The 60,948-nt window shown below is 32.6% G+C and overlaps 4 protein-coding genes and 1 long non-coding RNA gene across 6 annotated transcripts; 2 read left to right on the top strand and 3 right to left on the bottom strand.

Annotated features, from left to right (window-relative positions):
• The first annotated feature begins 565 nt into the window (after positions 1-565).
• On the top strand, positions 566-6,576 carry LOC18111236 (arogenate dehydratase/prephenate dehydratase 1, chloroplastic). Its single transcript, XM_006389546.3, has 11 exons — positions 566-1,473; positions 2,586-2,653; positions 2,733-2,825; positions 2,914-3,114; positions 3,909-3,989; positions 4,082-4,177; positions 4,292-4,369; positions 4,473-4,562; positions 4,647-4,714; positions 5,600-5,681; positions 5,918-6,576. Exons 1-11 carry the CDS (start codon positions 1,185-1,187, stop codon positions 5,972-5,974), a joined length of 1,203 nt encoding a protein of 400 aa, XP_006389608.1. The 5' UTR covers positions 566-1,184; the 3' UTR covers positions 5,975-6,576.
• Positions 6,577-8,193: 1,617 nt separating this feature from the next.
• On the bottom strand, positions 8,194-9,784 carry LOC18111235 (uncharacterized). The gene is made up of 2 exons (XM_024611850.2): positions 9,473-9,784; positions 8,194-9,376 (listed from the first exon to the last, which is right to left on the bottom strand). Exons 1-2 carry the CDS (start codon positions 9,697-9,699, stop codon positions 8,380-8,382), a joined length of 1,224 nt encoding a protein of 407 aa, XP_024467618.1. The 5' UTR covers positions 9,700-9,784; the 3' UTR covers positions 8,194-8,379.
• Positions 9,785-26,525: 16,741 nt separating this feature from the next.
• Positions 26,526-33,574, bottom strand: LOC127903871 (plant UBX domain-containing protein 4-like). Of its 2 annotated transcripts, none has more exons than XM_024581609.2 (4): positions 33,543-33,574; positions 27,802-28,087; positions 27,317-27,412; positions 26,526-27,082 (listed from the first exon to the last, which is right to left on the bottom strand). In XM_024581609.2, exons 1-4 carry the CDS (start codon positions 33,557-33,559, stop codon positions 26,699-26,701), a joined length of 783 nt encoding a protein of 260 aa, XP_024437377.1. In that variant the 5' UTR covers positions 33,560-33,574; the 3' UTR covers positions 26,526-26,698. The 2 variants fall into 2 exon arrangements, with proteins under 2 accessions (XP_024437377.1, XP_024437378.1); XM_024581610.2 differs by lacking the exon at positions 33,543-33,574 and adding an exon at positions 31,546-32,135.
• Positions 32,273-33,549, bottom strand: LOC18111233 (uncharacterized). The gene has a single exon (XM_052445500.1). It carries the CDS (start codon positions 33,493-33,495, stop codon positions 32,308-32,310), a length of 1,188 nt encoding a protein of 395 aa, XP_052301460.1. The 5' UTR covers positions 33,496-33,549; the 3' UTR covers positions 32,273-32,307.
• An 8,212-nt stretch (positions 33,575-41,786) lies between the features above and the next one.
• Positions 41,787-59,780, top strand: LOC127904036 (uncharacterized). The gene is made up of 2 exons (XR_008056831.1): positions 41,787-42,359; positions 59,521-59,780. It is a non-coding gene; the product is annotated as an uncharacterized LOC127904036 (long non-coding RNA).
• The last annotated feature ends 1,168 nt before the right edge of the window (positions 59,781-60,948 follow it).

The raw sequence follows: 60,948 nt of genomic DNA on the forward strand, positions 1-60,948 counted from the left end.
AAGAAGATTCTGCTTCCCAAAGCCAAATCTAACCATTTTTGGTTGCCAGAGAGTAAAATTGCAGGCTTTTTGGCCCTACCAAAGTGAAAAATGCATGATAACAGTGACTCCTTTCCAAAAACCTTTATCCAAGGTAACCATGCGCCTTTACTTTTGTCATGTTTTTTTTTTCAAGTATTTTTAATTCAAAACATATTAAATAATTTCCCTGTCCTGCATAAGTTTAAAATTTCCCAATCTTACCTCTACAGTTTTCAAAATTCTTCAATTGTGTTTTTTACAACGATATTATTATAATAAATCTCTCTTTTCATCATGTTTTTGTTACTTTTTCTCCCATTCTTTCCTCTCGAATCCCCACAAACCTATAATATTTCACAAAAACACTTAGCAGCCTAAGAAAACTCAAAATCCAAATATATACATATACATATATATACATATACATATATAAGGAATTGTTAAGGGGGAAACAAACTGACATATTACACTTGGGACCTGCTAGAAAGGTAATATTGGTAATATTTAATCTATAGGTACTAAAGTGAAACATTGATAAATCTTCAAGGGTAGAAATAACGTTTACCCCACCACAAGATAGAACCACCTCTCACCCTCTTCTTTGGTAATTCCTGTAAGAGATTGAGTTTACTTGTAAATGCATACTAGAGACATTGAAAGCAAGTAAACACATTTATTTCTCATTCAATGCTGTCTCTTTAGTGCCTCTTTCTCTTGTAAAGCCTTTTCTCTTTTGTATTTTTTTTTAAAAAATTTCTCTCTCTAGAATCTGTGGAAACGTGTAGCCAAAATTCTGGCTCACCTACCTCACTAACAATCCCTTGTAAAGACCCTTTTTTTTGTTGTCAAATTCTTTTTGTGAAATAACAAAAAGTGAAAAAGATCACTTCTTTTCTTGATTTTCATTACATAGAGAGACCATAGAATTGTGGGTTTCGGTTGTATGGTTTTTTTGGGTTAGTGGGGTCCATTTATTTGAGTCTCCTTGACAAATGTTGTAGGAGATTTCACCAAAACTCACCTCCAACAACCCCATCACCAACAACCCTTCTCTTATGTTTTCTTAATACCTTGTTGGTGAGGTTGTTTTGTTTTGGTTTGGTTTTGATTTTGGTTTACATTTGCATATACATTGTGAAAGTTGCAATCTTTGTTACTCTTTAATGGCTTTAAGGGCTGCTTCTCCCATCTGGATTAGCCCTTTAAGGCCTCACTCTAAAGTGGGCGTGTCAGATTTGGGGTTGAGGAGATGTGCGGATTTGAGGTGCTATTGGGATCTTGAGAGGCTTCCTAAATGGGAATGTTGTTGTTTAAGTGTTTTGGCTCAAAGAGCTATCACTCCTGTTGAAGATGAGAAGCCTTCAGCTCCTCAGGTGGATACCTCTAGGGCAACTGATCAGGTTCAGGACACTCAGTCCAGAGGGTTTCACAAGGATTTGAACCTTCTTCCTAGTGAGTTATTATATATTCATTCACTGTTTTTGAAGTTAAGCTGTTTATTCTTCTTGGATTGTTATATAGTGAATTAATGTTTTAAATTTACTAGCTTTGTATGCTGTAGAATAGCAAAACAGCCTGCTTTAGTGTAAAACAGGACCTTGATTCACCGGTGGATTACTAATTTATATGCGTCTGTAGTTGAACATTCAATTTGGTTTGGACTTGAAAACCAAAACATAATCAATTGGCTGGCAATGCAGATTGATTTTCGGTTCTGTTTTATAGTTTTTGTGGTCCTTAGTCATTGTTATTGTGGTTATAGCTGGGATGATGGGATGGATTTATCTTATTTAGCTGATAGAATCAATTGTGTGTTTCCATTTATATTTGGAAGATAACTAGTGATTTGAAGCTATTAGGATGATTTTGAATGTTTGATCAATTTATGGGAAGAAGATTAATTCAGAATCTTGAAATGCAATATATGATGGTGATTGTGTTGGATGCTTATAGAGGGCATGCATTCAGGCATTTTTAGGTTTATATTACAAGAAGAATTTGTTGAGATTTTTTTTTTCTATAGAAGAAGATTTATTCAGAATCTGGAAATGCCATATAAGACACGATCAAGTTGGATGCTCATAATGTGCATGCATTCAGGCATTTCTAGGTTTGTGGAAGAAGATTTTGTTGAAAATTTAAAAATTCTATATAGGGTGCTAGCCCTGTCGCAGATGCTCGTCGAGTGCATGTAGTTGAGCATTTCTTGGGTTAATTTTCGTGTTCTGAATGCATAATTGGTCTAAGGATCGATCTTTCTAGCAGTAATTAATTTTATTCCTTTTCAATCATTAATTTGAAACCAGTGGTTTCCATTATTTGTATCAGTTTGTCCACTAGTCTGGGTATGATCTTTTGGAGGTTTGTGATGGATCTTATTCATACCTGCAAGCTTCAAACCACGTGATGGATAATTACCATGTCGCCTGTTAAGTTAGTCAAAGCAATAACAATGCATTGTGCCAGTGCAATAATGACAAAGAAAATCTATTAAGCTGGTGTCGATTTCCAAAACTCCAAAAAATGTTCTTTGATCCATTTTGCATTTTTGCTATGTATTGTAGAACCGTTGTCCGCTGCAGATCTTTCTTCTTCTCCTGGAAATGGTGCACAAGTACGGGTAGCTTATCAGGTAACCACTTGGATATTCTTCTCCCAAACATCCATGTCTTTTGTGCTATTCTTATGTTAGCTTTGATGCCCACTTTTAGGGGATACCGGGTGCATACAGTGAGGCTGCTGCGCTAAAAGCATATCCAAAGTGCGAAACTGTTCCATGTGATCAGTTTGAAGCTGCTTTCAAGGTTGATAAATTTCTTATGCATCACTTTTCTTTGTTAAACTAAGCTACAAATGATTGTCACCAATATTTTCCTGTGCTCAATTGACCAGGCAGTTGAACTCTGGTTAGTGGATAAAGCAGTCCTCCCCATTGAGAATTCAGTGGGTGGCAGCATCCACCGTAATTATGATTTACTCCTTCGTCATAGGCTTCATATAGTAGGGGAGGTGCAGATGGTAGTTAACCATTGTCTTTTGGGATTGCCTGGTGTACCAAAGGAGGAGTTGAAACGTGTTTTGAGCCACCCCCAGGTTAGTTGTACTCAGAGTTCTGCTCTCGCTCTTAAATTTTATTAGGTCCACATAGTTTTTATGAGTAGATCATATATGAATGTTAGACAAGGGAATAAATACCCAGTTTATTGATTTACTCTTCTGAAAATGGTGTCTTTTTTGCTTGCATGAGACAGTAAATGGAGGTAGGCTTCTCCAGAATGTTTGATCTAATGAAGAGCAATATCATGATTTGCCTTGAGAAGTGCATCCGTTTACATACAAAATTTTAATTTTGCCGATATTGTTAGTGTCATTACCATTACTGTTTTCCTTTACAAGTATAACTAACGATTTTCTGGATAAAGTGATACTAAATGATTTGGAAAGCCAAAATTTGCATGCAGGAATTTATTGGAAGTTTGTTTTAGATTAGGAGACACCCTCCAATGAATGCTTGTACTAATTTTGGTTTGTTTTAGAAAACATCTACTGATGTATACCATGAGATTCAGCTGTTAGATATAAACACTCATCAATTTGTGGTCAAAGTGCTTGGGAAATTTCATTTATTACTAAAAACTTTGGAGCTGATTCCATTATGGTAAATCATTTCTAACCTTGTATAACACCTATTAACTAGTGCTAATCCAGCCAATGTAGGGTCATTTTAGTGTGATCTAATTACTTTCTCAACTTTTGATTCTTGACATTTCGAGCATTTGATCTTTAAACTTTATATGAGACCGACTAATGATGCTTGGACTTGATGGTTAAATTCAAAAGTAGTAAAGTACATATGATGCTCTATTAAAAGATATTCTAACTTGTAGGCACTTGCTCAATGTGAGATGACTTTGACCAAATTAGGTATCATCAGAGTTAGTGCTGATGATTCTGCAGGTGCTGCTCAGGTAATTTTCAGATCCTTCAAATCTTGTTTTGACTAAGCTTGAATCATGCTATAGATTGTCCGTGTACTAAATGTTAAAATATTCGGGGACAGATGGTTGTGGCAAATGGGGAAAGAGATACTGGAGCAATCGCTAGCGCTCGTGCAGCAGACATCTATGGGCTTAACATTCTATTGGAAAAAATCCAGGTAAGGCTTCTCCTTTAAGTTTCCCATGACTGTTTATTGCATGAATTTTAAAATTAAGTACTTTCCTCGTACTGAACTTAATTTAGCCTGATTTTGTTCACTTACACATGTTAGGATGATGATGATAATATTACCCGCTTTTTGATACTTGCAAGAGAACCTATGATTCCTGGAAGTAACAGGCCCCATAAGGTACTCTTATCCACCTCCCAGTCCTGTATACTTTCTTTTAACATATCAACAAAAAATTTGTTATAAACATTTGTTACCGAGTCATGATTTTTCCCCATCTTAGACAAGCATTGTTTTCACTCTCGAAGAAGGTCCTGGCATGCTGTTCAAAGCTCTAGCAGTGTTTGCTTTGAGGGACATCAACTTGACAAAGGTAATTTTTCTAATAGCTAACATATTTTTCCCCCTTAATTGTGTCCAAAAAACCAATTTCTTTTTCTTTTTGACCAACTTTCAGATAGAGAGTCGCCCTCAAAGAAAGCGTCCATTAAGGGTTGTTGATGACTCTAACAAGGGAAGTGCCAGGTTAGTGCTAACCTTTTTGATGAAGGTTTGCAAGTTGTGAGGTTGGACGTGAGCTAACCTACTATTTATATCTGGCGGTCGATTCTGTTGATGAAAATCAATGCATTTTAAGATGAATGATTTGGAAAAACCATCAAATAAAATTGAAAAGGAGAATAACACTAGAAAAAGATATGGAGAAATAGGTAGTTAATAGCAAAACCAGGAAGTAAAAAATGTATATACTTTGGGTCAATGGAGCTTTGTAAATTATGAAGAATACCTGTTGAAAGACCCAAGAGAGAGAGATGTAAAATGCAATAGTTACGTATTACCATGCGTTTTCCTATATTTAATGCACCTGTAATGATCAAGATGATGACTGGAAAGGATTTTTGCTTTATATGAAAAAATGCTGCCAATAACCCTGTTCTTCTATCAAGCAAATAGAACCATGGTTAGAGTTGAGTGAGATAATTTCTCAAAGCACTCTTTTATGTCTTTGGTATGAAGAAGATGAGATAAACCATTTCATGAAACATTCGGAATGGAAGTCTTGTGCTTTGTCATTGTTCAGAAAGCTTGTCATTTTTCAGAAAGTGTATATATTTTTCTGTTTTCTTATCATCAAGACTTGAGACATTTCCGTGCTCAATTCGGAGCTGAAAATATACTGTTCATCTCCATTTACCTTTGCACCATAAGTTTTGCATTATTGTCGACATGCAAAATATAGACTTCACTCAACTGAAACTAAAATGAATTTTTGGTGAATCTCGAGTTCTCATTTCTTTCTAAGACCTCTGCAGCTAAATGGTCTATGCTGTCTTCTGTAGTTTCAAATGTAAATACCATTTCTTGAATTCTGGATTCTGTGTAATAGTGATGATGTATTTCTGGTGACAGGTACTTCGATTACCTTTTCTACATTGACTTTGACGCTTCCATGGCAGAACCTCGGGCCCAGCATGCTTTGGCACATTTGCAGGTCAGTGAGTCGTCTTAAAATTTCCTGACACTTCTGAGAAAAATCATCCTTGTTATATTTCAGAAGCGAACCCCTGACTATATGTTTCTTCTTCAAGCTTCTACTTCGTATAATTCTGCCTTTTGAATGTACTCTCTGATATATTGCCTATTTCTTCTTTCACATACCCTAAACATTAAGCCAGAACTTGTTAACTGCAATTGAATTTATTTTGGATTTTATTTATCTTCGCCCAGGAATTTGCAAGATTTCTTCGTGTTCTTGGCTGCTATCCAACAGATGCAACTCTTTAGGTGGTCACTGAACCTGCAATGAAGAGATTATGATTTAGCTTTTATCACCGTACATATGCATGCTTCTGATAAATCTGGAGGAAGAGAGATAACTGGGATATGGTGAAGACATGTTGAAGAGAGATTACTGGGATATGGTGAAGACATGTTGATGAGATGTTTGTTTCTCTTCGGCATGATCTCTCTTTCCATTTTCAATTTTCTCTTCTCCGTCGCCCCCCTCCCCCATCTTCTTTCCCCTGCCCTCCTCTATTTTTGGACCTGCAAGATTTAATAACATGGTCTTCAAAGCATTGATAGTTTTAGCCATGCTTTCTCTTGTGAATGATCATCTCTTCCCATTATTTACTGTCAAATGTTGAAGGACAAAGACTGATGATAAATCCATCTATTAGAGCAAATATAAACAAGTAGGCTCCCTCCCTCCATCCACTCCCGGCCAACAGGAACCATAAGCCTTGTCGCTTGTGTACGCGGGGCGGGGGGTCAAGGGAGATATCATCAAGTTGTTTGGTTCAAAATTGCTAAGAAACTCAAATGTATAGGTATTGTTTGGACCTGCAAGATTTAATAACATGGTCTTCAAAGCGTTGATAGTTTTAGCCATGCTTTCTCTTGTGAATGATCATCTCTTCTCATTATTTACTGTCAAATGTTGAAGGACAGTATTAGAGCAAATATAAACAAGTAGCCTCCCTCCCTCCATCCACTCCATAAGCCTTGTCGCGGGGGGGGGGGGGGTTTAAAGTTGCTAAGAAATTAAATGTATTGGTTTTATGAGAGATTTTAAAGGTAAGAGACTAGTTGTGATTAGAGAATGTATTAGCATTTTTAGTACACTTTACCTAAGGGAGATGTTATTGTGTTTAAAGATTTTTATGGGTTTCTAATCGATAATCTATCTATGATTTTTGGATGAAGATTTATTAGTGTGAATAAACCTAGTTTTTCAAATTTATTATAGGCTCATGTGCCCCAATGAGTTCTTATAAAAATGATCCATGTAAGTGTCCTGGCATAGCTTGTGCGTCATGGTGAAAAATACTTCTAATTAAAATTTATGAATATTCAGCATAATTCTAAAAATTTCTTAGTTAATTCCTGATATTTAAATATTGGTCTATTATTAGATTCAATATTTATACTAGAATATTTATTGAATTAAGATTTTATAAATTATTGAAATATTGGTTAAATTTTCAAGAATTCAATAAAACTGATTGTTAGTTCAAAATGCATGCTAAGAAAAATAAAACATACCATGTATTATTTTATTAAAAAAAAACAAATATAATTTTTATATTTTTGAGAGACTGATCGTATTTAACAAACAATTTTTTTTTATATATTACTATTATTATTTTTTGTATTTTTATATTTATTTATTTATTTTTTTTTATATTTTTTTTGCAAGGCTATATTTGGCAAAAAAAAAAAGATTTCTTGAAATAAAACTAACCAAAACAAAACAAGTATAAAGAGTGTTTGCCAAATACCACCATAAGCCAAAAAAAACAAAAACATGTGACAAACCAAACAGGGCCTATGACTGACCTGACTGGGTTGCCCCAAGTGGGTTGACTCGACATAGTTAACCCGAATAGGTTGACTTGAATGGGTTGACCCGACAACAAACCAAAACAAAGACCCAGAACCAAAACAGATTTAACATAACAAAAACATAAAAACTAAAAAATTCCTTAAGAAAAACATATCAAACACAAACAAAATAAAAAACATGAAGAACATTCAAACCTAAACCCAGCAACATGAATACCAATCCAGACCAGATCTCAAGCAATAAAAAGTAAGGTTTTATGCACAACCAAGCATAGATCAAGAATTAAATGTCAGTCTGCTTTGATTATTATGATTTTTATCAAGAATAGGTTTCGGTTCAAAACCGAAATCCTAAGATTAAAACCTACAAAAACATGTTATTGATGCTTGAAAGTCCTAGACTATTTACTAATAATGATATACGAACTTACAGAAACCAGAATTGAATCAAAACAAGCTCTAAAACTAGAACCCATAAAAATATTCTTTGAATGAACATGAAAAACATTGCTGTCATGGAAGTTGAATTTGGGGCAGCAGAAAATACTCATTTTTATAATTTCTTGTTGAATGGTATAACTTATCATACTTTGATGATTTGGTTTTGCAAAATCAAGAGGCTTGCAGAAGCAGAGGAGATCTTTGACCAGATAGAAATATAAACTTGAAAGAGGTATGAAAATATCAGATGAAAAACTTAATTCAAGTAACAACCGACAGACTAGCTCATGGCAGTCAATAATACTACTATCATCAGTAGATGAAATACACACCATCAACACCAAGATGAATGCAGTGAGAGAAGATTTGAGAGTAACAGTACAGAACAATAACCAGTCATGTTCTCAATAGCATGGAAGGATTTCAATTGGTTTCGCAATTGGCGTAGGCCACAATGGGAGTTCAACATGGAAGACCTTTCCGTGACAAAAGGAATCTCTCACACCTGGAATCTTACCAGCCATTTTCAACTCTTTTGTCCGCGTGTTGAATGAGATGACATAAGTTTGGAAGTGCAAGTAGACAATATTCCCATCACTTGGATGGAAACCCAGCGGTTTTAACTTGTTCTCGCTACCATCAACGATTTCCTGGACCAAGGAACTTTCAGGGATCATTGCATTGAGAGAAACATGGTCCTCCAAGCTCCATTCCCCGTTATTATAATCCTTGAGTTTCCAAATATGAAAAGTCCGATCAATGCCCACACCTACCAATTCCATCAAACATAGAAAGCCCTGACGCACCCCAAAGCATTTTCCCATTGCGGGCAACAACCTGGTTTGCATATAAGAGCAATTGATGGAAGTGAATAGCTCTGGATTGAAGGGATCATAAGCAAAAATATGCTCACGATTGCACCAAACCAACTTCCCATTGTGTGCAACAACATCAGTAATCCACCAAAATTCGGAACCTTCGAGAACTGACCTATACCATTTTTTAGTCTCTGAACAATATGTCTTCATAACTATTTGCGTAGATTCTACTCTAGTGAAATGAACTACCCTAAATCGATATTTGCTATTAATAAAACTTTCTCCTTGACTATCTTCAAAATAGTAAGGTTCACAAACAAATCCCACCTTGTAATCATTCATGTAATCAGCTTCAAGCAAAGGGAGGGCAATCCATTGCATTGTAAATGGATTGCAGATATAATATTGCAACATTCCAATTTCAATCTTAGCTACACAGCATAACATTAAGTCATTGACGATAGCTGAGACCCTAACACACCCATTTCTTTCAGGGAGATAGCTGAGCTCAAATCCACGAAATTTGAACATGGGTTCATCCGAAAATGTGAACAGGACATTCCAACTGGGTTTACTCCAGTAACTGATGAGAAGAGCAGAAGGGTTTTGCTTGTAATGAAGATTTAGATGGTGGGTTATAAATCGACCAGCAAAATAAGGAGAAGATATTAGAGAATACCATTTTTTGCATACACACTTGCACAGAAACGCAGATTGAGTGGAGGGTAGCCTATGAAGAATTTCAATCAAGAGAGGTTGCAGATCATTAAGAGATAAACGGGACTGTTCTGATGAAGATGGGATATCTCTCCTTGTTCTTTTGTTGGAGCAGCATGACACAAGTGTTCGCTCTCTGCTTCTGCTTCTGCTTCTGCTTCTGCTTGGCTTCTCATCATCACCGGCCATGGCTCTTCTCTGTCCTCCTGTCCTCCCGCGATCTCTCGTCTCTCTCTTTTCCTTTACACACACACAACATAACAGAATAAACTAAATGGAAAAAGGTCCAAACAACGTTTATACTGTAGCTATAAACTCGTATTCACCATGTATTTGAATAGTAAATTTATGATTTTACCTCTCAGATCATAAACAATTGGGCTACTTAACGAGGGTATCAAAGTTTTTTTTTTTTTTTATGAACAAGTAAAAAAAAATATTCATGTAATAATTGTTTTGAGGTTTGGTATACAGAGGTATTTATGTTTTTTACTATTAAAATCACATTGATTTTACTTTATTACTCTTTAAATAAAAAAAACAAACATAACTTTGGTCCATGGTCCTGGTTACCTTTTTTTACATTTTTTTTTCTTTTTTTGTTATTCTTGGATCGGGGTGAGGGGCAAATTTATCATTTAATATTTAAATAATATAAAAAATAATTATATTACACGCATCAGCACGTGAAAAAATATTATGGTTATTAGATGGTGCGTGCGATATCACCTAATAAAAAAAAACAACAGTTTTTAAATTATCTCAATGAACCCTCCATTCCTGGTTAGTGCTTATCCTGAACATACCTCATGTGTGTCATTTGTGAAAATTTTTTCTTTCCTTTTTTTTCTTTAATTTTTGTGCCTCGTCTTGAAAATTCTCAAAGTTACCCCTCAATTTGTTTTACCTTCGTATTTGGCCCTTGTTTTTTTCTTCTAATTTTTATCCTTGATATTTTTGTAAAGTTTTAACTTTTTTTTAATTTTATTCTTCAATCCCAATTTGTCATTTGTGGTTTTTTTTCATTATGGTTCTTATTCTTTTGATTTCTGATTTTTTTCTTAACCCTGTTCTTCAATTTTTATTGGTTTTCAATTTTATCTTTTAATCTAAATTTATAGTATATATATATTTTTTAATTTAGTCCTTATTTTTTTGATTTTTTTTATCATTTTGTTAAAGTTATTTTTTTCCTCAATTTCACACTTCAATTAAAAATTTGTGGTTTCCCTCTGATTTATTTTTTTATTTTACTTTTTATCCTCATTCTTCTAAATTTTTTTTTATCCTTTTGTATGATTAATTTTTTCTTGTAGTTTCATCCTTCAATATTTGATTTATTCGGATTGGGTTTCACGGTTTTTCCATGTATGGTGCTTCCAATCTAATGATTTAGATTTCAAATTTAAAAATTTAACGCGTGTCAACATTTATTTTTTGGCTTATTTTGTTTTCTGATTTTATCAGGATAACAAAATAAGACAGAATGCCTATGGAACCCCAGTACAATAAATATTTATATAGGTTGAATTGGTCACATCCAAAATTAAAGTAATTTGTAAATTAACAAAAGCTAATATGCCTCCAAAAAAAATGTTTATCTAGAAAAAAAGTAATTGTCCTCTAGAACAATTTTTTAGGTCATTTTATAAAATTGATTTGTCTTTTAAATTTCACACTTAATAAAACAATTATAGTTGTCATCTAATTTAGTTTTTTTTTTTTCAATTTTGATCATCATTTTTTCATTGCTATTTTTTTTTAATTTTAGATCCTTTTGTATAATTAATTTGTTTTATTCCATCATTCAATATTTGATTGGTTGTGGATTAAACTTCATTATTTTTCTAAATAGGGCGCTTCCAGCATAATAACCCAGGTCAAAGGTGTTGTTACCCATTTTTAGGTCTCCGTAAAACAAGGAGAAAATACAAAAATATATATTTGGAAAAAACCAAAAATATAATAGCAGTGAGAAAAAGGATGTTAGAACGCCTAGAAAATGGTCAAAAATTGATTGAGGAGGTTTGAAAATGCAAATATTGAAATTTGATAGTATATCGTTGACTGATGAGAGCCCTGTTGACAAAGAGAATTCAATTTGAGAAAGGAAAGTCCAAAATTAGATGTTTATGGATTCAATTAAATTTTATTGAAGGTTTACTTGAATTTATGAAGGGTTTGATTGTAAGAAATTTTGATTTTTAAGTCAATTTGAGCTTTAATTGGAAGAAATTAAAGTTCTAGGTCAAATTATAGTTTTTAAAGGCTAATTTGGTCAAATCAAGGGCTTAATTACATAATTATTGAAGTTTGATAGTCAATTAGGGACTTGATTGAAGAAATCCAAAATCAAGGACCAAACTGAAAACGGCATGTAAATAGAGGGGCTAGAATTGACTGAATCAGGGACCAAATTGAAGAAATTGAAAGTTTATTGATCAATTGAGGGTCCAATTGCATAAATCCAAGACCAAGGATCGACATGAAAAGAACGACCAACTTTAGGGCTGATATCCGATTTTGGCAAGGACGCAGTTGAATTGATTCTTAAAATCAAAATTACAATTGAGGATTTGATTGAACAAATCACAAAGTAAGGACCGATTTAGACTTTGACATGTTTTTGGCGCCATTTCTTTTTAAATGAAATGATGTATTTTGTGAAAAACGATACCGTTTCATACACTGTGAACCAAAAAGGCTCAAAAGAGTGTCGTTTTGAACGACACTGTGCATGTTCTTCCTCCCCCCCACACACAGACAGGGAAGAAGAAGCTTTCTTTGATTTTTCCCCCACTCTCTCTTCCCAGACTTGACCAAACAGTGACAAGCCATACCCCTCCACACGCCCTACAATCACATTAAAAAAAAGAAAAGGGAACCATGCCCTACAAAGAACGCCCCATGCCACCCTACCCAGCGCAATGACAAGAAAGGGCAGGGTGGCCCTCTCTCCTCCTCCCTATAAATACAGGGAAAGAGAGCAGAAAAAAAGGAGATACCAGAGTGAAAAAAAAAAGGAAAAGCAAAAAAAGAAAGGAAAAGGAGGGAAAGGGAAGAAAAGTGAGAAAAGAAAGAGCAACAGTAGAGAGAAAGTAGAGGGAAAGAAAGGGAAGGGACGATTTTGAAGAGGTTTGAAAGAAAGAACAGAAGGGAGAGAAAACAGAAAATGAACAGAGGGAAACAGGGGAAAGTTGGGGAGAATAGGGGGCAGAAAGGAAAAAACATAAAGGAAAGGGGAAACAAAAAAGAAAGGAAAGCATAGCCAGGAGCTAAAAAGGAGAAGAAAACGAAACAAAAAACAGAGGCAGAAAGAAGAAACAGAGTCATTCTACTAACAGTGGCATCACCAAGAAGAAACAAAGCCATTCTACTAACAATAGTGTTGCTACCCAATTTTTGATCCATGTTTTTGATAAATTTTCAGAAAAAATCAAAAATAGCAAAAACAACAATGAAAACCCAAAAGAATGTGTTTTTGATATATTTGCATCGTTTTTAGCATTTCCAACGTCATCTTAGAAGAATTTAAATTTTCAAAGGTATTTTGAACACGTTCAACTTTTAACGCGTTAATTTTATAGTCACTGATTTTTCCTTGTTGAGCCGACGTTGATATTGCTTGTTTTCAAAAAAAAAAAATCAAAAAATAAAAAAATTCAAAATATAAAAAGAGAGAGAGTTGAGGGACTAACGTGTTTTTGGTCAAGCCACACTTCTCCTATAAATACTAGTGTACACAACAGACACAAGGAAGGGAGAAAATTTAAACCACAAAAAAAAACCCTAAACCTAAAATTTTCTCTCAAAATAGTCGCAAGCCTCCTTTTCCCTATTGACAGAGGCCGGCCGCTCCCCCCTCTCTTCGAAACCAAACCAGAGATCTCTCTCTGCCACTCCATCTCCGCCCGTTTAGACAACACAGAGATTTCCTCCCTTAGTCGCCACTTGAAAAACCATCACTTCCTTTTGTTTTCTCTTCAGCCGCCGCCTCCCTTCCCTGCCGCGGCCAAAACCATAGAAAATCGCAGCCGCCACCAACTCCCGCTCTCATCTTCTTCACCATCATCGGCCAGTGGCCATGGCTTTCCCTCTGCACATGATCGTCCCTCCCCTCTCTTCAGCCGATCACCCCTTTAAAACTAGACCAAAGTCTCTCACTCTTCGTCCCACCCCATCACTAGCAGTCCTCGGTTTGCCTCACCGCCGGTCAAAGGAGAAAGAGAGGAGAAGGGAGACGAAGCTTATTTTTAATGTTTTTTTATATCAATATAATGATATAAAAAAAACTTTAAAAAAATATATAAAAATATTATTTTTACATACTTTTAAATTAAAATAACAATTACGCAAAAATATCCATTCGGTGTGGGTTGGAAACATTATTGACTTGAAATTGGTTGCATCAATTTTGAAATTGCTTGCTCTATATAATTTCATGAGAAGATCACTGGCTATGGTTTGGATTCTCCATGAAAATCTTTATGATCTACGTAAAATCAATTCTTTTTATGAACTAGATTTAGCAGCGCAGAAAACCATTTCTTTTTATACCAAAAAATATGAGAAATTGGCAGGAAACTATTAACCTTTCTTTTCATACGGTTCCTAAGAAACGCCCTCATCCTATGGTTCTAAGGCCTCCAATGAATCCTTCTAAGCAAGTACCACTAGTTCCGCGCTACTTCAAATCGTTGCTGCAGTTTTTACTTTGTGACCATGAAGTTGAGGACAATGTAGCTTGCGATGAGGTCACTTCTTCACCAAAGGTTCATGATTTTGCTCGATATATAGAATGATCGAACTGTGATGTTCAACAGGTTGTGCTTTGAATAATTGTCTTCTTCTCTCAAATTTGTTTGTGTTTCTTCAAGTTTGTGAAGAACCTTCCATATAACTATGGTTTTTCATTGTTTATTCATCATTTTTCTTCATTTTTTTTCCCCTTCTTTTGTGTGTTATTAATTTGGGATGGTGATTTATATTAGAAAAATAAATTCTATGCTTAATGTGCTTTCTTTTGTCACGATTACATTAATTTGGATTCAATTAAGCTTGCTTGAAATTTTAATCTCTAGTGTATTATATGAAAATTGCTACTAACTTCCTCGAAGAAAAATATCAGTACGAATAAAAACTCACCTCTTCAATCTATCCCTTTGATATGGAAAACGCTACCGACCACATATACGCTCTGCATGCATTTTCTACTTACGCGACCGGAGCTAATATACAGCAGCAGACAGCAGTATATAATCTGATGTGATCTAGCTAGAGATCATAAGGCTATAGATCTTATGTGATTCTTGTGAACCATCATATAAAGTACTGAAGACAGTCTACATGAAGCAACGATAGACCTTCATTAATTAATCGTGAGCATCCTACGTGTATAAATTGAAATGAGGCTAATCGAGCTTTCTTTAAGCTAAAAGAAAAGAACATATATAAACATAAAGCATTGTTTTCAGAGGGATCATTTAACAACTAAAATTTGAAATGTTTGTTCGTAGCTTTCCAAAATGTGGATTGAAATTTAGAGATTAATGGAAGAGGATTTAATTTTCCCCACGCACGCAATGTATGATGAAATTAAATAATCAAATTAAAAGTTATCGAGCTTTAACATTACAAGTCAAAACTATAGGAAAAACTTTTTGCTGCAACTAGTATATTCACCCATAATTTGCAGTACATCAATATTATTTTTTTAAAATGTTAAAAAAATATTAAAAATATAAAGAATATTTTATATTTTTGGATCTGACAATCATGCAAAATCCAAATGATTTGGGTCTGGCAACAATATAACACCTAAGAGCTTTGAATTTGAGAGTCAAGCTAGACCCAAAAGATTTGGGTGTGACAATCAAGTCAGATCCAAGATGCATAGATCTACGACCAAGCTAAGCCCAATAATATTAGATTTGAGGGACATTATCAAACTCAAGAGCTTTTTAAAATAATTTTATTTTAATAAATTTCAAAACAAAACAAAAATTTATAAAACAACAGTGCTATAATTTTAAAGAATAAATTCCTGCCGATTTTCCTAATTTTTTTAAAAAATAAAACAAAATATGCAACAATACTTTTTGGTGCAATTTAGTCAAATGCTAAAAAAAAAATCATTTCATAACTTTTAACACTTTTGCATATCTTTATTTTTGGTTTTGAACAAGGAAGTCTGTGTGTGTATATCCTTTTAATTTTTATTTTCACTTGTTTTCTGCTCTTACTCGTCATTCTTTTAATCTCTTTCCGGCTCATGCGCATGCTCATTCTCTTGTTTTTTTTATCTTTATAAGAAATATAATACATTTCACACAGCCCGAGACACTCCTCCTATCTCACGAGAGCCTGGAATATGACTACGATTATGATTATAATTATAATTATAATTATTTTTTAAAATATTTTTAGTTAAAAATATATTAAAATAATTTTTTTTAATTTGATGTTAGTGTATTAAAATAATTTAAAAATAAAAAAAATATTAATTTAAAATAAAAAATAATAAAAAGTTGTAATCATCACGCCGGCAAGAAAACCACAGCCCCCGGCCCATCGCCATACTCTCCAAACCTCCACGCTACTCACATCTACACACATCGACTGCCCTCTCTCTCGCCAAGCAATCACCACGCGTCGTCCATCTCATCACCGAACCACCACACACCAAACACCCACAGCACCCCAAACTCACCAAATCAGTCACCAAAAACAGCACCACCTCCAACAACCAACGATAGCTAGCAGCGGTAGTAACGAAAGAGGGAAAGACAGCAGAACCAAAAGGCCCTGATCTCCCTCGTCAGTTGTTGGTGAATAACGCCACTATCACGTCCAGGTAGAATAGAACGAGAACGAACGCCAGGTCCTGCTCATCACCCGCCACCAGTCATCGGCTTGTGGCTTCACCTACCTCAGCTTCTGCACGCTTCAACGCTGTCCCAACAGCTTCCTGAAGGTATGTTCTGATCTCGCCTTATCTACGACATTAATAAGTTTATGCATATTGTGCAATATTTGAAGTTGAAGGGTTGGAGTCATGACGGAAGTATGCTGGGGGAGAATTTTATTTTATTACAAATCATGATCACATTAATGCTGAAATGTTGCGCGATATATGATTAACAAAACACTACATGTAACTGTTCTAATTTTTCTAATTCTCAAATGTACATGTGATCACTATCTTTCTTGAACTCTCACACCAGTAACCTGACTTCGTGCTTTAAACCTCCTGCTCATTTGCTCATCCCATTTTATTATAACTAGAAATGGAGGTGATGAACAAAGTACTCTCCGAGAGCGATGCAAAAAATAAGCGACTGGAATTTCCGGCTAGGAGTTTCTGAGCCTTCCCCCTGCTTGATGGACCGAACTCGGTCGAATTTGTGGCATTTGACATGCTAGAACAACAATGGAGACTTGAGGTCTCCTTCTGCAATGAAGGTAAGTATCCGAAACCTTGGCTAAAGGGCGAATGGGATGACCATGTTCGTCAGCAAGGGCTGGAGAAAGGAGATAAGGTTATCTTGACTATGCATGAGCAAGAGAATGGCGAAAGAATTTATCGTATCAGAGGTGAAAGAAAGCATTTCGGTTTCTGGTATTCAATGGATGATTAATCGAAACTCATTTAAACCATAGATATACCAACAATCACTACTACAAAATGAGCCTATTAGCAACTACCTATTCCATTGCAGATAACATTAAAATCCGTTGCTGATGAAATTCAGCAACGGAATTAGCAACAGATAATTTCAGATGCAAATAATAGATGCTAATTTTTTAGCAACGGATTATCAGTTGCTAATTTTTTAGCAACGGATTATCAGTTGCTGAAATTCAGTTGCTGAATATGTAAATCAGCAACGGATATTCCGTTGCTGATCAGCAACGGATCAGCAACTGATATTCCTAGCTCATTTAAACTAAGGTCTTATCGTATCAGAGGTGAAAGAAAGCATTTCGGTTTAAGATAAGAATTTATCGTACCTAACACACCAAAATATTTTATATAAGGATGGAATTACAAGCTAAAAAACTCATGGTAGCATATATATGCCCCTTTCATATAAAAGAAAAAACGGATATTAAAAACACAAGAGCCCACCGCGTACTGGTAAGTCACCAGTAGTATAAACAAAGTACAGGACTAGTGATTAATGGTGCAAACAACTACGAAGGATGCAAGGTGCGAAGCCACTAGGCTTTTTTACGTAATACCAAGACTAAACGCCATGAAAGAAAGGGGCAATTTGTTTGTCTTCATTTTTTATTAGAAATTAACCACACATGCATTTAGCTCAACTTAGGTATTTCCATCTCTATATTGCAAACTCTTCAACCGGTATCCAGATGCGCATCGTCAGGTTTCTTTCAGCCCTGATACGATAACTCCTGACAGCATTTCCCTCCACTTGCATTATCAACTTAACTCTATCTCCTTTCTTCAACCCTTTCTCTTGAGCATACCTCCTCCATTGGCCAGACATCCAAGGTTTCTTATATCTTCCCACGTTGCGAATGGAGACCTTGAATCCCCATCGCCGGCCTAGCGTGTCCATTGCAACAAAATTGAAATAATTTTGACCAGCAGGGATGGGGAAGTTCCCTAGGCTTTCCTTCGGAAGTTCCATTCGATTATTTGTTGCATCACTCTTGGACACTGATTTTTCCATTGCCACCTCCTCCATTTCTAGTAAATTAAAAGGGCTGAGAAAAATGTATAAAAGAAGAAAAGAAGTGTATTTGCCTAATTATTTGGATTTTTTTAGTAGGGATAGTTGTAATGAAAGTAGAAGAGGTTGAGGTCCTTTTATACCCAAGACTAAGAGTTTCTGTTGAAGAAAATAGAAAAGAAGAAAACGTTATCGGACTTTTCTCCCTTCTCTAAGTTGAGCAACGAATACGTGAGAATTAATACAAAAGGCGCCATAACCTCATATATATAGCCAGGGGCGGAGCAAGAAAAAAAAATCAAGGATTAAAAGAAAGTAGGTCCCCCTTGAAAAATATCAACATTGGCTTTGAATGATGCTGGGAGGGCCTAGGAAAAAGAGAAGAAGGAGGTTCCATGAAAAAAAAAAAAAGATTACTGGTTAAAATTTTAATTATTTTATAAAAGGGAAGGGCTGGGAAAAATTTCCTTGCAAGGGTCGGGATCCTACCAGCTCTCTTTCCTCCGCCACTGTATATAGCCACTACAAAAAAATAAAGGGGCAAAAGGCGCCGACTTATACAACATCATATACCTCATACTAGTTGCAATTAGCATTGAGTAAAAACACCGAGAAATCGAGAAAACTAGAAAATATTAAAATCTCTGAAAAACCGAACCGTGAAAAAAAACCGATTAAACAAATTAAAATTTTGAAAAAACCGGCCGATTCGGTTTGGTTTTGGTTTTCTAAGCCTAAAACCGAAAAAACCAAACCGAACCGAACCGAACCTAACCCAAACCAAAAAAACCGAACCGAACCTAACCCAAACCGGAAACAAACCGAGCCAAATTGGAAAAAAACCGAGCCAAACCAAAAAATTCGAGTCAAACTGATTTGAACCAATTTTTGTCCTAAAAAACTGAACCGAAAACGACCGGTTTCGGTTGGGTTTGGTTTTTTTTTATAAAAACCGAACCGAACAAAAAATGATCACCCCTAGCTGCCATGCCTGCGCGCTACCGCGAGCTTACGGCATATTTGTGCGTTGTCATGGATTTATAGAAAAAATCATAAAAAAAATTACATGGAGAAACACTATTGCAATCCACAATGTTTTCAAGAAAAATTAAACTACAAAGCTAAATTTTCAACCAGCTTAATATTAAAAAAATAAAATAGACAAAGATAATTTTGAAAAAAATCATAAAAAAACAAAAGGAAAAAAAATCATGTAAGGAAACATTGCAGTAATCTATAGTGTTTTGTCAGAAAATATACAATTGTAATTCTCAACCAACTCAATATTAAAAAAATAAAATCAATAAAAATAATTTTGAAAAAAATCATAAAAAAACAAAAGGAAAAAAAAACTATGCAGGAAAACACTGTAGCAATCTATAGTGTTTCATGAGAAAATCTACAGTTGTAATTTTCAATTAGGTCAATATTAAAAACAATAAAATCGATAAAGACAATTTAAAAAAAAATTATAACAAAAAAAAATCATGTGGGGAAACACTTTAGCAATTAACGGTGTTTTTAAGAAAAAAAACTACAAAGCTAAATTTTCAACCAGCTCAGTATGAAAAAAATAAATTCAACAAAGATAATTTTGGAAAAAAAAATCGATAAAAAAATATGTGGGAAAACACTTAGTAAGAAAAAATCATGTGGGGAAATGCTGTAATAATCCACAATATTTTTTTTAAAGAAAAAAACTACAAAGCTAAATTATCAACCAACTCAATATGAAAAAACTAAAATTGACAAAGACAATTCTGGAAAAAAACAAAGAAAACAAAAAAAAATCATATGAAAAAATACTATAGCAATCAACAGTGTTTCAAAGAAAAAACTATAAAGCTAAATTCTCAACTAGCTCAGTATTAAAAAAAAATCGACAAAAACTATTCTGAAAAAAATACAAAAAAAGAAGACAATTTTGGGAAAAAAAGCAAAAATAAAAATAAAGAAATAAAGAAAAAAACACGTAGGGAAAGCTAAAGTTAAATTCTCGACCAGCTAAATATTAAAAAAAATCAACGAAGAGAATTTTGAAAAAAAAACATGTGGAGAAATATTGTAGCAAAACAAAAACTATGTGGGGGAAATACTGTAGTAATCTACAATGTTTTTTTATAAAAAAAACTGTAAAACTAAATCCTCAACCAACTCAATATGAAAAAAAAACCGAAAAAAATCATAAAAAAAAGAAAAAAATCATATAGAAAAACATTGTAGTAATTCACAATTTTTTTTTAAATGACAAAGCTAAATTCTCAACCACTTCAATATTAGAAAAAAAAAATCAGTAAAAATAATTTTGAAAAAAATATATAATTTTTTTTTAAAAAAAAGAAGTAAATCATGGGGAAAAAAACAAACATGTAAAAACAAAAAAAAAACAATATTAATACAACAAAAATAAAAGATGTGGAAAAAACTACAGTAAATCAATAAAGATAATTTTAAGTATAAGGTTGAAAGCAACTTCAGTCGAATTTAGCCACTTCACGTGTAGACTTTATTATCAAAACAACGGGCGCCGAGTTTCTTCGAGAAGCCTCTATGCTCTTTTCTTGCTACCCATGGAACCATAAGCTGGCAAGGATTAATTTGTATGACATGGTATTCTGCTGAAAAAAACAAACAGAGAAAGAAAACATAATACGCAAATGATACAATTATTGAAAGTTTCTTTAATTAATATAATTTAAATAAATTATAGATAAATAAAATATTAATCTTAAATAATCTTTAATTTTATTAGATTTAATTTTTTATTTATGATAGTTAATCATAATGATATAAATTAATTTTTATTAATTCTGCAAAAAATTGCACAAGATTCCATACAATTGTGTCTGGGAATGAAAGATATTAATTAAGAATAAATAAACAAGTACAATTAATTTAATTCAGAAGTGGAACTAACCGCTTTCATTTAGTCTTACAAAAATTTGAGGAGAATCATCAATAAATGAAATGTTCATGCGTTTAAATCCTATCAATTTTATTCTTTTAATTAATTTAAATAAATAATTATTTAAGAGTATTAATATGCTTTAGTAGGGAAGTTAGTCTCAACTGGTTACAGGGTAAGCTGCACAAAAAAAAAAAAAAAACAGATTCAAGAAACAAAAACATAATATGTAAATCATACATATAACACAGGAAATAAAATACCGGCTCTGCTTAAGATAATATGGATCAATTATTTTATGATTAATTGTTATAAAGATAACATTTAAGGATGAAAAAGTTGTTTGATAGGAGAGTAAAAATCAAATATATTAGTGTTAACTTCATGAGTCCCAACAAACACATTTCAAGCGTTTTTGTTACCAATTAATTGTTTTTTTTAGAATTTAACTCGTAGAAAGATTGTACTTAAATAGATATAGGTTTCGATTGTTTATTACATTGACATATGATAAAAAACATTGATATTTCTCTATAACAATGAACAATGATTAACATATATTAAAGGGTATTGACATGTTATTATAGCAATAAACAGTGAAATTCCAAGGTTTTTTTTAGCTATAGTCCTAACATTTTTTAAGACTCTTTGTTTTTAATTTTAATTTTTTTTTTAATTTTATTCTTCAATACTGGCTTTACTCGATACTGAACTTTATAATTATTTTTTATTTTTTTATAGGTTTATCACAGTCTCATGACCCGGGTTGCGAGTTTGCAAGTTAGACAAGTTTGCTCAGGTTTTTTCTATCTTTTTTAATTGATTTTTTTTTAATTTTATCCTTCAATATTGGATTGATTGAAAATTAAACTTTATAATTTTTTATTTGTTTTCTATAGAGTTATGTTGGTCTCCTAATTAGGGTTTGGTAGGTCAATCTAGGTTGACTTAAATTATTTTTTTGTTTTATTTTTTTTTCAATTTAATACTTCAATATTGGGTTGATAGGTAATTAAGCTTCATTTTTTTATTTTCTTTTCATAAGATTATTACGGTCTTAAGATCTAGGTCGCGGGTTAGGTCGATTATTACGGTCTTCATTTTTTTATTTCAACCTTCAATATTGGGGTTGATTGAGAATTAGAATTCATAATTTTTTTTTATTTGTATTCTATGATGTTATCTTTGTCTCATAACTCGGATCATGAGTTTGGTCAGTTGACCTGAGTGGTTTATTATGTTTTTTTTATTTCATCCTTCAACATTAGGTTTATTGGGAATTGAGTTTCATAATTTTATTTTATTTTTTTTCTATAGGGTTATTCTGATATCATAACTTAGGTTTAGAAAATTAACCCGAATTGACTTGACTTCTTTTTTCAGTTGATTTTTTTTAATTTTATCCTTCAACATTGAGTTAATTGAGAATTGAGTTTCATAAAAAAAATATTTTTCTTTCTAGAGGGTTATCAAGGCCTCATGATCTGGGTAGCTAATTAGACAAGTTAACCAGTGTTGTTTTGAGTTCATCTAATATGTTGTCGTTTTAATATTTTTTAAAAAATTATCTTTATATTTTTAGTGAAACAATATTTTTATCAGTAATTCAGGTTGTTTTTGGATTTGCAAAGTCAATCATATAATATCAAGTCAATTCCCATATAATTTGATTTAATTTTTTTTCTAAAAAAACACATTAACAATATTTAAATATTTTACTTATATATATAAAAAAAAGTTTGATCCGACTCGGAGTACTGTGAAGGTAAGGATCTAGTACGATTCGAAGAATGAAACAAAGATAAGGCTTTGTAGTGTAAAACCTAAAAAAAAAAAAAAAAACCTAGTGTAAGTTTTAGACTAAAAAAAAGCAAAACTTTGAAGTTGATGATAAGAAAAAGTAATGGAAAACACGCAAATAAAAGTTCAAATATAGATAAAGTATACAGATAAACTAGCCTATTATCCCATGCTATACTGCGAGGCAGAGTAAAAAACATTTGAGTGCAAAAAAAATAAAAATTGTATAGGTATTGGTAACATATCTTCTAAAAAAAAATTTTAACCATGAATTGAATGATATTGTTATCTAATATTGAAATAGAAACAAACTAGATCTACTTGGGTTAAACTAATTTGATAGGAAACACTTGTGAGAATAATCTTGAAAAAAAATAAATTGATAAAATAGGTGATGACTTCGAAATTTTTTTGGAAACTTCATTTTAGACTTTATCTTTTTTAGCTATTAGGTAACTGGTCCTTTTAATTTCTAAAAATTCAATTTCAATATCAAACTTTATTTTCTTTATGTTTTAGTCTTTTTTGGGTGAGAGGAGAGAGAGGGGCTCACTAGATTCTAGCATGGAGAGAGAAAGTTGTCGTTAATGATTATTTCGGCTACCAAAACGATCGATTTTGTGTCAAATAGTTTTATATGATGAGGGGAGTTCAAATTAGTTTTTTGTACTTTGAAAGTGCCTATCCGAGCTTAGAGAGATTTTTTTTCGGGTTAATTTTGGGTTTTAAGGCAGTGTTTTGCGTTTTTAGAGGTTATAAATTAGTTTAACAAAGTTCTTATGATATTTTCTAGATATTTTGAATAAACAAATGGGTTGAAAATGGGTTTTGGATGAAAATAATATGAAGAATATTTTCTTGCCAAAAAATTAATATGAATGACCCCATTAACTTAAAAAAATAATTAAAGACCCGTGTGTGTGGACTTAACCTTGTAGGCACAAGCGTTAGCCCTTTTTTGACAGGACAAGTTTTTGACTTAACTTATTAGACCAAGCAGCGTTCTGAACTTATTTTTTTTAATTTTTTTTAATTAATATTGATTTTATATATCTATTTTTTAAATAATTTTTAAGTTTGAATTTTAGCGCGGACATTAATTTCAGGTTAGTTTTCAGTTTGTCTTTGTGAAACTTTATGAGTCTCCTGCTTAGCTGTATGTCTAATAAGTGAGAAAGCTTGCGAGTGGAGAAGACGTTACCCGCGTGGATGCCCGAAGTATCCACGTGTACGAGAGAAGAGAAATCTTCCTTACATGGGGCATGCGTGCCATGTACAACATCAGTTAAGTTGCAAGTTGCACAAATAATTAATCGGAAGTGGCCAAAAAAGTGTAAGGAATTCGATATTCATTCTCACAGCTAAGTTTGCAATCTCTCTCTCTCTCTCTCTAAGCGGCATTTGAAAACTCTTACCAACTTGTATTTTTAAAAAAATTAAAAGTTTTTTATTAAAAATTAATTTTTTTATATATTTTGGATTATTTTGATGCGTTAATCTCAAAAATAATTTTAAAAAAATAAAAAAATTATTTTAATATATTTTAATATAAAAAATCATTTAAAAAACAATAATAATTACACTCCCAAACAGATTAACAGTAAATCTCATGTGCCTACGTGACAAATCGGTTGCACTTTTGGCTCATTATAACCAAACAAGAAAAGATAAATTAATGTTTGATTAGGCGCCAACATATAACGTTCTTTTTGGCACCGACAATATTAATTTCAGGTTAGTTTTCAGGTTACAAACTTTACGAGTCCAAGAAAGATTATTACCAAACCACTTCCAACTGCTTTCAATTATTGGCAGATATAATAATGAAATGATTTGGGTTATGAAAATACCAAGAACCAAGAAATGCGGAAAGAGCAGTAGCATATTGAGAAACAATCAAGTCAATAATGTCAGGCCAGCCAATCAATCAATCAATATTATTGGCAAACAGTCTATGAACTTAAACCACAATTGGGACGTCATGATCAATGCAAAGTACAGTCAACTTGTAGATTAAAGAGAAATTAACCCTCAAGGGAAACCACTTTGAATGGTGGGGTCTCAGTTTTCTTTTCAAAATTGTATGTGCACCAGCACCACATAAGCGAAGATCTTCAATCAATAATCCAACCACTAATTTCATTCATAAAGTTGGATGGCACCACTCTCGGTTTCTGTGAAATGTGGACGTAAAGTGTGTTTCCCTAATGGTCTGATATTCGCTCGCAAATTGGCAACAAGAGGAGGCCGGGAATATTCTTGCTTTGCTACACGAGGCATGAGCAGCTAGCTTACCTATGATCCTATCTATGGCCTTTTGTACATGTTCCTTGACATGACCCCCAATGACTTGTTTGAGAGGGTGCGTTTGGCGAGCAGAAGAAATTTGGCTGGACAAGATGAATTTGTCGTCCCATGGAGAAAAACAAGGAGCTTTTGGAACACACCAACTAACTTGCAGATGAACTTGTTTTGTCTGGTTTCATGCATCAAGTGCTATCTATGTGTATAGCATTATTTAAGTGTATATATATATAGTAGTGAATAATATCCTGGAGATATTTTACTAAAATGTTTTTACGAGCATAATTATTAAATCTAATTTAGTCTCATTAGTTAGAATTAGAGAACTAATTTTGATCTTGATATGGCTACAATTAAGTGATTTAACCATGTCAATACCAAAAAAACTTTTAAAAAACTTGAAATAATATTGTTTTAAATAAAAATAATATATATGAGTTAAGCATAGTTTCTTTTCTGGATGAAACTTCAGAAAAAATCTGACAATTATAATTATAAATAAGTTTAACTTCTGATTTCTAGCTTTTAAGCAACTTTTCGAAAATTACAAAACCTTTTTTTTTAATGACTTTTGAGGGGGGATACTTACAAAAATACCATGTCGCCTAACGGGCTCTAAATCATGCAAGGCTGTCATGTTGATGCATGGCTAGCACATGGGCTCAGGGGGACCCTTTAGTCCGGCGAGCCCTAAAGAGGGGAAATTTTCAAATGGGAGCACAAACGGGTTCTTTTGGCCGACAAAAGAATCTTTATCTTGTCTAATCCATGGCACAATGAATGGGGACAGAAACTGTTGAGAGGGGTGTTTTGAGATGCCTCACCGGCTCACTGTGATCATTAGATGCCTTACCAAGTAGTGAATAAGATACCTTGCGTGCATCCGCTTTAGAGACAGAGATCTTTTAGTCTTACTTCGTAAAGGATGTTAGGTAAGAAGAGACATTTTTAGAATGTAGAATTCGGCCTGGAGTCCAGGACTATACATGGCATGTACTGTAGCCGCCTAGTGCCTAGCCACTCTGTTAAGGCTACAGTCCTTTCCTCAGTTCAGGGCTGGGCTTGTGAGCCATGGGCTGGTTACTGCAGATTTTGCAAGTGCTAATCCAGCAAGGATCTAGTAATGGTTCCTTGTACTCATTTACTTCAATCCTATTCACCAAGTTGGGCCATGCTTGCATGGGTTACTCTGGTTTGGAGGACTGTAGGGGAAGAACAGATGCCAGCAACATGAATAAAGCGGGAAGCGAGAAAATGTCAAGCAAGCGAAACAACGGCATACAATTTACAAGACAACGCAGAAGAATACATTTTGGAATCACAAAATTCAACTCCATTTTCCAATCAACCAGCCGCCAACCCTCCTTTTTGTATACAAGGAAACATATATTCAAGGTCTTCATGTTCATAAAATCGGTTCACTTGCTGCAAGAAACAGCTCCATCATGCCTAGAGACAGTATGCAACCCTCTTGCAGCTTTTGCTAGAATTTCTGAATAACAACTGAATTGGCAAGGCCTGCCTGCTCTATTGTCTGTGTTGGATCAGTAAGAAGCTTAGGTGGGAACCCCATCAACTGCAGTTGATAATTAAGAGCAGCCCCAGGCCTGGAAGCATCTATGAAGGATCGAATGTCATTGACTGTGTGATGATTATTAAAGTGGGTCACCATGCGGGTCCCATCAGCCAGCCTAAGCTGAATTGAAGTCGATGGCAGTGTTTCATCCACAACCAGGCCCATAAAAGGGGTTGGAGCAGAGTTCAGAGGAGCAGAATCAGCTGTTGGTTCAGTTGCAAGTGCAGTACTGCTGCTTCCTAGAGTTCTCCCTACACCTTGGAATGGAACATGGCGCTGCCTCTCTGGTTCCTGCAGGAAAACAATGACAGAGGAGTGTCAGTACGGCTCAGCACCAATGTCTTTCAAACACATGTACCAACACCGATGTATTTCAAACACAAATGTAAAAGCATGCTGATGCTCTTTTCGGGAACAAGTACTGACCAAAACACTGACTCGGAGATTAAAAAAGGATGACAATTTCTGAAGTTCCAAAAATAATTATTAGTCTAAGTAAGAAAAGAGTGAGAGAAAGAGACTCACTGGGCACTTTTGATCCTTCCTAATCAAATTGACATGAACTGAGGACCTTCTATCCGCTGGTTCAAGCTCCTTCGGACACTCGGACTTCCTGATGCTCTGCAATAAAACATTATAAAACAAAATCATAATATCACCACAAACAATACTAACGAAGAAATAAGGGAGCAGGAATCAGTAAAACACGACGACATAAAACAAAAGCTGCCCTAGCATATGCTGCTATAAGTAAAGGTTCAAGAGAACGTAGAAAAAGAAGTCTTAGGATGAACTACCTATCTAGCAGAATCATTAGTCATTATTGAAACAAGCAAGATAGTGAAAAGATATTGATTGAGAATGATGCAATTACCACGAGCTTTGAATTTTTCTCACACATAAGGGGTGGAAACAATCACCAACTACAAATCAAAACTCCACTTTGTGAAAATTTTCTTCTCACTCTATATAATTTCTTTTATTTCATTTTATATCTGTATTGCTATTACCTCTATGAAAGATGCATTTTCAGGATCATCCAGACTCCTCAAAGGGCCATCATTTACAGTGAAACCATTCGTCCAGAAAACAATATTGTGAACAACAGCTTCAGGTTGTTGAGGAGCAGATGGTACAGTCTCCCCTGAGAGTAATCTACCAGTTCCACTAAAGCTACTTGAGCTTGAAGATTGATTAATATTCTCCAAAGGCCCTTCAACAGCACCAAGCTGTCTAGCTTGATTGAAAATTGCATCCACGTCATTACCCTTTGTAGGATCTTGGACAAGCATACCACTGCAACCGTAAAAATTAGAATTGCACAAAGTACTTAAATAAACACATTTCATACATATATTATATAAAGGAAGGAATGGCCAAGGGCAACAAGTCAGATAAAAACAAATGATAGACATAGGCATTAGCAACTAAAGCTTTGTGAAATATTTCAGGAGCCACAGTTGTGGGATTGAAAAGCATTCTAACATTTGCAAGATAAAGAGCAAAAAATCTTAAAATTATTGAATTAACAAATAGTTGAAAATATGAAAATACACCAAGATCAAATTTGGTTCCTTACAATATTACAAAGGATTGGAAATTATAAATGCTTTAAATACAAAATATAACGGAATAGCTTATGACACGGCCCTATAAATATATGACAGAAATAAAGCTAACAAATTTATTGGCGTCACCTGTCTTGGTAACCCAAATCAACGCAAAGTTTTGATCGTCTCACTGGTTTTGAGACAGTAAAATTAGGGTTCTGGAAGATATCAGAACATTAACTCAACATGAAAACAGTGCTGTTGAGCTTGGCTGCTGGGGTGTGGAGAGGATTTCATTTCTTTTGGGGTGGCCTTTCCTAGTTTTAACAGTGGGTTATTGCCATGCCAATCTGCTGTGGCTTTCAACCAAAGACAGACCGTTAAACTGGGTTTCTCTGGAAAATGTTTATGTTTTTTATACTTCTGAAACAGCTTGAGCCTTGAGAATAGCCAACTTATGCAAAAATGCAGAAGAGTAAAACTTTCCCCAAGTTTTTGTTCCCCGGACCACCCTTGTGGGACAGTAGCTGGGGAATGTCCTATTCTCTTTCTAGACTAAATGTCACTCATATCAGGTGCAAATCCCAGCCCAAGGTCTTGTTCAAGTCCAAGTCCTATACTTTCAGGAACAAGAAGGCTATCACCAGCTAACAGCATCAGATTCTCACCACCTATGCAGCTGCATGAACATGACAATCCGAGAAGGCTACACTTTTTACAAGGTTTGCTAAGTTCCTATCCAATATGGTTACCGCAAGCTGCACATATAAGGTTAGAATGAATATGGCAACTAAAATATCACTCATATCAGGTGCAATCTTCAAGTTTAACTCCCAATCAATCCCGTGCTTTCTGGAATAAAGCGGGAAACACCAGCAAACAGCCTTGAATTCCCATCATCTCCACAACCTCATGAACCTGGAAATCAGATGGGTTACACTTTTTGCAAAGTTTGCCAAGTGCCTTCCCAGAGTCTTTCCAACTACAGGAAGCACATGAGGGGTGGAAAACACCGGGTCAAACTGCAGGAGCTGAAATTCAAGGACCACTTAGAAGATCAAAAGCAGGACGATGAAGTCAAAACTTGCCAAGAAAGGTGGCAGATGCAGTGAGATAGCACAGCGGAGATATTGGTGCAAACTGTGTAATATTTGGTGCACAACGAAGGGAGAAAGCATATCCTTAACCCCATGAAATTGAGAAAAAGAGGGCAATGCTTAGTCGTAAAGAAATGGATGGAATGTGATATCCTGATGTCTCAACCGGAGTAAGAATACGGACAAGCAAAATCTAGATTTTATTCTCCAACTTTTACTAATCTAATGTAGCTATTGCTAGTCGGATTTATAAGAAGTTTAGAGTTCCAACAATCTGGAAGGCTTCTAACTTTTTAATCACTGGTACGACTTGCTAGTAGCTGCATCCTTGTAGAACAGAGTTTCTATTTCAAAGGAAATGGATTGCTTGATGGCTGACACCGTCTTTTAGATGTGTCAGCCAGTTTTGTTGGCTATTTGTTTTTGTTTAACACAACAGAGAAGGAAGCTGTTTTCCTATATCCGACGCAATCTTGAGAAGGCATATAAATCAAATTTAAATGGGAGGTCATCTTCATCTTCCATTTTGAGAAGACATATATCAAGCATTTTTTTTTTGGAAAATATCCTACACGGTCTCATTCTTGCTCATGACAACAAGGAAACTTCTAATTTTTCATATTTTAGTCCATGCCCAGCACCAATTCTTGTCAAGTGGGAGTAGCAATGCTGCAAACCCGCAAGATTACTCCTTCACAGTCTCTTACCTCATTGATCCATTCAAATCTGCTCCACTACCCTGAAAAACTTGATATTATAGTCCAACCTTACTATTAAGATTTTTTTAGTTTTAAAAATTATTTTTTATATATATTTTTTGATCTGATATTAAAAATAAATTTTAAAAAATAAAATAAATTATTTTAATGTATTTCTAAGAAAAAAAACTTTGAAAAACAATATTTATCACACTTCCAAACAGTTCATATCTTATTCAGGTCCCATGGAAGATCTTGCAAAATCCCTAACTATACTTCAAGAAATGGATTGTTTCTAGGGATTATGCCAGGCAGCATATGATCATACCTTCAACAGCAAATGAAAGTATATATATATATCTCTTGATATTAAATCCTTGAACTTACTATGTCTCGACACCTTCCTTGCATCAGGATTTGTAGTGTTCACATCTGTCTTTCATGCCATAAATGTTCCTCTTTGTTTTAAGATAGGAAGAATCTCAAGTCATTTAAACATTCCAAACCCTGCAACAATCCATACTAGGGCAAACTTTTGTGTTTTGAACATAGTTATAAAACCCGACCCGGTAGTTGACCCAGTAAAATGACCGGGTCACGGGTCTTGTGGGTCAACCCCTCTCCTTAAATATAAAGAAATCAAACTGCTACATCATCCCTAAACCGCATAACCCAGTGATGAATTGCTTACCTTTTCCTACCCACTTTTAGCATAAGCAGCCGAATGAAGAAGAAAATACTTGTGTAACTAAAATTTAAACAGTAGAACAAAAATAAAATGGTATTAGTTTCCAACAAATCCAAAAGATTCCTTAAAAATCACAATAAATCATAAAACATAAAAAGAAAAAAAAACTTCATTTCCCATATGTTCACTGTTGCAAAGCTAATCAATCAACAAGAAGATCAAAAACTAACAATCAACAAGAAGATCAAAAACTAATAATACAGGCAACATGGAGGAAATGCCTTCACAGTCAGTGCTCAATGTGAATATGACATGAGAGGCAAAGTTCTTGGTCATGAGTAAGAGGATGTGCTCGAACTGTGTTTGATGCTGTTAGCCGATGGATTATGCAGTATGCCCGGAGCTGTGGTAGCTATCAGAGTAACTGAAAAAGTTGAACAACTTGTAGTCTCATTAAAAACCAGTTATGTAAATCAAGAATGAAACCGACAACAACAAAGTTCATGTTTGCAAATCATATCAGATGTTTCTCTTCATGGGTGACTAAAGGATGGTTGTCAAATGAGTACTTTTTTCAATTATTTGTTCCAATCCGAAGAAGAGCTTAAAAAGCATGGAAAAAAGAGGGAATCAATCAAAATCTGCAGCAATTGTTTGCAATAAGAAATCTCAACAAAGAAAAAAACATAAAAAAGTAAGCAGCGAAAGAGAAATAGAGCACCTGTAGAAATAAACACTAATTTCTCCGATGAAATCTCAACCAAATATTTGTTCTGCAAAAGATAAAAGAGAAGGAAATTGGGGGCGGGCTGCTCTTCTTAGGAAATTAGGGCATCATTTTGCTGCCAGCGACTCAAAGGAAAGTTAATGTATATATACGCCGGGTCTCGCCCGGGTCATGGGTTGACCCGCTGGGTCGACCGGGTTTGACCGTTTTTTTGCGCTAGCCGGTTTTTAACCTTGCCCGGACCGGTCTAGCCACCAGGTCGACCGGGTCCCGGGTCGACCCGCCGGGCCGGTCCGGGTTTAATAACTGTGGTTTTGAATGAATACTTCGATTAGTTATAAACTAACTGTAGAAGGGAAAAGATCTCATATGCAAAGCAGGATTAACATGCATTTCTAGGCAGTCCCAATGCAGAATGAAGTCTGAACCTCTCTGTTTCATGAATGCAATTACCAAGTAAAACCTAACTTGGATTAGATCATCTCATAGTGAAAGAACATCATTCACAAGTAATAACAAGACAGTGTAAGTTGTATATATCATGGAAGGCAAGGAAACTGCAGCTCCTGGTATGCCAGATGGCTGTAAAAACATCACTAAGCACAAGGTTTCAAGGTTTAATTGAGAAAAATCAGAGAATAGAGAAACTAAATTGCAAAAAGAACAGGTAATTCCAATGCACAATGCCTAACTTATGGAAATTCTAAGGCAGAGAAGACAATAAAAAAACAAATGAAAATGCAGAGCCATTGTGATTTAAAATGTAGAAGAGTTTACAACTGATGAAAGATTCAGTTTTTCATTGTAAAATTTCAATATCTGGGTAGATTCAGAACGGTGATTTATGAACATCTGCCGGAACTTATTTTCAGGTGTGTAGAAGAACGCAGTGCTTCTGAAACTCTTCTCAACCAAGCCTTTAGAAACTAGAAATTGCAATAACAAAGCCCTTGGAACAAGCCTTTTGTCCAGGCTATATGATGGTATAGTTGGGTTTTTGGCAAGATAGGAAGACTCCCAACCCAATTGGTTGACAAAAAGATCCATCACTGCCGTGATCTTCTCTTCAGATAAGCTCATAAACCAAGGATTCTTTACAAATGCTGCAAGAATTTCTTCTTGAGACAAACCCCATCTCCTATACACATCAAGCTTTTTTTCCCATGTGGATGTGGTCATGGACCTCAGCAACACAATTGCTACAACAAATTGACTCTTGGAAGGATGAAATCCCATTAGACTTGCTTTCTGAACAAGCCTTTTGAAATTCTCCAGATTCGAAAGCATAATACCAGGCTTTATCCGAACTGATAGAGCAATATTCTTCATAGGGACTCCATTTTCTAACAAAATATCAACAATACGTGCGGCCTTTTCAAGACCAGCATCTAGAAGGCGCGGGTCAAGTTTGACTGCTTTGATAGCCATGGCATCAGATTGGAGCAAATTTTCAAAGAAATCAAAAGCAGGGACTAACTTGTTTTCAAAGCTAATTCTCAAAATCCACGGATAGGTTGATATAATTTTGACAACATCAGGGCTTGAAAACCCTTTAGAATGGAAAAATCCAAGCTTGGGCAAGAGTGTTCTGTGAGGTTTACACAAAAGCACTCTAGGCCATCTCCTCACAAGGTTCAAAATATGGGCCTTTGAGAAGCCATGGTTCTTGAAAATCTCAAGAACAGAATCAGCATTACCTGGGGTTTCAAAATGAACCTGTTTAGAAACTTCTAAAGCAGGTTTTAGAGAGAACCCACAAATGTTCATAAGGTATGATACTGTAAAGGAGTGTTCTTTTACATCATCTGAATTCACAGATGAAATGTTTCTGAGGCATGATAATATTGAAGGGTTTTCAAGAAAATAGTGTAATTCTTGATGAACTGATGAACTAGGTCTAATGGAGCATCCTAACCCCAAGCTTTTGCAGAGAAACCTAAACATTGGGAGCTGACGTTTGAAGAAGAACTAGGAAATGAAATGCTACTTACCTCTGCTTGAAGATCATTCCATGAAAGCAACTGTTAAACCCTAGCAAGATAACCAGTAGAGAGGCTGCACAGGGAAGGAGACCTAACCGAGAACGAGGTTGTCTTATTTTTGTGGGCTTCTTTGCTTGCTTTTAGAGTTTCCTGGACTATAAGCCCTATGCAATGGCTTGCAACTTCGCATGGACTATAGATAGTTATGTTATTGGGCTTTAGTCTTCGAGGCTTATGCATATCACATGTTATGAAATTAGAAAAACAGAGCTAGAAAACTATTATCCATCTCCATCTCTATTTTTTCTTCTTCGAGAAGTTGAAAGAAATGAAAAGCAAGGTGATTTGAATTGTCACTTGTCTTTTAAATTTCATCAGATTTTATCATGAAGTTCAATAATTATATATAATCCAATTAAATGTAATCGTTTACTAGTTGGTTTCCCAAAAGAAATTGCTTATTAAAATCAATTATGTATTTATAGGGTGGCTGAAATCTTAGAAAGGGCACTTCCTCGTAAGCTAGCCGAGCTCTTTTCTTTCCATTCATCAATATAAAAATATAACAAAAAATATGAAATCAAAGATAAGTATACATAAGGTTAGGAATACATAATTAATACATAAAGAGAGTATACATAATTAATACATAAAGAGAGCATATTTCTCTAGTTCTCCAAGAAACGCACTTATCGGGAAGGGCAGTTACGAACTCCGAACAGAATTAGTCTCAATTTTTAAAAGGGTACAAGGATACCCAGATAAAAACAAAAAAAATAACTTATTTCAGAGGTCCAAATAGAATGTATATATCTAACATAAAAAGAGAGTAGGAACTTTATATTGATTTTTCTGGTTTCTACCTGTGAGAATGAAGGCACTTTATTTATACATAAGGTTAGGAATACATAATTAATTCAAAATTATCTAGAACCAATTTAAGACAATTCATTGAATTTGCATAATCAATGAATCTGAGAGGTTCTATGGAACCGAATTAATTCAAAATTAACTAATCAAATCAAGTAACTTTTCAAAGATCAATGCCATGAAATCTTTGTTTAAAGATTGATGACACTTTGATCAATAGTTTAAGAAAATTAAATACATTTTAGTGTAGATAATATATCCACCGGTTCTCACTAGAAATAGGAATTTACCTATGTAACCTTTAAATTAAATACAATTTATTGCTATCTGCACTGAATGTCTCGAATCTTGCAACATGCGAACGATCGATGAAAGGCTAAAATGAAAGAGTCTAGACAGCCTGCGAGTGTTGGCGTGTAGTTCTTCACATTTTGACCTTGATGCTTGTCTTTTTTGGCAGCTAGCACAGCCTACCGTAAGGTATTTAAGACTGACAATGGCTCTGGAAAATATTTAAAGTGTGGCTGAGAGTGTTATAATTTAGTATAATAATTTGCTTTGGACCCAACAAAAAATATAAATAAATAAAATACATTGCTTCGGTTTTTTTTTTTTAACTTCGATTTTTGTGGGATAATTCGTGTTCTTATATACATTTTTTTGTTTATAAATATTATTAGAGGTATGTTCATTTTCTTCACTTTCTAATGTCAAACTTTTTACACTTACATATAAAAGAATTTATTTTAATTTGATATTTGAGTTTATGTAAATTTTAATCCCAAATATTTTTATGTAATGGAATGTTTAGAAAATAGTATTAATCCAAAATGTGGGCGATCTTCTAATCTAAAATCTTAGTTTGAACAGATGCTAGAATTTGACAGGAGTCGGTTGTTCTTTTGTCTCATCAAAAACCAAAAAAAAAAAAAAAAATTAATGTTTGATTAGCCGACAATACATGAGATTCTTTTTGGCAACGACATTTTCAGGTTAGTTTTCAGTCTTTGTTATACTTTATTAGTGCAAGAAATATAACTTATAATATCTTCAAAATAGAAATTACTTGAATGTTTTTTTTAATTATTTTTTAGTTTATATTTGAGAATAATATAAATTATACTTTAAAATCTTACCTAATAGTTTAAGTTATTGAATTATAATTTTTTTTTAATATGACAACAGAGCCTTAATAACCAAGCGGTAATGGGTTTAAATCTAACTATTCTTATTTATTTGATAAAAATTAAATATAATATAGTATGAGTCTGTGCAAATTTTAAGTTAGAATGAATTTTACTTGAAGGGATGTATTAAAAATAATATAAATTATATTTTAAAATTTTACCTAACAATTTAAATTATTGAATTGAAATGATTTTTTAATAATTTAATTTCTCAAATTGAATTTTTAAGTTAATTTTAGAGTAATTTTTACAAATATTCAGTATAATCTAATGATTTTTCTAAGCTGGAGCACATTACACAGACTGCTGAGCTAGGTGGTCTGATATTTCAAATTACCTTTGCTTTTCTTTTCTTTGAACTTTCTAAATACAATACAGAAGGCCCATTGTCACGCAACAATTAAGAAAGTTGGATGTATACGAGCGACAATCACTTTATCATGACAGGATAAGTATGCAAACTCTTCTATCTCTATCTTTTTAAATGTTTTTTTTTAGATGTTGATGTTTTTTAAAATATTTTTTTATTTTGAATTATATTAAAATAATTTTTTATTTTTTAAAAATTATTTTTAATATTAGCACATTAAAAGGATCCAAAATATAAATAAAAAATTAATTTTTAATAAAAAAATTAATTTTTTTAAAAAAACGGATTCATCCGCATTCCTAAACACTCACTCTACAAATGGCAAATCGGCTGCACTTTTGGCCATCAAGTAACATTCTTTTTGGCAACGACCTTAATTTCAGGTTATCTTTGTCAAACTTTATGAGATTCACAATTTGTTTCCAAGATCACTTACAGTTTCTTGCTATCTGCATTTTATGTCTTCAATCTAGCAATATGCGAACGATCGATGGAAGGCTAAATGCAAGAGTCTAGACAGCCTGCGAATGTTGTGGTGTGGATCTTCACATTTTGACCTTGATGCTTGCCTTTTTTGGCAGCTAGCTCAGCCTCACATTAAAATTTCCAATAGTATAACCACTGCAATTCTCTTGCCCTGTTTGCCCGCCACAAAAAGGTTTTAAAGCTTAATCGTTTAGAATTTGTCTTCAATACTGATTGAAATGATATCACAAGGTCAGAAAATGGTACTTTGGGTGTTTTAAGGATAATTTCGCGGCAGTCAAATGTCAGACATAAAGTATTTTCATCTGGTTTTGGTAAGGACCAAATTCTTAATAAAATAAACGAGGCTTAGATTGAGAAGTTGAAGATACATCAAATACATAACACACCAGTACTACTGACAAAATGAAAGATCCATACATATACAAGAAGCTAGCAGCCTCTACACTCCTCTCTTGCTACCCATGGAGCCATGAGCTAGAAAGGATTAATCCGTATGAGAGGGTACGCTGCATAAAAAAGCAAATACAAGGAACAAAAACATAATATGTAAATCACACAACACAGGAAAATTAAAAACACCTAGCACATTACTAAGAACACCTTGCTAGAAAAACAGTCACTAACACGCATACTGCAAGCATAATATATTTTACCAATAGGCAAAGATAAGTCCCCTATTGGACAGGGGCCCAAACATTGAATATCATGTGTTCAGTTCTGATTTCGTAGCTCACTTCATCATCTTCATCTACTTCCCTGGTCAGAACGATCCTATCTCCGACTCTAAGGCCCTTCTCTTGCACAAGTGACAACCACTCTCCAGTGATGGCTGGTTTTGGATGGCCTTGAGCCCGAGTAGAAATCTTAAGATTCCAGACTTTCCCAAGAGTATCTCGTGCATCAAAACGCACTGAATTATGGCCCTGGGACAATAGTGGAAAGGCCCCAAGACTCTGGGTTGGATAAGCTAGACGGTTTTCTAGGTCTGTGCGCGTTAGGATTTTATTTATGAGCTCCTCCGCCATTGATGCTAGAAATGGATTTCAAGAGCACTAATCAGGTTTTTTGACAGGTTGAGAAACAGATGAATGTTGGAGGGCTAGCTATTATAGCATTTTTATAGGTGTAGAGATTGCACGTTCACTGTTAACTCTTGTTCATTATCGTTCGATATCAACATCCTAGATTGCGTTGTCACATTTGGTGGTTTGGTCGGCAAGGCATTCCATGGTCAAAAAGTTAATCGGAGATGTGATTATTTCTGATCTTTGACAAATTATAACAAATGCAATGATTTGAGTTTCTTGGTAATCATTTGTCCAATGAGCAATTCCAGTTGATTTGAAAGTTGCATAAACGTTTTAATTTTAAATCTTTTAACTTTTTAAAAGAAGAATATTATCTCATTATAAGCAAATCATTTTTAGCTTAGAAATTGGATGTGGGTGTAATTGTTGAAAAGTGTATTAACTTTTTTAAATTATAAAAACACAAGATTTTTTAAAAACAATTCAAGAAAATAACTTATTTATTATATAATAATATATGAAATAACCCAGTCTCGTGATTCGAAAAACAAATTTAGAAGATTTGCTCCATTTAACTTATTTAACTTATTTTTTTTTTAATTTTTTTTTTAATTTTATGATTTAATATTATATTATTGGGTTGCAGAGTTAAAGGAGTTGAATTGAGTTTTTCTTAATTTTCTTTATTGATTTTCTACTGTTTTGCTTTTAATTATCGTTATTATTATTATTATTATTTGCTTAAGAATTTACCTTTATTGTTTCTATTTAGTTTATTTTACAAGGTGTCATCTGCCGTTATAAATTTGGCCATGTATTTAGCATGCTCAATAAAATTAATTTTTTGTCATATGCTTTTTTAAAATTTGAATAAAATCATATCTCAATGTTTTAGAATGGGCTTTGATCCTGTACAGATATAGATATAGAGATTTATTAGATTAAAATATTATTAAAATAAATTAAGAATCATCATTTAATAATTAAAAAAATTAAAGATATTAAAATACGCACCGGCTCATATTAAGAAAAATTAAAAGTCATTACCTAGCAATTAAAAGAATTGAGAATCCTAAAATATACATTAACTTTAAAGATTGAGGTAAAAAAATTAGTTATGCTTAATAAATAAAAAAATGTCATTTTTACTACCTTATTTCTTATGAAATGTTTTATTATATGTTTTTCTCCTAAGACAAATTTGTCTGTTTGCATCCAATATAAAAAATAACCTTAAAATATAGAAAGTCAAACAAAAAATTTTTAAGGATAAAAATATATCTACTATTTAAGGATAAAAAAAACTTTTTTTTGATGAAATATGTTAGAAAGTCAAACAAAATTATTTTTGGATTTAAAATCACATCTACAACTCTTAATTTGAGATAGTTATTTAAGAGTATTATAAAAATTTTATCCATGAGATTACTTGAGTAGAAAAGTTTGTCTCAATTGACACACCAGCGCTCTGATATTTTTGAGAGTGCAATTGTGATTGTTTTTAAAAATATTTTTTATTCAGAAATGTATTAAAATAATTTTTTTATTTTTTTTAAATTATTTTTGATATCAGCGCATCAAAATGATCTAAAAACACTAAAAAATATTAATTTGAAGCAAAGAAAAAAAATAAAAAAATTTACTTTTTTTTCAAAATCATTTTTGAAACGCAAAAACAAACAATATTTAATTTTTTTTTATGTCTATAACTATTATTTTTAATTGGATTCAATTTGTCTAGGGATTTTGTTCTATAAGATTTATTATTTAAGGATGAAATTCATAATAAAATAATTGAGGCATAATATAAAAAAGTTAAAGATACATCAAACTACTGACAAAATAAAATATACATACATTAAATAACTTAAGTTATTGGGTTTAAATAATTTTTTGACAATTATTATTATTATTATTTTATCTAAGAATTGACCTGCATTGTTTCTATTTATTTTATTTTATAAAGTGTCATCCCACCCTTATAAATTTGGCCATGTATTTAGCAATTAGAATGCTCAATAAAGTTATTTTTTTTTAATTTGAATAAAAAAAATATCTCAATGTTTTAGAATTGGCTTCGATCCCTGTACAGTTATAGAGATTGATAAAAGAATGTTGGTTGTGTTCCCTGCTCAAATGGAGGCCACGAGATGAATGGAAGATGTATATTTTTATGTTTTGGAAATTTTTTCTCAAAATCATTTGTAGAGATTAATTTATAAAATATTATTTGTAATTCGATTCAATTGTTCATTTCATATTGTTTAATAAAATAACTTGTTGTTTATCATGCGATAACAGCATCCTAAATTGTTTGAATTAATCATTTTCATCCAAAATTGTTTTAAAAAGGGTATTTTTTTTTTCGGTCTTGTGATGGAATTAAAAATGTTTCACACCTTGTAATATAGTGGTAAGCTAATAATGTACGCAATTGATTATTTCTGATCTTTCACACTACTGAATACAACATAGAAGGCCATCGTCGCTCGACAATTAAGAGAAGTTACCTGTAAACGAGCGACAATCACCCTCATGTCACAAGATCAGTTTACAAACTCTTGTATCTTTTTCTCCCTTAATCCCATGCGCTCGCTTACTTACTATCAAGGTTAGGGTTTGTTTGGCAGTGTAGTTACGGTTGTTTTTCAAATAGCTTTTCGTGTTAAAATACATGTTAATAATTTATTTTTATTTTTTAAAAATCATTTTTGACATCAGCACATCAAAATGATTTAAAAACACTAAAAACATATTAATTTGAAGTTAATAAAAAAATAAAAAAATTAAATTTTATCAAAAACGCTTTTGAAACGCAGAAACAAACAAGTCAATAAAGAGACTTCATCAACCTTATCGTTTAGATGTAATCATCATCGTCCAAGAAATTAATTAATGGAGCAATTAATGTTGGCAGCTTCAAATCCCTGTCCGAAATGTGGTATGTTATAGATTATACTATGGATATCGTGCGAAAATCCCCGTATTCAAAGAGAAAATTAGAGAGAGAGAGAGAGAGAGAAATAGAATGGCAAAAAAATAATCTTATAAGACAAGCTAAGTGATCGACGTGTACGAGAGAAGAGAAATCCTATGCCATGTGCAGCATAAGTTAATTTGCAAGTTGCACAAATAATTATTCGGAAGTGGCCAAAAAGTGATAGGGACTGCCTAGTCCTTTAACTTTTTTAAAAACAATAAAATAACAGAATTACCTAGAAAAAAAATCATAAACTTATTGTCGGGTTTTTTTTATTATCTTTTTATTATATTTTTTTTCTTTTATCACATGAGTTCAGAAGTGATTTGATAACTTATTATATTAAAATATTATTAAAAATTAGTGATTAACACGTAAATTGCACAGCTTAATGTTTGGGTGTGTTCATAGGTTTTGGACATTATGTTTGGCATTATTTTTGAAAGTATGTTTATGATTGTTTTTTAAAATATTTTTCACTTGGAAATATATTAAAAAAAAATTTAAATTTTTTTATTTTTTTGACATCAGCATATTAAAATAATCTAAAACCATAAAAAAAAATTTAATTTAAAATAAAGAAAAAAATAAAAATTTTAATTTTTTTAAAAATACTTTTAAAATCCAAAAACAAACATAATCTTAGCTAAATAACCTAGATTCTAGGGCAGCGTTGGAAAATGTTTAGCATACTCTCTATGCTTTGATGACATATGTGGTCAGTAGATCAATGATTTTTTTTTCCTTGATCCCTACACTAAACTTAGTCATAGAAAAGTTTAATTTCTATATGAAGTTTTAAACATAACTTTATAGATTAGAATGCTAAAATTTAATTGAAATCAGTTGCAATTTTGGTTTGTAAAAAACAAAATAAAAAAAAAAAGATAATGAAAGTTTGATTAGCCGCCAATATATAAGATTCTTTCTCACAATGACTTTTCGATCTGATTCCAACTCCTTTAATAATTGGGAGATAGATGATCACTTATGGTAAGAAAACGTCAGCACTTTTTAAACAGGGCTTTTAGCTTTAATCAATATCAAAATATAAAATAATTTTCCAAGTCAAATGATCGGAAGTATCACTAGTGCCGGCCTTTTGAATATTCAAGCATTGCACGCATCATATATATATATATATATACCATGATCACAATCTAGAAGCTGGTGATTGTCGAGCGATGATTAACAGAACATTACATGTAAACTTTCGATCACCGCCTTAACATCACACTATGATTAAGACTTCTCTAATTTTTTATTTCTCAGATGTTCATATGATCATTACTATATATACAATCATCTTGCATGAACTCTCACACCACTAACCCTGCTAGCTTTAAACTTTAATCCTTCGAACCATTTGCTCAACCCGTTTGATTGTACAAAAAAAAATGGAGGTGATGAACAAAATACTATCCGAGAGCGATGCAAAAAATAAGCGACTTGAATTTCCGGCTAGGAGTCTCTCGGCCTTCCCCATGCCAGATGGTCAGAACTCGGTCCAATTTGTGGCATTTGACATGCAAGAACACCAATGGAGACTTAAGGTCTCCATCCGCAATGAAGGTAGGTATCCGAAACCTTGGCTAAAGGGCGAATGGCATGACTATGTTCATCAGAAAGGGCTCAAGAAAGGAGATAAAGTTATCTTGACTATGGATGAGGAAGAGAATGGCGAAAGAATTTATCGTATCAGAGCTGAAAAAAAGCATTTTGGTTTCTGGTATTCAATTGATGATCAGCAGTAATAGCTCTCCATAAATCGAAGCATGAGGCTGGGCTCATGTTTAGTGTGGCAGGCAAGCAGAAACTATCTTTTGGATCTGTCTGAATTAAGTTCACTCTGGTTGTGTAATGAGTTAGGTCAAAATAGAATATGTGTCTGTCTTGTAGAAGGTAAGTCCTAGCTAGTCGTAAGAACAAGTGTCCCTATGAATTTGTTTCCTTCAGTACTCTGCCTTGGTGTTCTGTCATTGTTGTATTTTGTTTTGGGTATTATGCTTATTTATGCGAGATGTGCTTTGTGTTTGTTGGAGTGGATACAGTTCTAACATGTTTGACAAGAATATACCACTCACCATAATTTTTAAGCATTTGGTTAAAGGTAATGTTGATTGTTACTTCTTGTGAACACCCATTAGGTCAAAGATAATGTTGATTGGTTTCTCTTATGAATATCCATTAAGTCAAAGAAATTGTTGGTTAGCAAAGGTCCTAATGTCGGCTAAGACGGCGGATCCAACATGCTTCAGTACTTCAACTTTATTGCTTATACGAGGGCAGTCTAACTTTAGAGTATGACTGGGTTTGATTGATTTTTTTAGGTACATGTATGTCTGAACAATCCAACATAGTTCACTCATATATGATAGTCTTCAATAATATTGTTTAAGTGAAGAACATTTTAGAGTTTGCATAGCTCTTTATCACATGATACATGATTGTGAATTTTGTTTTGATAGGTGTTTTGTTTTTTTTAATTGGAATTGAATGTTTTAGTTTCAAAGTGTTTCGGTGTGCTATTTCAGGGTTGTATTGTTTATATATATATATATATATATATATATATATATATATATGAAATACAAGATAAATTAATTATAAATTATGCAATACAAACACAATATCAAATAAATATAATTTTAAAATTTAAAATATTTCTAAATAGTCAAGATTAAATAGATCTTTAACTTAAAGTAATTTAACTTAAACAAAATATCAAAATATTATGAAATTAAAATTTTTTAACACAAATATTTTAAATATAAGCTAGGTCAATGTTATCAAGGCTAATGAGATCTAAAACATCCCTTATTTTGCTCAAATTTCTACAAAATATAAACTTGAAAAAAACAACATGAATATAAAACTATATATATTAGTGATAAATCTAATTTTAAAAAATTAATATTATTATTAATGAAAATAACTCCAATCTCTATCTCTTTAAATCTAATGTCCGTACGTGACAAATCGGTAGCACTTTTGGCTCCTAAAAAACAAAAGACAAAAGATAGATTAATGTTTGATAAGGCGGCCCACAAATAACATTCTTTTTGGCGCCGACATTAATTTCAGGTTATCTTTGTCAAACTTCACGAGTCCAAGAAAGATATATGTTCACTTTTGGTAAGCAAACGTCAGCTATAGCCAGTGTCCAAGGAGATGAAACATTAATAAATCTTTCCATTTACTTCTCGACTACTCAAATAAACGACCAAACTCGCACGGCCTTTTCTTTAGGGAGTTCGTGTGATATATATATTTTTTTAATTTCAGACAGAGTTATCTTGCTTCCAAATACAAGTAGAATCAGTCAGTTTAATATAATTTATATTATTTTTTAATATAAACTTTAAAATAAAAGTTTTTTATACTTAAAACTTGAATAAAACTATATTTTTTGTGATATTAATTAATCTCAAATAAAAAAGAGAATGATATTAAAATCCAAAATCTCAACAAGATAGACAAGAAGAGATTTTGCACATTGTCGCACTACAATTAAGAAAAGTTACGTTGGAACAAGCGGCAATCATCCTAATATCGCACGACAAGTTTGCAAACTTTTCTATCCTTTTGGCTTTGAAGCTCATGTGCCTACTTACCTTAGTTTTTTTTTATTAATATACTTTACAAATTATTATTTTTCTTAACTTTACTTGCAACTACATTAAAATTATTTTTCTATTTTTTTCTCAATTTTTTTAAACATTATGACACCATGACATCAACTAGAACTTCCTTAAAGGGAAAAGATATATATCAAAGAAAATTAAGAGTCTTCAACTAATAATTAAAATAATTTAAAATTCTAAAATTCACATTGGCTCATATCAAGAAAAATTAAGAATCACTATCTAGTAATTAAAAAAATTAAAAATTTTAAAATATACATTGATATAAAAAATTCAAGTAAAGAGTTAGTTCTTTTTAATAAAAAAACGACATCACTTTTAGTGTATTATTTTTTATAAAATGTTATTTTTATTATATGTTTTTCTTCTAGATTTATCTATAATTATTATTACATCTGTCGTAATAACCTTTAAAAATTATATTAAAAAAACATCTAACATGTTTTTTTTTTAAGGATTCGCAACTCGAATGTGTTACCGACATGTAGGGCCCGAGTTTTTATTTCGCTTTCTTTCTTTCAGTATTTCAAGTTGGAAAAGCCACTCTTTATGGAAGAAGATAGTATTAATTAATGCTGGATCGTTAACATCCATCGGACTTAAGGAAGACTTGGCAGACGTTTGGAAGGACCCACTAATCATTTTCTTAATTCTTGAAAGCTAATATCTTTCAAAGACCTTTATGACCGTCAACAAATGAGATGCTCATGAGTTTGATTTCTATCAATTTTATTTTTTTTATTTAATTAAATTAAATAAGTTTAATACAATGTAATGGTGAGTATATTTAATATTTAAGGATAAAAAATTTTTATTTGATAAGATGTGTTAGAAAACTTTACAAGTCCAAAAAAGATTATCACCAAACCACTTTCAACACCTTTAATTATTGGGAGCAGAGTTTTAAAACCCAGACAGGCTCGGCGGGTTGACTCGGGACCCGACCGACCCGGGTCTAGGACCGGTCCGGGTGGAGATAAAAACTCGCTTGGGAGTTGGCCTAGTGAAACCTGATCGACCCGCCGGGACCTGGTTCACCCGGGTGAGACCCGGTCTATTTTTTCAATATCAGCAGTCATTAAACGACGTCGTTTTAGCCTTTTAAAAGGCCAAAACACTGAAGAAGAACAAAGCAATATTAGGGATAGTTGCAAACCTAATTAACGAAAGAGGAAATCAGCTCTTTGAAACCCAGCTAAATGATTTTTTGTTTTCTTGAAGTCCTAATAGGTAAGGAGAGATGGAAAACCAGAGACAGAGAGAGTAACAATTGACTCTAATTTAGATCAAAAGAACCGGCGTCGGTTGCAAGATGCATTGCCTCTTGAGACCTCGTCTGGTCCGAATTCTGCCAAGGTGGAGTCTGGTGGTGTGAGCAAAGAAATAGACAAGAAATCAAATGAACACGGCGAAAGAAGCAAGCATTGTTCTAAGCCAACTGAAGTGCCTTGGTCACAGTCTTTTTTTCAGGTTTGTTCTTTTTGAAGTAATTGTTGATATGTGGATTTGTGGAATTTGTTCTGGTATCTCATTGTCATTATCTAATGGATGTGCAATCTAGCGCGGTTGAGACAGTAAGTTCAGAAGCTAAGGTATGCTTGGGTGCTTATGGAAATAGAAAATTTGAGTTTGTAGCTATTATAAGACTTAGTGATCTAAGATTATTTCTATACTTTCCTGAAATGCCATTTATACTATAAAGTGGTTGTCTTTGTAAATATTTATTTGCTTGAATCAAAACAGAGCAGTTCAACTTTTGCAACAAAAAAAAAAAGAGAATTTTTTTCCTTGACAAATCTTTGGTATCATAGAAGTTTTTTACCTAATGTGTTGCATGAATTCTTTTAATGACTTGGAAGAGGTGTTTACATTTGCTCACCTTAGGGCGATATGGATCTCTCATACAATAGTATTCTCTATGCATCCTTGTGCTTGTAGGACAAAAAAATAGATTTTAGAGTTTTGAATTTATGTAATTGATCATTTGCTCTAGTAAATGAGCCGTATTTCTCTCGATTTTAATTATTGGGTTTTTATTTAGTGCATTGAAAACTTTTTTCTGGGCTAATGTTGTGTGATTGTTGTCTGCCCCATGCCTTCAAAAGCCTCCATGTATATAACAATCTTAGGCTTGCCTGTATATTTTTTTTTTTTGTTGATCTGGGTCAACCCATCTAATTCATGACCTGATTATTTAACCAGTTTGATAATCGGATTGAATTTCAAAATTATGATTGGGAGAGCAAGGCAAATATATGTTCACTTTTGGTAAGCAAAAGTCAACTGTAGCTTAGTAATTAAACTTTTCATAAAATGAGTAAACAAGACAAAAATATTGATATTAAATTTGGTTCGATTAGGCAAATTAATTAAGTAACATACTGATTCAAAGTATAGCCAAGCTCAAGTTAGGTTTATTTAAAAACTATTTTGGATATTAACTTTTTTAAATTTAACTGGCCTATAAATTAATTTATTGCTTGATTGACTAGTGAAACTTAAATAAAATTAAATAAATGTTTTTATTTTATTTTTTTAAAATAATATTATTTAAATTATTTTTAAAATATTATTTTAAAATTAATTCAGATTATCACAATCCAATCCAAAGTCTCAATTAGTTTTAAAATATTATTGTTTTTACTGTATTAATTAATGTCGTGTTTTTAGTCCTCAAGCAAATAGGATACTCCTATGAAGCGTGCAGCTTAGCCGATGCAAATACCCTTTCTTTGTGAAGGATTTTCCAAATTGCCAACGATTTAATTATTTCCTTAATTTCGCATTAAAAATGATTGAAAGGTGAAATCATGCATAAAACGTCAGATTATGACATCATCCATGACGTCAGATTATGAAATCAGCTGACGTACCTGTCTCCCTTGAGTGGTGGCTGAAATAAGATAACAAAAACTGCTTTAATGATTCTTTTAATTTTTCAATATGATTAGTGGGTCCAAGGAGATGAAACATTAATCTTTTCATTTATTTTTCGACTCCTCAAATAAACGACCAAACTCGCACGGCCTTTTCTTTAGGGAGTTGGTGTGATATATTATTTTTTTAATTTCGTATAGAGTTCTCTTGCTTCCAAATACAAGTAGAATCAATCAATTTAATATAATTTATATTATTTTTTAATATAATCTTTAAAATGAGAGTTTTTTTATGCTTAAATCTTGAATAGAATTATATTTTTTGTGATATTAATTAATCTCAAATAAAAAAGAGAATGATATTAAAAAAGAGAGACAAGAGGAGATTTTGCACATTGTCGCACCACAATTAAGAAAAGTTACATTGGAGCGAGCGACAATCACCCTAACATCGCACGATAAGTTTGCAGACTCTTCTGTCTCTGTGTCTTTGAAGCTCATGTGCCTACTTACCATTTTTTAAATTAATAAGCTCATTTGCCTACTTACCATTTTTTAAATTAATAAGCTCATTTGCCTACTTACCATTTTTTAAATGATTAATACTAATTTGAATTAAAGAATTAGATCCAATCAAATAATTTATTGAAAGACCGATGGCATGATATTTCTATTTAAAGAGTATTAAATACATTTTTGTCTAAAAATATATCCACCGTTTCTCACTACAAAAAAAATTTACCGATAAAATTTTTTCCAAGATCACTGAAAGTTTCTTGCTAGCTGCACTTTATGTCTTCAATTTTGCAAGATGCGAACGATTGATAATTTATTGAAAGACAGCTTGAGAGTGTTGGGGGTGTGGGTCTTCACATTTTGACATTGATGCTTGCCTCTTTGGCAGCTAGCTCGTTTAGAATTTGTTTTTACGGTATCAAATTTAATAGTTTCATGGATGAAAATTTTTGTTTATATTTGTAATTATAATTTATCAGTAAGTATTTTATTAATGGACTCATAAATAAAAACAATCCATTAAAAAAACTCTCATTAGTAATTTGTGATTACATGCTCCTCTTTTTCTTTTTTTATCCACTGTTTATGCAGTTAATGTTGGGCCGAGCCAATTTTGGCCCATCCAAATGATATTAAAATACTTGGCTTTCTCTTAAAAATTTCTAAAAAGTTTCAAAAAAAATTAAAATTTTTGAATTAATCTTTTTTTTTATTTTTTTTTATTTTCATGCATACGATCAAATCCTAAAATTTTCCAAACATATTTTCTTAAAAAGATAAACATTGCACCTTTCTCATGTTTTTAAAATTAAAAAAATGAATATCGTAACCAATTTTTGATTATCCATTAGGATTTGATCAAAATATCAAAAACACTTTACCAATTTTTTTTTAAGATCTAGATATAGACTTTAATATTTATGGGGTGTAAAATTACATAATAGAATACACCATCAAATATTAAAGATACAAGGTATAAAATTAATGCAATAATAAAATTCAAAATTTAAAACGATTAGGATTAAACTCGATGAAGTAGAGACTCTCTCATGAAGGAAGATCTACCTTGAACCTTAGACGGGACCAACAAATAGAAACCCGACCTAGAAAAATAATCAAACAACAATGCAGCTTACTTTAGGTAGGGTGCACTAGGGATGACTTATCTTCCCCTTGCACAACTAGTCCCTTACCCAGACTCTTGTAGACTATAGGTTCCTAGCAACCATAATATAATGTGCGCGACTCCTGAACTTTAATAATAATTTTATGATTAACTCTAAAAACCTTCCTAACAACACACATCTCCTCAGGAGGCACGATAAACCTCGTCGTCACCTCGACATCACGACACCCCCTCGACAACCACGACATCACAACATAAATGAAAAGGGATTGTTAAAAAAGCTGGAAAATAGAAAAATTAATGAAGAATGACAATGTACCTTAGGACGAGAAGAGAAGATGATGCTTGATTTTCAGCTTGGGTCGTGAACAAAAATAAGAAAATGAAGAAGAAGAGAGAAAAAGAGAGAGGATGAAAGAAGATGAATGAAGAAGATGAAACCTCGTCTATTGTGTCCGTGGTTTTTTATATTAGGTTTTATTGAAGAAATTCCTGATGGAATATTAAATATTAATATCTTTAAAATTTTTATTGGTGATTCCGTATGTGAAGGCAAAGTAAAATATTACTGACGACTTTTTATTTTGTCGGTGATTTTATTGGTAAAAGAGTAAATAGTCAACAGTAAAAAAAACATTAATTACTAGCGCATTAGAATTCTCATTTCGTTGGTGATTCCGTTGGGAAAGTGTACCACGGTAAAAAAAAGTATTAATTGTCAGCGCGCTAGAATTCTCATTCCATCAGTAATTCCTAATTATCACCGCCTTGAAAAGAGAATAATTATAGTCCAAATCATTCTTGGATTTAACTAAACTTTACAAACTTGATTTTTGATATGTAAAACTTAATTATTGGTTCAATTTCGCTCCCAAACTATATATTTTTTTATTGTTTTAATCTTTAATTTTTTTTTCATTTTTAATGATTTTTTTCTAAATTAATTTAACACATAAAATCAATAAATGTGACATAAATAATAAAATGATTAGAATTGATTAAATTTACTGAAAATGCATATTGTTTTTAAAAAAAATTCTATTTTTATTTGAAAAGTAAATGGTTAAAAATTGAGTTATGATATCTTATTGAGGTATATAATGGTGCGCTTACATTACACAAACTTTCGAGTGAGATGGTCTGATATCCATTTCGAATCTCAGTAACGTGTCTGTTTATGAATAAGATAGAATTGATATTTTATCCAAACACTTAGAAGGTCTTCCATCACACTTTACGCTATAAGGACCCAGTCTTTATTTCTTAATTGAAAGATAATATATTTCAAAGGTTTTTCTTTTTTCAAACAGAATTCTGTAAGTGTGATTTTTTCAATTAATTAAAAGTTATATTCAAAATGTTTTTTTTAATTAATTAAAATGATATTTTTTATATATTTTAAAAAATAATTTTTGACATTAGCGCATCAAAACAATACATAAATACTAAAAAAAAATAATTTTTAACCAAAAATAAATAAATAAATAAATTGAACGTGGATACCGGACACTTAATTAGTCTCAGTTAACGTGCAATCTAAACTTGTTGTCAAGCTAGCCATGGAATAACAGGCTACTAACACACATACTGAAAGCATATTATATTTCGTCTTTTCGGCACTGTCATTTGTGTGTGTGTGTGTGTGTTTCCAAGATTACTACACCAAGATAATATAATATAAAATTGACAAAGTCATGATGTCTCGGAGTCCGGGGCTAGTGTCAGGCAGATCCTGACTTTCTTGGTCAGGTTTCGTAAGCAAATACCCGCCGAAGTGTGCATACGATGATACTTAATTAGTGTGAACTTCAACGAACTTAGGAGTGAGTTGGTTTGGTATGATTTTTATCCTTTATATCAAAATCAGATCATAACTGTCAAATACCAATATGATAGTTGAATGTTTGTAATTTTTTTTTTTAAAAAATGATAGTTGAGTGTTAATTTTCAGAAATGAGTCACATCTTCTCCCTTTATCATGCGATAACAGCATCCTAAATTGTTTTAAGAAGGTTATTTTTTTTGGGTCTTGTGATGGAATTAAAAATGTTTCACACTTTGTAATATGAGTGACAAGATATCGAATGGTCAAAAAGTTAGTCGAAGATGTGACTTGTCTATGTATTATATGTCGAACCATAATATAGTGGTAAGCTAATTATGTAATCGATTATTTCTGATCTCTCACAGTACTGAATATAATATAGAAGGCCATCGTCGCTCGACAATTAAGAAAAGTTACCTGTAAATTAACGAGCGACAATCACCCTAATATCACAAGATAAGTTTACAAACACAGTTGTATCTTTTTCTCTCTTAATCCCATGCGCTTACTTACGACCAAGGCTTATATCCTGGCGACCGACCAGCTTCGTTGATTGGATCAGTTCTAAAGAGAATTCATCAACGTCCTTTTCTTTTTTAAAAAATTATCCTCTTTATCGTTTAGATGCAATCATCATCGTCCAAGAAATTAATTAATGGAGCAAGCAATGTTGGCAGCTTCAAATCCCTGTCCGAAATGTGGTGTGTGCTAGATTATACTATGGATATCGTTCGAAAATCCCCGTATTCAAAGAGAAAAAATTAGAGAGAGAGAATCTTCACCCACCACGAGAACTTAATCGATTTCGTAAGTTTGTGAGCATAATGTGTTAGACTCTCTTTGACTTTGTTTTATATCACTTGGACTGAAAGTAATCTTAATCACGAGTATACAAATAATTAATAAATTGTTCGTTCTTCAAATAAATTAAAAAGAGAAACATTGGTCAAATCACATGTCTGGCTACAAATTTAGCTACATTAGGCTTTTAATTCAATTGGGAAAATATTTTAATCGGACAATATATTGAGATCATTTTCTCAATTCAATGTCTTCCTTAACTATCAAAGAAGAAGAAGAAGAAGAAGAAAACAATAGCAAAGATATTAATTTTATTTCTTTGTTACCATCTTAAGTATTTTCTTATCTTATATATGACGTACATTGAATAGAATAAAACTATTTTTTAACCTTATTTAATCTTGAGTTTTTTACTTGAATGGTAATTTGTCTTAGAAACAATGTTTTTCAAGTCAACATTGGATCAATCATTGTCAAAGGTGTTCTAGTGTAATAAAAAGTATTTAGGACACCATTTTCAACATTGGATCAATCATTGTCAAAGCTGTCCTAGTGTAATAAAACAATTAAACGAGAATCCATCAATGTCATTTGCGAACTTGGATTTTTTTTTTATTCTTTCTTCTTCTTTTTTCCCTTCGGATTATTTGGGGATTTTCGAACGACATCCAGAGAACAAGCTCGACAAGCAACCAAAAAACACAAGTGAATGCGGCCAGATAAGGACTTAGACCTTCCAACATTGCCCACTGATCAGTATAAATAACGACACTAGCTCTTCTATTTTCATACCAAAATCCCTACAAAAGATTCCATATCATTTGGCAAATAGATTTCTAATTTTCTTTTATAAATTTTTCTCAGCCCTTTTAATTTGCTAGAAATGGAGCAGGTGGCAATGGAAAAAGCATTGTCCAAGAGTGATGCAACAAATAATCGAATGGAACTTCCGATGGAAAGCCTTGGAAATTTCCCCATCCCTGATGGTCAAAATTATTTCGAATTTGTTGCAATGGACACGGGAGACCAGCCATGGGAATTCAAGGTCTCCATTCGCAACGAGGGAAGATATAAGAAGCCTTGGATGTCTGGCCAATGGGGGAGCTATGCTCATGAGAAAGGGTTGAAGAAAGGAGATAGAGTTAAGTTGATTATGCAAGTGGAGGGAAATGTTGTCAGGAGTTATCGTATCACGGCTGAAAGAAACCTGACGATGGGCATGTGGATTCCAGTTGAACAGTTTGCAAACTAAAAATGGAAATACTTTAAGGTGTGTTATATGTCTTGATTATAAGAAATGTTGCCCCTCTTTCTTCCTTGATGTTAAGTCTTGTTGTTGTAATTTTGGTATTAAGTTAATTAGCCTAGTGGCTTTGTACGCTGTATCCTTCGTAGTTGTTTGCACCATTAATCACTGGTTCCTGTACTTTATGTGCTGTGAAGACTTACCAGTACATGGAGGTATGTTGTGTATTAATTTCCGTTTTTTCTTTTATAAGAAAAGGGCATGCTGTTATGAGTTTTTTTGGCTTGTAATTCTATATTTGTGGGTAATTTTGGTGTTTTTTTTCCCAATTTGTTTTAAGCATTGTAAGACCATGACATCAACTGGAACTCCCTAAAATTAAAGGGGAAAGATATATATAAAGAAAAATTAGAAATCGTTACCAAGTAATTAAAAAACCTGGAGATCCTAGCTCATGTCAAGAAAAAATAGAAATCATCATCAGTAATTAAAGAAACTAGGATTTTAAAATGTACATTAAACAAACTGCTGAGCTAGGTGGTCTGATATGTCATATTACCTTTGCTTTTCTTTTCTTTGAACTTTTTGAATACAATATAGAAGAATCCCATTGTCACGCGACAATTAAGAAAAGTTTGATGTAAACGAGCGACAATGACTCTATCATGACAAGAAAGATTATTACCAAACCAATTCCAACTCCTTTTAATTATTGGGAGAGCATGGCAGGTATATGGTCACTTTTGGTAAGCGAACGTCAGCTCTAGCCAGTGTCCAAGGAGACGAAACATTAATCTTTCCATTTATTTCTCGACTGCTCAAATAAACGACCAGACTTGCACGACCAAGATTAGTGACACTTTGATTAATAGCTCAAGAAAATTAAATACATTTTGGTCTAAAAAATATGTCCACCGGTTCTCACTAGAAAAAGAATTTGCCTATGCAAGCTATTGTTTCCAAGATCACTGAAAGTTTCGAGCTATCTGCACTTTATGTCTTGAATCTTGCAAGATGCGAACGATCGATGAAAGGCTAAATGCAAGAGTCTACACAGCCTGTGAGTGTTGGGGTGTGGGTCTTCACATTTTGACCTTAATGCTTGCCTTTTTGGCAGCTAGCTCAGCCTAACATCAAAATTTCCAAAAGTAGAACAACCCCAAATCTCTTGCCCTTTTTGCCGACCACAAAAAGGTTTTAAAGCTTGATCGTTTAGAATGTCTTTAATACTGATTGAAATGATATCACAAGGTTAGCAATGAATTTTGCGGCAGTCATTTGGTCTTGGTAAGGAACAACTTCTTTATAAAATAAACGGGATTTAAACCTCGTTTGTTTGCTGGAAAGTAGTTTTTTTTTTAAAAGTGAATTCCGGGAAAGTGAATTATTTTCTGATATTTGGTAGTGTAATGAAAAATAAGTTGAAAAACACTTTCTAATATTTGGTTATGTCATGAAAAATGAGTTGGAAAATAACTTATTAATGTTTTATTTTTCTCAAGTTTATTAAAATAATGCAGAACAAATCTTACAAATTAAAAAGTTGAATGAGAATGAAATTGAAAAAAAATATAATTTCATAAATTATCTAAAATAAAATAAATAATAAAAAAAATAATAGATATCAAATCTAAAAAATAAAAAAAATGAAAGATGAAGAAATTAAAATAATAATAATTAACATTTCATAAATTATTTCAAATAAAATAAGTAACAATTAAAAGAATGAGGACCAAATTTGATAGATAAAAAATTTCAATAAAAAAATGATAAGGGAAAAGCAAATAACAATTATAAAAATGAGGACCAAAGTTAATATAAAAATTAAATTTTAAGAGATGAAATTGAAAAATAAATATTCAAAACAAAATATATATAGCAATCAAAAGTTTGAGGACCAAATTTGATATAATCAGCAAATAATATGACATTTCTAAATTTTTTACAACTTCCGAAAAGTGTTTTCCGCCTAAATTTTTCAGGAAAACACTTTCCTGAAAACCAAGTCAAATCTTTCTTTGACTGAAAAGTGTTTTCCACTGACAAACGTTTCTAATGGCAAAAAACACAGAAAAGTTTGGAAAGTAATTTCCCGAAAATCATTTTCTAGAAAACAAACACAACCTTAGATAGAGAAGTTGAAGATACATCAAATATATAACACATCAGTACTACGGACAAAATGAAAGCTCCATGTATCGTGAATTGCTACAATATGTTGATATTTTTGCTGGGAGGAAGAGAAAGGAACAACTATATTCTGATAAATAAAATGAAAAACTCGTCTTTTCATATAGGTAATTATGTCCGTATTTATATAAATACAAGAAGTGGTTTTCTCATTTAATAACCCTAAATACTTGGATCAGACTCATCGTACATAGACGAACCAGACCTAACCCAATAACCAACAATCAGAATTAAATTAGCAATCTTATTTTTTAAGAGTGAAAAAACTGAATTACTTTTAAAAAGCAAAAAAAAAAAAAAAAGCTCATATCCAGGGCTACATGGTCTTTTAACTTTTTTAAAAACAGTAAAATAAAAAAAATTATCATTGAAAGTAAAAACTCCTTAAACTATTGTCAAGGACTTTTTATCTTATGATTATGTTTTTTTTTCTTGTTATTATCACATTGGCTAAGGGGTGATTTGATAATTTATCAAATTTAAATATTATTTTAAAAAATAATTATTGTGTGCATTGCATACGTTAGCCTTGAGTGCGTATGCAGGTTTGGAATGACGCGTATGACATCACCCTTTGACCAAATACCTTAGATTTCAAAGTGGCGTTGAAAAATGCTTGGCGGCCGCTCCATGTTTAGGCAGTGCGTGTGGCAAATGGACCACAAGTTTGTCATGTGCAAAACCTTTCTATTTTTCAGACCCACCCTTTAACTTGGTTTTTCTTCGAATTTAGTCCTTGGTTTTTTTAGTTACTATTTGTTTTATTTGAAATCATTTATAAAATTAGAATGTTTTTTCAATTTCATCATTCTTCTATTTTTTCACCTACCAAACTTAGTCCTTATTTTTTTAATTGCTAATTTTTTTTATCATTTTCTTCATTTATTTTATTTTTCAATTAATCCCTCATTTTGTTATTTCATTTAATATTAATACTAAATTAATTCTTCGTTCTTTTGACTGCTACTTTCTTTTTTTTATCATTTTCTTAATTTATTTTATTTTTCAATGTTACCCCTTATTATTTTATTTCAATTGATTTTTATACCAGATTTGGTTCTCGTTTATTTAATTACTATTTATTTTATTTTTAAATTTTTGATAATTGAGAATTTTGTTTTGTGATTTTTTTACGTCTATCTTCTATGGTGTAACCTGGTCTCATGATTCAAGACATGAGTTTAAAAGATTTGCCCCATTTAATTTAGGTTTTTTTAATTTTTAATTTTAATTTTATCATTCAATATTATATTATTAGGTTGTTGAGGTAAATGGGTTGAATCAAGTTTTTCTTACTTTTCTTTATTTTTCTGCAGTTTTGCCTTTTATTATTATTTTTGGCCTAAGAATTGACCTGCATTGTTTCTATTTAGTTTATTTTTATAAACTGTCATCCCACCCTTATAAATTGGCCATGTATTTAGCATACTCAATAAAGTTATTTTTTTTTAATTTGATTAAAAAATATCTCAATGTTTTAGAATTAGCTTCGATCCCGATCCCTGTACAGTTATGGAGATTGATAGAAGAATGTTGGATGTGTTCCCTGCTCAAATGTAGGCCACGAGATGAAAGGAAGATGTATATTTTTATGTTTTGGAAATGTATCTCAAAATTATTTGTAGAGAATTTTTATTTTCTCTTTAATTTGTAAAATATTATTTTTAATTCGATCCAATTCGTCATTTGGTATTGTTTAATAAAATAACTTGTTGTTTATCATGCGATAACAGCATCCTAAAGTGTTTGAATTAGTCTTTTTCATCCTAAATTGTTTTAAAAATTAAAAACGTTTCACACTTTGTAATATATTGAGTGACAAGATATTGAATGGTCAAAAAGTTAGTCGAAGATGTGACTTGTCTATGTATTATATGTCGAACCATAATATAGTGGTAAGCCATGTAATCGATTATTTCTGATCTTTCACAGTACTGAATACAATTTAGAAGGCCATCGTCGCTCGACAATTAAGAAAAGTTACCTGTAAACGAGCGACAATCACCCTAATATCACAAGATAAGTTTACAAACACACTTGTATCCTTTTCTCTCTTAATCCCATGCGCTCGCTTACCTACGACCAAGGCCTATATCCTGGCGACCGACCAGCTTTGTTGATTGGATCAGTTCTAAAGAGAATTCATCAACGTCCTTTTCTTTTTAAAAAAATTATCCTCTTTATCGTTTAGATGTAATCATCATCGTCCAAGAAATTAATTAATGGAGCAATTAATGTTGGCAGCTTCAAATCCCTGTCCGAAATGTGGTGTGTGCTAGATTATACTATGGATATCGTTCGAAAATCCCCCCGTATTCAAAGAGAAAATGAGAGAGAGAGAGAGAGAGAAATCTTCACCCACCATGAGAACTAATCGATTTTGTAAGTTTGTGAGCATAATGTGTTAGACTCCCTTTGAATTGTTTTATATCACTTGGACTGAAAGTAGTCTTAATCACGAGTATACAAATAATTAATTAATTGGTTCGTTCTTCAAATAAATTAAAAAGAGAAACATTGGTCAAATCACATGTCTAGGTTTTTAACCAATTAATTAATTATTAGGATACAAATTTAGCTACATTAGGCTTTTTAATTCAATTGAGAAAATATTTTATTTGGAGAATATATTGAGATCACTTTCCCGATTCAATGTCTTCCTTAACTATCAATTTAAGGCCTTCCTTAATTAATATTTCAAGTCAGATATCATTTACATAAATTCTACAGATCATTATCAATTAAATTATTTTGAAAAAAATAATCTTATAAGACAGGTTCTCTTTGACTTTTTTTTTAGGAAATGAAACTGGCAAACTTTACGAAACATTAGAATGACAAGATGGTCTCAGCAAGCTAAGTGATCCACGTGTACGAGAGAAGAGAAATCCGATGCCCTGCGTGCCATGTGCAGCATAAGTTAATTTGCAAGTTGCACAAATAATTAATCGGAAGTGGCCAAAAAGGTTCAGGGACTGCCTAGTCCTTTAACCTTTTTTAAAAACAATAAAATAATAAAATTACCCATGATAGAAAAAAAATCATAAACTTGTTGTCATGTATTTTTATTATGTTTTTTTTTTTTTATCACATGAGCTACGGAGTATATTAAAATATTATTAAAAAATGGTGGCTAACATGTGCATCATAGACGTGAGTGCTTGGGTGTGTTCATGGGTCTTGGACGACATGTTTTGCATTACCTATTAGCCAAAATAGCCTAGATTATAGGATAGTGTTAGAAAGTGCCTAACGTCCCCTTTATGTTTTGGCGACATGTGTGGTTAATAGATCATTAAAGCTTTTTTTTTTCCTCTTGATTCTTGCACTAAACCTAGCCATAGTAAAATTTAATTTTTATATGAAGTTTTTAACATGAATTTATCGATTAGAATGCTAAAATTTAATAGAAATCAGTTGCAATTTTGGTTCGTAAAAGACAACATAAAAAATAAAAGAAAAATTGAGGTTCGATTAGCCGCCAATAGATAAGATTCTCTCTCACAATGACTTTTCAATCACTTATGGCAAGAAAACGTTGGCACTGGCCAGTGTCTAAGGAGATGAAACATTAATCGGTTTGGTTAGGTTGGATATAATCGGTTAGTCACGCGACAATTAAGAAAAGTTAGATGTAAACGAGCGACAGTCACCGTAACATGACTAGATAAGTTTCCAGTATCTCTTTCAATCTCATGTCCCTACGTCACAAATCGGCTGCACTCTTGGCTCATAAAAACCAAAAGACAAAAGACAAATTAATGTTTGATAAGGCGGCCAACGTCTAACATATATTCTTCCTGGCGACGACATTAATTTCAGGTTATCTTTGTCAAACTTTACGAGTCCAAGAAAGAATATTACCAAACCACTTCCAACTCCTTTTAATTATTGGGAGATATATGTTCACTTTTGGTAAGCAAACGTCAGCTCTAGCCAGTGTCCAAGGAGATGAAACATTAAATATCTTTCCATTTATCTTTGACCTACTCAAATAAACGACCAAACTTGCACGTTCTTTTCTTTAGGGAGTTGGTGTGATATCATTTTCTTAATTTCGGACAGAGTTATCTTGCTTCGAAAGACCAGTAGTAGAATCAATCAGATTAATATAATTTATATTATTTTTTAATATAATACCATCTTATGTTATTAATTAATCTCAAATAAAATAGAGAATGAAACTTGTGAGATTCGAATATGTAATTATGTGAGATTTTGCACATTGTCGCACCGCAATTAAGAAAAGTTACATTGGAGCGAGCGGCAATCACCCTAATATCGCACGACAAGTTTGCAAACTCTTCTATCCTTTTGTCTTTGAAGCTCATGTGCCTACTTACCATTTTTTAAATTAATAAAAAACAAATATCCACTATACGACAAGAGATCTATATCCTAGCAATCAGCGTCGTTGATGTTTTCTTCAAAGAAGAAAATGGATTGGAGTTCCCATAAAAAATCATCAAGTTTTAATTCTATCTTTTTTTTTTCGCTTCGGATTATTTGGGGATTTTCGAACGATATCCACAAAACCCAAGCGAATGGCATGACTATGTTCATCAGAAAGGGCTCAAGAAAGGAGATAAAGTTATCTTGACTATGGATGAGGAAGAGAATGGTGAAAGAATTTATCGTATCAGAGCTGAAAGAAAGCATTTTGGTTTCTGGTATTCAATTGATGATCAACAGTAATAGCTCTCCATAAATCAAAGCATGAGGCTGGGCTCATGTTTAGTGTGGCAGGCAAGTAGAAACTATCTTTTGGATCTGTCTGGAGTTCACTCTGGTTGTGTAATGAGTTAGGTCAAAATACAATATGTGTCTGTCTTGCAGAAGGTAAGTCCTAGCTAGTCGTAAGAACAATTGTCCCTATGAATTTGTTTCCTTCAATACTCTGCCTTGGTGTTCTGTCATTGTTGTATTTTGTTTTGGGTATTATGCTTATTTATGTGAGATGTGCTTTGTGTCTGTTGGAGTGGATACAGTTCCAACATCTTTGATTAGGTTTGTTCTACTGTGCCTTTGTAGACATCCCCAACAAGGATGATTCTTGTATCTTCACTTCGAATTTATATTATATAAAAGAAATTCTTGTATGTGTGTATGGTTTTTAGTTTCCGGCATTTTCTCATATTTTTGGGTAAAAAAAAACATTTTTTTGCCTCTAAATCTAGTTTCAACTTCTATTTTTAAGGTTTTTTTTTGCAATTGTATCTTGGTGGCATTTGGTTGTCCCAAGTCACGCATTATCTAATCCATATGCCAACTCTTGGCTTCCATATAAGATTTAATCCATCACAACTTTTGATTTATATGTGTTAGGTCAATTTTGTATGGATTAACAAAATAATATAAGGGTTATATAAAGATAAGAATATACCACTCACCATAATTTTTAAGCATTTGGTTAAAGGTAATGTTGATTGTTACTTCTTATGAACATCCATTGGGACAAAGATAATGTTGATTGGTTTCTCTTATGAATATCCATTAAGTCAAAGAAATTGTTGGTTAGCAATGGTCCTAATTAATGTCGGCTAAGACGGCGGATCCAACATCATTCAGTGCTTCAACTTTGTTGCTTATTCAAGAACAGTCAAACTTAATTTAGAGTATGACAGCCACCCTAACATCATAAGCAACATATAAATTATGTAAGATTAGCCGCAATCGATGTAAGATTTGAGCAAATTTTCTTCTTATTGACAATGACTTCTCAGTTAGTTTTCAGTTTATCTTTTCCAAGAAAGATATATAGAATCATAAACGATCTTTAGTTCAAGTGTACAGGGAGATGACATTTAATTTTCCAATTCTCTAATGAATACAAACCAATTGGATATCTTTTTCTTCATTGCATACATATTTGGATATTACAAAGCAGGTTCTTGAATTGGTTAGGTGTTGGATGATACATGTCGACTAATAATAATTAGATGTTAATTTAGTAAAATGATACTGTGAAAGAAAAAATTTAAAATCGATAAATTAAGGCTATAAAATATTATGGGGTATGTGGCTAGTTAGAAATAAATTGGTGTTTGAGGATCAATTACCATATTAAGATTCTACCTTCAAATTAATTTTTTATCATCTTGCTCTATCTTCGAAGACTATAGAGCTTATTATGGAAAGAGTCCTATATATATGTAAATACCTTGTATAGGAATAATTATCATGTATAATAGATTCCACCCTTGTATTATACACAACCCTAAAGGTATTAATATCAAGGAAGGGCTGCTGTGATTGGCGTCCAACACA

The sequence above is a fragment of the Populus trichocarpa genome, chromosome 11, assembly GCF_000002775.5.
Source record: "Populus trichocarpa isolate Nisqually-1 chromosome 11, P.trichocarpa_v4.1, whole genome shotgun sequence".
NCBI classification, from domain to species: Eukaryota; Viridiplantae; Streptophyta; class Magnoliopsida; order Malpighiales; family Salicaceae; genus Populus; species Populus trichocarpa.

Excerpts from the sequence above, each read along its gene's own strand:
- LOC18111233 (XM_052445500.1), bottom strand. The coding sequence starts at position 33,495 with ATGTTTAGGTTTCTCTGCAAAAGCTTGGGGTTAGGATGCTCCATTAGA.
- LOC18111235 (XM_024611850.2), bottom strand. The coding sequence starts at position 9,699 with ATGGCCGGTGATGATGAGAAGCCAAGCAGAAGCAGAAGCAGAAGCAGA. Across the intron at positions 9,377-9,472 it reads AAGTGTGTATGCAAAAAATG|TTACTGGAGTAAACCCAGTT; the intron begins GTATTCTCTAAT and ends TCTTCTCATCAG.
- LOC127903871 (XM_024581609.2), bottom strand. Across the intron at positions 27,413-27,801 it reads AAAATGCATCTTTCATAGAG|AGCATCAGGAAGTCCGAGTG; the intron begins GTAATAGCAATA and ends GTTTTATTGCAG. Across the intron at positions 27,083-27,316 it reads GGAAGGATCAAAAGTGCCCA|GAACCAGAGAGGCAGCGCCA; the intron begins GTGAGTCTCTTT and ends GTTTTCCTGCAG.
- LOC18111236 (XM_006389546.3), top strand. The coding sequence starts at position 1,185 with ATGGCTTTAAGGGCTGCTTCTCCCATCTGGATTAGCCCTTTAAGGCCT. Across the intron at positions 4,370-4,472 it reads GAAGTAACAGGCCCCATAAG|ACAAGCATTGTTTTCACTCT; the intron begins GTACTCTTATCC and ends TCCCCATCTTAG. Across the intron at positions 4,563-4,646 it reads GGGACATCAACTTGACAAAG|ATAGAGAGTCGCCCTCAAAG; the intron begins GTAATTTTTCTA and ends ACCAACTTTCAG.